The 72,089-nt window shown below is 40.1% G+C and overlaps 4 protein-coding genes and 1 long non-coding RNA gene across 9 annotated transcripts in view; 4 read left to right on the forward strand and 1 right to left on the reverse strand.

Moving 5' to 3' along the window:
- Positions 1-8,542: 8,542 nt before the first annotated feature.
- Positions 8,543-10,065, forward strand: LOC310724865. The gene is made up of 3 exons (XR_014533185.1): positions 8,543-8,791; positions 9,430-9,660; positions 9,751-10,065. It is a non-coding gene; the product is annotated as an uncharacterized lncRNA (long non-coding RNA).
- A 3,943-nt stretch (positions 10,066-14,008) lies between these two features.
- fbxo11a (F-box protein 11a) lies at positions 14,009-26,429 on the forward strand. 4 transcript variants are annotated; one of them, XM_083539744.1, is made up of 22 exons: positions 14,009-14,140; positions 16,545-16,672; positions 17,426-17,507; positions 17,586-17,730; positions 17,924-18,053; positions 18,226-18,309; positions 18,426-18,558; positions 18,640-18,746; positions 19,060-19,171; positions 19,258-19,364; positions 19,553-19,690; positions 20,159-20,376; positions 20,843-21,023; positions 21,245-21,367; positions 21,615-21,700; positions 21,850-21,926; positions 22,015-22,158; positions 24,141-24,251; positions 24,334-24,441; positions 24,531-24,639; positions 24,757-24,855; positions 24,967-26,429. In XM_083539744.1, the coding sequence occupies exons 1-22, from the start codon at positions 14,104-14,106 to the stop codon at positions 25,094-25,096; spliced, it is 2,589 nt and encodes an 862-aa protein (XP_083395870.1). In that variant the 5' UTR covers positions 14,009-14,103; the 3' UTR covers positions 25,097-26,429. The 4 variants fall into 4 exon arrangements, with proteins under 4 accessions (XP_083395870.1, XP_083395867.1, XP_083395869.1 ...); XM_083539741.1 differs by having other exon boundaries at positions 14,093-14,441; XM_083539743.1 differs by having other exon boundaries at positions 14,101-14,441; positions 17,598-17,730; positions 24,967-25,791.
- On the reverse strand, positions 26,399-34,100 carry msh6 (mutS homolog 6 (E. coli)). 2 transcript variants are annotated; one of them, XM_083539739.1, is made up of 10 exons: positions 33,494-34,100; positions 32,431-32,648; positions 32,168-32,343; positions 29,256-31,803; positions 27,898-28,196; positions 27,483-27,600; positions 27,286-27,375; positions 27,006-27,160; positions 26,690-26,892; positions 26,399-26,579 (listed from the first exon to the last, which is right to left on the reverse strand). In XM_083539739.1, the coding sequence occupies exons 1-10, from the start codon at positions 33,721-33,723 to the stop codon at positions 26,498-26,500; spliced, it is 4,119 nt and encodes a 1,372-aa protein (XP_083395865.1). In that variant the 5' UTR covers positions 33,724-34,100; the 3' UTR covers positions 26,399-26,497. The 2 variants fall into 2 exon arrangements, with proteins under 2 accessions (XP_083395865.1, XP_083395866.1); XM_083539740.1 differs by having other exon boundaries at positions 32,431-32,633; positions 33,494-34,099.
- Positions 34,101-34,182: 82 nt separating this feature from the next.
- kcnk12 (potassium channel, subfamily K, member 12) lies at positions 34,183-57,501 on the forward strand. The gene is made up of 4 exons (XM_083539746.1): positions 34,183-34,271; positions 38,334-38,457; positions 38,745-39,982; positions 50,960-57,501. The coding sequence occupies exons 3-4, from the start codon at positions 39,634-39,636 to the stop codon at positions 51,850-51,852; spliced, it is 1,242 nt and encodes a 413-aa protein (XP_083395872.1). The 5' UTR covers positions 34,183-34,271; positions 38,334-38,457; positions 38,745-39,633; the 3' UTR covers positions 51,853-57,501.
- An 11,330-nt stretch (positions 57,502-68,831) lies between these two features.
- golga4 (golgin A4) overlaps positions 68,832-72,089 on the forward strand; it is a 25,387-nt gene continuing 22,129 nt past the window's right edge. Inside the window, 2 exon segments of the mRNA XM_083539221.1 lie at positions 68,832-69,082; positions 70,279-70,353. Coding sequence (XP_083395347.1) covers positions 68,981-69,082; positions 70,279-70,353 — 177 coding nt within the window. The 5' untranslated portion in view covers positions 68,832-68,980.

Here is a 72,089-nt window from a genome sequence, read left to right on the forward strand (position 1 = left end):
CTCTTCTCCCTGCAACCGCACCCCTCCACTCCCCCCCCCCTCATTCACACACATGTACTCTGTCTTACTCCTACTGACTTTCATTCCACTTCTCTCCAGCGCATATCTCCACCTCTCCAGGTTCTTCTCAACCTGCTCCCTACTCTCACCACAAATCACAATATCATCCGCAAACATCATAGTCCAGGGAGACTCCTGTCTGACCTCGTCCGTCAACCTGTCCATCACCACTGCAAACAGGAAAGGGCTCAGGGCCGATCCTTGATGCAGTCCAACCTTAACCCTGAACCAGTCTGTCGTACCTACTGCACACTTCACCGCCGTTACACTGTCCTCAGACATGTCCTGCACCACCCTCACATACTTCTCTGACACACCTGACTTCCTTATTCAATACCACAACTCCTCTCTTGGCACCCAGTCATACGCTTTCTCTAAATCCACGAATACACAATGCAACTCCTTCTGACCTTCTCTATACTTCTCCATCAACATCCTCAAAGCAAATAAGGCATCTGTGGTGCTCTTCCTCTGCATGAAACCATACTGTTGCTCACAGATGGTCACCTCTTCTCTCAGCCTGGCTTCCACTACTCTTTCCCATAACTTCATGGCCTGCATGTCTTCCCTCATCACATCCATTAACCTCCTCCTTGGTCTTCCTCTTTTCCTCCTTCGTAGCAGCTCCATCCTCAGCATTTCTCCTACAGATCGACAGAGGAACCTAAATGCAAGCCTCAAATCATCACAATATTCATAAATCTAAAGTGGAGAAGACATTTTTACAGAAAAATAGAAAACGTATCACTGAAGGATTTTAAGGTAGTTTCTGGCTTTACCAAAAAAAAGTACATGGGCCTATTTCATGTTCTAATGGCGCCACCTAGTGTAAACATACAGTACAGTAAAATTTACAAATTTGACCTTTTCCCAACGGAGGAACCAAAGCTTTTTGAACTTTCATGACTTCCAGCTAGTTGTCTTATAATCTTTGCTACACCTAAAGAATTCAACACGAATGTAATCAACCCCCAGTCAACTCTACTGTAAATCTGGCTATAATGTGACAATAGAAACATATTTACCTTTCAAAATGACAAGTCGAAAGAAAGTTGTTAAAAATTGTTTTCTTCACGTCCTGCTGTTTACACCTGGAAATTATTATTTTACACACTTATATCTTAAAAATAAAGTTTTAATGCCAATATCTGTCATTAAAGACTAATTACACAGGGAAAACTCCTACCGTTTTGCGCCTCCTCTTTGGCACACGGCATCCCCGCACCCAAGGCAGAGTCCTGATCGGTCGATCCTTCACGTGATCGGGTGTTGGATAAAACATGACACTTTAAATTTTACAGCGAGGTTGAAATAACTTTTAAAAAGCAAAGCTGTATCTTTTTTTTGAGTATTGCATTGGTAAACCTTCCAAACTATTAGAAAATATCTTACTTTCGACTTTGTCCATTAATATTCAATTAATACTTATACATTTGTTTATTTTACAGAATCACAAAATCTTATTTAATGCTTTGCAAACCAAAGACAGCACACACACAAAAAAAAAGTGAAACTTTGTTTATTTTTATTTGACAGAGATTTGTTTATGGAAGAAAAATAAATAGAACTGGGGGGTTGAAGAATTCAGGCAGGGGGTTTACATTTAGCTTGCCTAAATAATACCCCCCTAGAATATACAGCTGTCCATGTTGTTAGATTAAATGTAGTATTTTTTTCACAGCAAGTTTGGTAACTCTGAGTATGAAGGAAAAAGAAATAAGCAGGGGGGGTTAGGGTTAGATATATTTAAATATTTTTTTTTACTTGTGTATCCGAGTAATTTAAGTAAGTCTAGGTATTAACGCAAAATAAATACGCGTTTGGAATTCACGCAGGTTGTTTTAAAAGCAAATGATTACATTCCTGAGTTTATTCTGCCATCTACAGGAAGCTGTACACGTTTTCTTCAAATTGATCTTTTGGCGTTAGGACCAGGAAAACATTTGACACAATCTTCCGTGTTTTTAGTGCCATCTACAGGAAATACGACGGTACTGTGCGCGTGCACGCGTAGGGGGGTTGATTTCAGACCGGGGGTTTGAATTAGGCACAACACCTGGCTCCTCTCCGCCCCGCCCACGAAAGACCACGCCCCGGAAATGACGCTGATGTGTTTGAGGAAGTTGAATTTTCGAGCGTAACTACCTTACTAGCTTTAACGCCTATTTATTTATTTATTTGTTCGTTCATTAATTCGTTCATTTATTTATTGGTTGATGTTTGTTTGTTTATCTTTGTATCTTTCCTACTCACAGCATGTGGAATTGATCTGGAATAAATCCTGCTTAATTATACTGTATGTGTGCTGTGTGAGTGCATTAATTCTGAATTTTTGCATCCAGATGTTCCAACCTGGGGCACATTTTTTTTATTAATTTTACTTTTACTCTAATTGTTACTTTGGTATTTTACTGTGAGCAAATGCAAACAAGCAATTTACCTCTGGGATCAGTAAAGTATTCTGATTCTAATTTTGTGTGTATCTCAGCACAGTCCCAGTATCTCAGGTTGTTTTTGGTAAATACATGATGTTAAACGTATCAGAATAAAGCTCACACCATGTAGAACAGACTGGAGCACATGCACAGTCAGTACTTGGAGAGGAAGATGAATGTACTTCTGTGCTGGATGTACAGTACTCCATGTGTAAACAACCTGTGACCTCTCAATAACTACCCATCTCCTCCTCACTCGCTCTGTTCCCTTTGCAACGGCCATGTTGCCATTGTTCTCATCACAAATCTTTCATTCCTAGGTTCACTCTCCACCATTTCATCACCATTTCACTCCAGAATTTTTCTTTCCCCTCCATCTCACAACCCACTTGTGGAGCATAGGCACTGATGAAATTTATCATAACCCCCTTCAACTTCCAGCTTTACGTTCATCACCCAATCAGAAACTCTCTTCACCTCCACTATACTCTTACTGTACTCTTGCTTCAGAATCATTTGGCAGGGCATCCAGGCGATCACCTGCTTGTGACCATGACGCCTCCCTCCCAAGATGCACTGAAGGACTTCTAAAAAGGCTCATCATGAGGCACATCAATACCCAGCTACCATCCTCACTGGACCCCATGCAGTTCGCGTCCAAACCGCTCCATTGATAATGCCATCTCCACGACCCTTCATCTGGCCCACACCCGCCTAGACAACAAGGACTCATATGTACAAATACTGTTTATAGATTTCAGCTCAGCATTCAACACGATCATCCCTCAGCACCTGATTGAGAAGCTGAACTTACTGGGCCTGAACACCTCCCTCTGTAACTGGATTCTGGACTTCCTGACTGGGAGACCTCAGTCTGTCTGGATCAGGAACAGCATCTCCAGCACCACCACACTGAGCACTGGAGCACCTCAGGGCTGTGTGCTCAGTCCACTGCTGTTCACTCTGCTAACTTACGACTGTGTGGCAATGCTCAGCCAGAATCACTCCATTAAGTTCGCCGAAGACACGACCGTGGTGGGTCTCATCAGCAAGAACGATGAGTCAGCATACAGAGAGGAGGTGCAACGGTTAACAGCCTGGTGTGAAGCGAACAACCTGTCTCTGAACGTTAACAAAACTAAAGAGATGGTTGATGACTTCAGGAGAACACAGAGCAACCGTTCTCCACTGATCATCGATGGATCCTCAGTGGAGATCGTCAAGAGCACCAAATTCCGTTCATTTGGCAGATAATCTCACCTGGTCACTTAACACCAGCTTTATCACTAAGAGCCCAGCAGCGTCTCTACTTCCTGAGAAGGCTGAGGAAAGCCCATCTCCCTCCCCCCATCCTGACCATGTTCTACAGAGGGACCATTAAGAGCATCCTGAGCAGCTGCATCACTGCCTGGTTTGGGAACTTTATCGTCTCGGATCGCAAGACCCTACAGAGGATATTGAGGACAGCTGAGAAAATTAGCGGAGTCTCTCTCTCCCCTCCATCATGTACAGTTACAACACACGCTGCATCCGCAAAGCCAACAGCATTGGACGACCACACACACCACACACACACACACACACACACACCACTCACACACACCCCTCACACACACTCTTCACCCTCCTGCCATCAGGGAAGCGGTTCCGAAGCATTCGGGCCGTCACGTCCAGACTGTGTAACAGCTTTTTCTCACAAGCCATTAGGCTTCTCAACAAAGAACTGAATTAAACTCACACACACACACACACACACACAAACTGTGTGACTGATCTGAACAACCCGGACTCAAACACACAATCGTTCTCACTTCACAAATCCATGTCTTCAGTACCACTCACATTACATCACTTCATTACTACGAACTGTTAACATGCCGTTTTTGCACATCTTTTTTTTTAATTTGCTACTAATGCTCTTTTGCACAACATTTTGTTTACATTTTTGTTAATTACAATGTTCACTTTACATCCTTTACACATTGCAGTGTGTAATATACAACAGGTTTACTGGCTGCGCTATTTTGTATTTCGTGTTTTGTGTCTTTGTCTTGCACTGTCTTGTGTTGTCTTTGCACTGTTTGCACACGATCCACTTTATGTGTTGAGGACACTTACTGTTTTCTGTGATTGTTGTTGTATGTAGCAACAGGGTTCAGGAGGAATGTTGTTTCATTTTACTGTGTACTGCGTCAGATATATATGGTGGTTTTTCCAACTTTTACATTTAAATTACACTTACTGACTTTTGTTGCCCCATCCCAACTTTTTTGAGACATGAAATTCGAAATTACCTGATTTTTTTCATCAGTCCAAACATTTGATATTTTGTCCCATGTGTTTTGTGAATAAAATATACATTTATGAGATTTGCAAATCATTGCTTTCTAATTTTTATTGACTTTTTACACAGTGTCCCAACTTTTTTAATATACAGCAGGGTGTCACTAGAGCATTTATTTTAAAACCACACCTGCTGCAACCTTTTACATTCATCCTGGTGTCCATGTAGTCTGTACCTTTCACATGCTCCCATAATGTACAATTTATAAATGGTGCAAATCAGTGAGTTTTATGTAGCACCAGAAACTCTCTTTCTCCCAGCTGCATATTGAGCAGGATAGTGCTCCCTGCCACGCTAGAAAACCTGTTTAGAAATTGTTTGTGTGATATGAAGGAATACTGAGGAGTGTAAAACTTAAAAAAAAAATTGACAGCTGACTTGTTCAAGTGACAGGTGACGCAGAAAGAGCTGCTCCTTAAAGATCTGTGTAAGGCAGGGTCAGCTTCCAGACCAAGGGCTGTGGTTTTCTAATTTTATAATGCCACTGCAGCTGCTCCAGGAAGACACACAACAGTTGAATTGTCTTCTGGACCTAGCAGCTGTCCCTATATTTGTTTTCGCATGATCAACCCCATCTACCAATCTACTGCTTGTACCACAGAAGTTATACAAATACAGGAGGCCCTATAGTACAGCAACAAGTTTTATTGAACCATTTTTCAAAGTATAATATAAAAGCAAAACCATTATTTATTTCTGTATTTTTTATATATAATTATTGAATTGATATAAGTTTAGGTCATTTCAGTTTACAGTTTGCTTAATTGAATACATTTATAAAATTTTAAGTATTATTTATGGTGGTTTGTTTATGCCCAAATGACAGCTGATGATTTTTAAAATAAGGGAAGCACAAATCTCTCATTAAAGTATCTGTGTGTACTGTTTATCTGTCTGAGATTAATTCAATGTTATTTGTATAGCACTTTAACATTTTCCCAGAGCAGCTTTACAGAAATAAAAAGATCATCAATAGATCTAGATCTCACAATCATCATGTAGAGACACTGTCAATGAAAAAATTCAACACAGTTAGGATACATGTAATTCATACCTGTTGTACAAATTAAGTAATGTATTTTTTTGTATAGACTTATTATGCCTCATGTAGTATTGATGACTGAGTAATTATTGCTTTATTTACACTACTTTAAAAACATGAACTTGCAGTTTTCAGCGATTCTGGAGTTGTGTACAAGTGCAAGTGGTTTATTTACACACACAACTTAAACAATATGAAAACTAGAAGTTAAACATAAGCTACAATTAACACTAGACAAGGAAACATACAAATCCAGGGCTTAAATACACTCCTCATTAGGTGCAATAAGAAGAAGGCGAGTTTGGTTTGTGTGGTGATGTGACGGGGGCTAATGGGTAAAATAGAGCATCTCCAATTACAGAGCTGAAGTCAAACTAAAGTGTGACCCAGAGTATCATCAGGGGCAGTTTCCTGTGAAAATGATCTAATAGAAGATTAGCAGAAAATAAAGAAGCATTTTTTTATATGATACACCCTACATTATATTCATTAACAGCTGTGGCAGTTCCATGTGATCATCATGTGTTGCTAATAGGTAAGTACATTTTCCATGATTAGTCGCAGACCAGTGAAATTAGGACAATTTAATAACAAGTGTGCAACAATGGGTAGTATTTTAGAGGATTTAATCATCTTTGTATTTCCTTAAGGGCATGAACACAAACATTTCGCAGAAATATGAGCTGCAAAGAAAGCTTAAAACAACTGTTACACTTACAGCTGACTCATGAGGAACAAATGGTGAACCATGTCTTCTGTTGTTTGACCTTTACAGAGCACCTTCCCACTCTTTCTTTCTTACTTTCTTTCTTTCTTTCTTTCTTTCTTTCTTTCTTTCTTTCTTTCTTTCTTTCTTTCTTTCTTTCTTTCTAACTGCTTGTACTGCAATAGTGAAGAAATGTTCTGCTTAAACTTTACTTTTGAGTTATTGGTGTATTTACTACTCCATGACAATAAATTCTCTTTTTTTCTCTCTGTATAAGTTACGCATGCTCATTTTGAGATATAGTTATAAAAGTATTGAGACCTCAATTTTCCAGCCATATGTTAACCAAACTGTTACCAAAATGTTGGAGGCACAAAATTTTAATTGACATATTTGGATGCAGGACCATGAAATGTTCCCTTCACTTGAACTAAGAAACCCAGACCTGTTCCAGCGTGACAATGTCCCTGTGCACAAATCCATCTCCATAAAGATCTGCTTTCCATGGGTAGGAGAGGAAGATCTCCTGATATTGAGCTCCAAAACTATTAAACACCTTTGGGATGAATGTGAACGCTGACTGCACCCCAGACCTCCTCACCTCCTCACCTACATCACTACCTGACTTTACTAACATGCTCATAGCTGAATGAATCCATGGATCTCCACAAGCACACTTTAACATTTAGTGAAACATCTTCCCTTGAGTTCTCATCAACTGAAATCAACTGCTGTAGAAAATTAACTTCATTAAACTGCATAAAAAGTCATAATTTACTATTTTTTAGAGTATTCATGGCAAATTTGAATGTGATATAATACAGTTTTATAATACAGGATTTACTTTTGGTCCATGAACCTCAATCATTTAGAGTTTTGGCTCTTCTTTGGAAGAAGTTTGTGCACCTCTGCTGTAAATTATTCACAGAGATAAAGCTGCAATACGACATCATTTACTCGAATGAGATTCAATAAATAGTTATTAGAGAGAGAACATTTCCAAATAAACTAAAACTACATGAAAATGAATCAATTGTAGATTTCACAGTTACACAACTCCAGAATGGCTGCAGAAAATAGGGTGCACTCGTTGTCCTCGCCCCAAAACAGCTGCTGCGCGCACACTGAAGAAATGAGGAGACACCAGAGAGGTTTCAGTAACGCCGAAAGGAACCCAGCGAGAAGAAGTCCTGCATCCGTTTCTTTACTTTCATTTGTATTTTCCTTTCATTTAACGAACGTTTTTTCGCAACATCGTTAAAGGACAGATGAGAGGAGCAACCTGACTTTATCTCAAACTCTCGTGCGTCTGTCCGTGGCTCATCAGGAGCTCAGATCCGGACAGTCTCTCTCTCTCTCTCTCTCTCTCTCTCTCTCTCTCTCTCTCTCTCTCTCTCTCTCTCTCTCAGCATGCCCGCTGTGTTCCTCTTGATCCGCTCAGCGCTCCTCCGGCTCTTCGGAAGCCGCCTCGCCGGTGCAGCAGCTCGCGCGCTCAGGAGAAGCGTCTCTGCGGCTGCTGCTCACCTCACCGCCGCGCTGCGTCTCGTCTGGGAGCGTTTGAGCTCGCAGGAGTCCAAGGAGGCCATTGTGGGCTGCGTGCTCTGCATTCTTAACATGCACAAAAAAGTGGACAATTGACCGTTTCCTCTTCCTTTTCTCACTAATTACACTGATTGTTTGTTTTTATTTATTTATGTGTATTTTTTCTGGATTTAATTCACTACAGATATCTTTAGAATTTGACTAGTAAAGATATGTAAGATATCTGTACATACATTTAGTAGCAATTCCACATTGAATCTACTGTATATATATTCTCTCTCTCTCACACACACACACACACACACACACACACACACACACACACACACACACACACACACACACACATCTATTTCAGTTTGGACTTGTTGGAATAATATCAGAACATTTAGATTGTACAAATTGAGTTTGGAATAGGATTTGGAATTTATGGTGGCTGCTGTTCTTGGCAAAATAACAAGAAAATGTCAAGTATTTAAAAGAGCTGAATGTTGAGAACCATGGGGGGGGGCACTTTGTGCAATGGATAATTGCATAAGAAATGCACAAAGATTTCCTCGATCACCTGGAACGTTTGAAGAGCTTAAACGTCTGGATGATCTTCAAACAATGTATGCAGAGTGAGCAACCTGGATGGTTTTCTGTTTCTCAAACCAGCTCAGGTGAGTTTCATGCATCACGTTCTACATATCATTATCAATATCTTTCACATTACAACCATCCAACAGACAGGTATAGTTCCATGCATTTTGACCACTTTTCTGATTAATTAACTCTGTTATAAACAACTGTAATACAGTTACAGCTCCTGATTATCTTCCTGGGCTAAATGCAGGCTACTCTATTTATATGTCATTTAAATGTCATTTACCAGTAAAGTGTCAGTTACTGGTCAGTGCTGGAATGTGACCATGGTTTAAATGATGAGTAAGAAAGGCAACCATGACACCGTATGAATTTGTTTGTTTACACTCAAACACTTCAGTGTGTACTTATAAAATAACATAGAAGCAGCTAATCCAAGAGGCCAAAAGTTCATCGGCCCATAAAGTGGAAATTGTATCTGTATTCATAACTTTGTATTGTGATAATCCTTTGCATTGTTTGCAATAGCAAATAAGTGTCATCCTATAAAAATAGTTTAATCTGTGATATATGTATGGCAAAGTGCAAAGCATCTGCTACAGTATCACACAGTTATGAGTCAAATAATCCAGTAGTCATGGTTTTTCTAACTTTATGCTGTTTATCTTTCAAGCTGCTAAAAGGGAAGACACATAAGTGTGATTTTCTATTTCAGGTAGGCACAGGGGACCAGTCATTCACATAACATGTGATCAAATTAAATTTCTAATGAAGCAAGGTTACACAGTCAGGCAAAAGGCAAGAATTCTGGAGTGCTCCTCATCAGTTCTGTACGAGAGGTGCAGGTTGCCTGGTATACCCACCACCAGGATCAACATGGCAATATTTAATGATGATGATCTTAAAAAAAAAACCTAGAGTCCAATGTCCATATTCTGTAAACGAGGTAAGATTTTTTTTGTTTCCTTTTAAAAATAGTCTCATTTAGTTATTAAAATTAATAATTTTTTGTTGCAATTCCATGCATTTATTTTAGATGATGCAAGCCTTACTGACTGAAGAAGCATTGATGGTTCAGATCAACCCAGCAGTGGCTAGAAGAGTGAAACTGGAGACTGTTTCATAATTTCTACTTCTTCTATTTCCTACTTTCCCATGCTATTGACCGTGTTACACATTTACCCAGATTAAGTTTTATGCATGCTGTGCAAAATTTGCAAATGTTTTAGAAACTTAGTATTGTGAAATGTAGTCAGTGATTGTGTGTTTCATGTAAAAAAAATTTCTTTTGTAATTTCTTTTATAGAATTTTGCCAGTGGTTTGCTCATTAAAAACTTCATATTATAAAAAGCCCTGGTGTGCCTTGTTAGTTTATAGCCATGCCTGTATTTACATTTAGCTCATGTATTACAGACTCAAATACAAAATAAACTAGAACACTATGCAGAATATAAATAAAAACAGAATGCAATGATTTGCAAATCTCATAAATCCATATTATATTCACAATAGAACAAAACAAAAAAACGGAGAATTTATACCACTTTAAGAAAAAATAAGGTCATGTTGAATTTAATGGCATCAACATGTCTCAAAAAAGTTGGGACAGGGCCATGTTTCCCACTGTGCAGCATCTTCAGACCTTCAGATCTTCTGTCCTTATACATCCGGGAACTGTGGAGACTAGTTGGTCAAGTTTTGGGAGAGGAATGTTGTTCCATATGTGTTTGTTCAACAGTTCTGGGGTTCCTTTGTTGTGTTTTTCATTTCATGATGCACCAAATATTTTAAAATAGTGAAAGATCTAGACTGCAGGCTGTCCAGTTCAGCACCTGGTCTCTTCTACTACAAAGTCATTCTATTCTAATAAACACATTATGCCGTTAGCATTGTCTTGTTTAAATATGCAAGGTCTTCCTAGCATTGATGAAGCCTTTCCAAATATACAAGCTGCTCATTCCACTGCCACTAATGCACTTCCATACCATCAGAGTTGTGAGTTTTTCAACTAAACACTGATAACAAGCCAGATGTTGCCTCTACCCTTTAGTCTGGAGGACGTGGTGTCCATGGTTTCCAAAAAGAAATGTAATTTTTAATTAGTCTGACTACAGAACACTTGTCCTGTTAAACATGTTAAATAAACTTTGGCCCAGAGAGGGTGGCGGCGTTTCTGGATCTTGTTCAAGCATGACTTTGTCTTTACTTAAAAAAGATTTATCCTGCATTTGTGGATGACATGGCAAACTGTGTTTACAGACAATGATTTTCTTTACACTATCATGACTGTTTAAAATCCCTCAAAGATCGCAGGCATTCAATATTAATGTTGCTCTTGTCCCTTGTGCACAGAGATTTATCCAGATTCCTTTCAATTCAATTCAATTCAATTCAATTCAATTCAATTCAATTCAATTCATGTTTATTTGTTTTGCACTTTTAACAATGAACGTTGTCTCAAAGCAGCTTTAATAATGTGGCCATGAAAATAAATAAGATGTTCTTTATAAGTGTAAGTTTGTCCCTATGAGCAAGCCGGTGGCGACTTTTGATGATATGTTGTGTAAATGATGAGATATTCAACTCTTTTGTAATTTTATGTTGAGAAATAAATTCCCCATTTTGTAGACAGAGTTTTTCACTTCTGAGCAGCGCTGGACAGTAATGAAGTAAATGTAATTTATTATCTTTATTTTACTGAAGTTTTTCCATTTGGGGAGATTTTCACTGTAACTTCACTACATTTCAGTCGTTTCTTTTTATTAACGAGGATAAAAACGTAACTGGTGAAACACGCAGCGAGTCACCAATCAGGATCGAGCGCACGCTCTGTTTTACACGTGTTCTGATCGGCGCTCGGTGCATCTACTGATCACCAACATACAGTTCAGCATCAGTTCAACATCAAGCAGAACATTTAGAGAGGAATAAATGATAAACTCCAGACTCGAACTCACCACAACACACGTGACCTCATTTACACGTTTTATTTTAAAGAAGGTTTTGTGTTCATGATAATTGTAATATAAATCAATCATTGTTTGAGTCATTAATATCATTCTATTAATAGATCAGTGTGCTGAGAGTCACATTCGAGTCTTTTCACACAAACTGGGGTGATTAAGAATCGTGTGATAATTCATGTATTAACATTTTTAATGGTTAAACATTACATTGAAGAATTCTGCGCTCATCGTATTTTGTGACCGTAGAGGGCGCTGTTGTCCACGTAATACAGTCGGGCTCGCGCAGGCAGTGAAACATCGGAGAACACTGTTCATGAAATGTGCGCGAGAACGCGCCTGCCGCGGTGCACGTTATCGTGAGCGCGCCTGGAGGACAGTCTGCTGTCGTGCTGATGAGGTCCAACCTGTTTTAGATGCTGAAAAGCGTTTGGATCTAATGGGAACAGGATCAACAAATCTGACCAAAAAAAGTATTAAAGGACCAAAATCAGTATAAGAAGGCAGTATAGAAGGTCACTGAAATCTGAATACTGTCTCATGTTCTGTGATCGGACTGGGTGATGTTGGACTCACTTGTAATTGCTGCCAGTAATTTGACATTTCTAATGCCACTTATGTGAGTTGAATCAGAATTTGTCTATTGCTAATATGTGATGAAGATCTTCTAACAGCAAGATGATGAGACGAGAAGAGTTCATGTACACACAATTATATATTTTGAAATCTGAGTCGGTATTTATTGTGATTATTTTGTGATTGATTAAACATTTACATGTAGCTCGTATAAATGACTGTTTTCTTTGGTAATGTTAACTTTGTTCAGATATTAAAATTAATATTATCCAATACTACTTATAGTATTTTTGTCTAAATGTCAATTTAGGATTATTAGGAGACCCAAACACATACCAGTATTAAATTTCCCAAAGCAAGGTCCATAACGATATGGTTTACATGGGTTGAAGTGGATGATCTTCTGCTCTAAAGCTTTCATCTTAACGCTATCAAACAACTGTGTGGTAAATTGAAACACACCACAGGTCTCCTCAGATCACCTACATCAGTACCTGACTTTACTAACACCCTTGTGGCTGAAGGAGCACAAATCATTCAACGGTAAAGAGACAACTTCAACTACAGGGTGTGCCACACTGAACCAAAGAAGTAGAAGAACTTTAAAACAATGTGATTTCTGCTGTAGAAAGAATGTCACATGTTTTGCCTTAATTGTGTTGAAAATAATAATAATATTTATATCTTTTATATCTTCTTCTTTATATCTTCTTTCGGCTTCTTCCATTAGGGGTCTCCACAGCAGATTATCCGTCCCCCGTCCCACCCAAATCCGTCCCCCTCCGTCCTCTACATCTGCCTCTTTCACACCATCTACCTGCATGTCTTCCCTCACCACATCCATTAACCTCCTCCTTGATCTTCCTCTTTTCCTCCTTCCTGGTGTCTCCATCCTCAGCATTCTCCAACTGATATACCCCATGTCCCTCCTCTGCACATGTCCAAACCATCTCAATCTCACCTCCCTCACCTTGTCTCCAAAACGTCCTACATGCGCTGTCCCTCTAATAAACTCATTTCTAATCCTGTCCATCGTCATCACTCCCAACGAACATCTCAACATCTTTAGCTCTGCTACCTCCAGCTCCACCTCCTGTCTTTTACTCAATGCCACTGTCTCTAAACAATACAACATCTCAGGTCTCACCACAGTCCTATAAACTTTCCCTTTCACTCTCACAGATACTCTTCTATCACAAATCACTCCTGCTATCACTCTTCTCCACCCACTCCACCCTGCCTGCACTCTTTTCTTCACTTCTCTAACACACTCTCCATTACTCTGTACTGTTCACCCCAGGTACCTGAACTTACACAATCTGGTTAAAAACTCCACTGCATTTCTCCTAAACATCTCCATGCTTCTAATGGTATGTCAACTGGTCCAACCGACTTCCCACTCTTCATCCTCTTAATCACTGCTCTCACTTCCTCCTTACTAATTCTATCCACTTCCTGCTTCACCATCTCCACACCATCCAACCTTCTCTCTCTCTCTCTCTCTCTCTCTCTCTCTCTCTCTCTCTCTCTCTCTCTCTCTCTCTCTATTTTCCTCATTCATCAGCTGCTAAAAATACTCCCTCCATCTTCTCAACACACTCAACACTCTCCTTACTATTTAACACATTTCCATTTCCATCCCTTATTGCTCTAACTTGCAGCACAGCTCGGTTCCTCTGCCTGGCCAATCGCTACAAAATAATACTTATAAAAACACACACATCATTACAGAGGGAGAAGTTTAGTGATTAGTGACTCGAACTCCTGCATTTACACCCAAATCAAACAAACCGAATGCACAACCGAAACCAGTCCCATTTGCATGGAAGAGGCGCTCTGATTGGTAGAAATGTTCCACGTGACGCCGCCTGTGGTCGTTTGTTCCTGTGAGTAAATGGTTCCTCCTGAGAGACTCAGAACAGGAACCTGCATCATGGTGGCGGGTTTGTGAAAGAAAAAAAGAAAGAAAACATTTTCGGAAGAAGAAGCTCTCTGACTTATTAGTAGTGCGATGGTTTTTGAGCTTGCGATTTATTGGGATTGAGCTCAGTCTTGAATAAGGACGGGTTCTGGTGTGAATTGGACTGTAAAGCCCTCAGATGAACTCGGGGAGAGCTGCGAACCGCAGACCCAGGCGAGTGTCGAGGCCGGGCCCGGTACCGCCGGACAGAAACCACGCAGAGAGAGGTAACTGTGTGTTTCTTCTACATGCTCGTCCGTAGGTGCGATTCTTCCATAGACGACTGCTTTCTCCAGGCGTGCCGGGGGTTAAAGAGAGAAGCGGCGCGCGTTGTACCAGGAAACACCGCGGCTGTGTGTGTGTGTGTGTGTGTGTGTGTGAGGATCCGAGGCCAAGCCTTGTTTTGTCCTCTTTAATCGGCTGTAATGCGCACTGGGTTTATCACGTTTACATGCAGAATGAATTCTCTTGGGCTGACATTAGGTGTGATGTGAGATGTTCGTGTGAAGAGCAGCGGTTACCTGCTTTCCAGAGTCTGTTGTGAATCGTTTCTGTAATAATACAGCAGCTGTACAGCGGTCAGGGGATGTGGCAGCTACACGGTACCGTGGGGAGAACCTGGGTCCGAACACACACACACCTCCTCAGTGTCAGTGAACCGACTGACTGTTAATGCTTCAGGGTTCATCAGAGCGGCTCTGTTTACGATGTGGCCCGAATAATAACACAAACATAACAATTTATCTGATCTGTGTCTTCTGTGTAAGATAACACACACACACACACACACCAGCAGCGTCAATATTTATATTATTATTATTATTATTATTATTATTATTATTATTATTATTGTTGTTATAGATGCAACAGAAAACCATTCTTACTGCATTACAATCCAGTACCACGCACCTAGTAACTGTGGTACCACGCACCTAGTAACTGTGGTACCACGCACCTAGTAACTGTGGTACCACGCACCTAGTAACTGTGGTACCACGCACCTAGTAACTGTGGTACCACGCACCTAGTAACTGTGGTACCACGCACCTAGTAACTGTGGTACCACGCACCTAGTAACTGTGGTACCACGCACCTAGTAACTGTGGTACCACGCACCTAGTAACTGTGGTACCACGCACCTAGTAACTGTGGTACCACGCACCTAGTAACTGTGGTACCACGCACCTAGTAACTGTGGTACCACGCACCCATCTATAGATTACTCAGGACTCAGGACTGCAGGACTCAGGACTGCAGGATCTTGATTAAATGCACCTCCTGGACCCAGCAGATCAGACCATCTACTCAACAGAAGGCATGGGTCTGTATAGAGTATTGGTATCAGGGGAAGAAGCAAACATTTCTTGATTTGGATCGATTGATTTATGCATTGAGTTTGTAATGAGGTCACAGGACAGATCACACTTATGATAGTCTGACACAATGTTTATCTTTATCACACTACAGCTGGACTGATGCTCAACACTCCCTACCTGGAAGAAAAAAGGTCACCGTTTTGGTTTAATTGTGCATGGAAAAGATTTTACTGTGTTTCAAAGACAAGCAAAATTAAGTTAAGAACTTCTAAATGAATTATTCATCCCTGGAAGGATATGCTGAGGTGCGACGTCAGCATTGTGCAAGAAATTTGGTTAGAAAATATTTAGACCAGGACCGAGAAATCAGCATGAAGAGATTCCCCATGTAAATCTGTGTGTTTATTCTATAGGCCATGTGCTGTGCGTGTGATGAGTTACACCTGGGCATCAGCAGTCAGGGCACTCAACACAATCAGACGTGGCTCTCTGCCAACCGTGAGGTTTTGATGTTCACCTAGTAACTGGTTATTTCAGTTACAAACACGTGCATGATAACACTAAATACTTACCTGACAGCTGATTTTTGTGCCCATTCCAAACTGCTTAAACTTAAGCACAGTGCACATCAGTCCATCAGACATCATCAGACAGCAGTACAGAACACGTGGCCCTGAATAGGTCTTGAGTGTATTTTGATTCACAGAAGTAGTTTGGCCCTTAATACATGGTTACTTGTAAATACATGACCGACAAGCAAATTTATAAAAAAAAAAAACCTGTGAGAAATATCCTGCTGAGTAAACTAAATTAGTAATCGATGAATTGTGAAATTGAGGGACTTATAAGGAAAACCAATGCAATATTAAAACCCTCAGTGACTCCACTTGACTCTCCTACACACACAATTGACAGTTATACTCCATAATGTACATGATGGATCCATTTCTAATTGTTGTAAATGTACATCATGTTGTTATTGACTTACTGGTTTTTTTCTTTATTTTCTCATAGATGAAGAGGCTGCTGAAGACATGGTTGCTGAAGATTCTGGCCCGGGACCTCAGAATAGTCCTTATCAACTTCGAAGAAAGTCTCTTTTACCCAAAAGATCTGTATATCCAGCCAAGACTAATATGGAGGCAAGTATTACAGTGGTGTATCAGTTCAAGTGCTAAAATCAATACTATTAATAAACAATCATTGTGAGTTAAAAAAAACACAGACTAAGACCCACATTCTCACAACACACCAAGCCTGATGGAGTCAGTACTCTCCAATAGTAAAAGTAAATCCAAAAGAACGATAACTTTCACTATATTGCCTCGAGCTTTTTAATTTATTTATTTTTTTAACAACCACCCATGCCCTTCATTGGGATCAGAATTTTGTCCAGAACCCAGTTTGGACTTTGCACTTTCGAATAATTTGTACATTGCTGCCAGCGCTACCTGTCGCTCACATAAATAATTATATTGTCAGGAATTTACAAGATCATTGGTGTGGAGGAGTATTTCCATCACTCAGCCAGTCACATCACAGACAAAGCACTCAATAAGATGTTATTTCTAGTAACTAAATCGGGTTTTTTTTTTTTGGATAATTTCACGAGATGCCTGACGATCTCTCACGGCACAGTGGTTAAAAATTACTGTGTAAAATAATACATTTGATGTTAGATACTTATTTGGCCAGTTGAAATAATGAAACCTACATAACCGATGAATGAAATAAATTCGTTATTTAATCCATGTCTACCTGTTTTGTGTGGTAGATCAGTGTATAGTGTGTGTATGTATGTGTGTGTGTGTGTGTGTGTGTGTGTGTGTGTATATATATATATATATATATATACACACATACATACATACAGTATATGTTATTTCCTGGTGTAGGGTGATTCCACATCAACAACAGAACTCTTTGGTCATCGGGCCAAGCGTGCCAGAGTGTCCAGCAAACCTCAAGATATAACAGGTAAATAGGGTTTGATATTATGTCAAAAGCCTTTATTCTTCAAATCTTTATTGTTCACATGATTTCTAACCACCCCAGCTGCTCCAGCAGAGCAGTACCTGCAAGTGAAGCTTCCAGATGAAGTGGTGCTGAAGATCTTCTCCTATCTGCTGGAGCAAGATCTCTGTCGGGCTGCTTGCGTGTGCAAACGCTTCAGTGAGCTCGCCAATGATCCCATACTGTGGTGAGATTGCTTTCAGTTTTAAATTCTCAGAACAGCAGTTGTCTGTTTTCTAAAATGAGCTGAGATCTTTCTTTACTGTTAATTTTTTAACCCCAGAATGGACTTTCACAGGGCCAGTCTGCAGTATTTCAGTTATAACTGACAATTTAATTGTAACCAGACTAAGGTGCTTCTTAAAATGGTTTATTGACAGGAAGAGACTCTATATAGAGGTTTTTGAGTACGTCCGTCCCATGATGCACCCAGACTCAGGGACATTTTACCAAATTAATCCAGAGGAGTATGAGCAGCCCAATCCATGGAAGGAGAGCTTTCAGCAACTGGTGATTGTTTTTTATTTTATTTCCTAAAGCTTTCTTGCAGGTGTAATTTATTAAGATTCCATTTAGCAAAGCTTCAAAATAAAGAGTTCTGTGGTCTTAAAGTGGAATAAGAACCCTTAATGTTTAGATCTCTGAGTGAGACAGAGGTTTTGGTATTTGTGTGTCTTTTCAGTATAAGGGAGCACATGTGAAGCCAGGCTTTGCAGAACACTTTTACAGTAATCCTGCCAGATATAAAGGGAGAGAAAACATGCTGGTAAGTCGTTATAATTTAACGTCCTGTACTTTGTGTTCTATGCATATTTTGAGGGCCCTGTTTAAAACACCTGTGTTCTCTCTTGCTCTTTTTTTTCACCATTTCTCTCTGCCTAGTATTATGACACTATTGAGGATGCATTAGGTGGCGTACAGGAGGCTCACTTTGATGGGCTTATATTTGTCCACTCAGGGATTTACACTGATGAGTGGATCTATATAGAGTCACCAATCACAATGATTGGTGCAGGTATGTATGTACTCAATGTTGGAAAATGAATTCCAACTTTGCCTCTTCTGGTTAAAGTGGTATTTTTTTCATCTTCTACAGCACCGGGAAAAGTAGCAGATAAAGTTGTTATTGAAAACACTAGAGATTCAACATTTGTGTTCATGGAGGGGTCAGAAGATGCGTATGTTGGCTATATGACAATAAAGGTAATGTACTGTAATTTCTACTGAAAGCACCATTATAGATATGTAATTAAACAATATGGAGCATGTTGCTATAGGAATATGATTCCATTAAATGAAATTTGGCAAACACCCTTATCCAGAGAACTTATTCTCATCAATGCAACTGAACATCTGCAGGTCAAAGGGCCAGGCAGTGGTTGCTGGGTGGTGATGGGATTTAAACAATAAACAGCACTTTCTTTACCAGTCAGTTTTGAGGATTCCGTAGTACTGTGGTATAAAGTGGTTATAAAACAGGGGCTTAATTGTGCCACATCTGGTTGCTTTTTTGCAGTTTAACCCTGATGACAAGTCTGCACAGCATCACAATGCACATCACTGTTTAGAGATCACGGTTAACTGCAGCCCCATTGTTGACCACTGCATCATACGCAGTACATGCACAGGTGAGCGCAGATCCTTCATATGTTTATTAGCTTATTTCCAGTTTGTGATGTAGCGTGTGGCACTAAAGCTACCCTCTGGTCTGCAGTGGGTTCTGCAGTATGTGTGAGTGGCCAGGGAGCATGTCCCACTATCAGACACTGTAACATCAGTGACTGTGAGAATGTCGGCCTGTACATCACTGACCACGCACAGGTAAACACAGCCTATGATTCTAAACTCCGAAAGTTATTGTTCAACATGTCTTTAAGAATCATGTTAATGATTTATGTGGAATATTACAGAAAGAACTTGTTCGTGTTGGCATCATATCAATGATTGTTTTTGTTAAGGCATGTTTTTAAAAGCAGACATTAACATGTGACCACGTACTCCTGTTTCAGGGCATTTTTGAAGATAATGAGATATCCAACAATGCTCTGGCTGGGATCTGGGTTAAGAATCATGGAAATCCCATCATTAGACGGAATCACATCCACCATGGTAGAGATGTGGGAGTCTTTACTTTTGACCATGGGATGGTAACTACAACTTTTATCTTTTTGTCACTACTGAAGTGATTCTCTCAACTTGGGGAATGTGGCAGTAACAGACCAAATGTCCTGCTTAAACCTAGTCTTGTTTCTTGGTATTAATCCATGATGACAGGAACCTACTTCTCACATTCTAAAAGAGATTTAAGGGAGTTGAGAATAGTGATGTAGTTTGTAGTTGTTCTGGCAAACATAAAACCTTCCTTACCATGTAGAGTACTATCTGGACAATGCAAACAGATCCATTTGAAATGTGATGAAATCTGGAGTTTCTGTATATTTTCTCTGTTAAATGAAACATTTTGATTCAGAGGGTACATTGCATTGAGGATATTGACTACAGCACTCATCTCTTTACCTCAGACAACAAAGTCCTTGTAAGCTTGGGTCTCCCTTTTAGTATAAAATCAAGCATTCCTTTGGTCTATTGTCTTCTGAAGTTGTCTTCTTTTCCAGGGTTATTTTGAAAGCTGCAACATTCATAGAAATCGGATAGCAGGATTCGAAGTGAAGGCATACGCTAACCCCACCGTAGTGCGCTGTGAAATCCATCATGGACAGACTGGGGGCATATATGTACATGAAAAGGGCAGAGGGCAGTTCATTGAGAACAAGATCTATGCAAACAACTTTGCTGGTGTATGGATTACCTCGAATAGTGACCCTACCATCAGGTATGTCTGGACATGTTTTATTGGACATTTTATGTTTACATTACATGCATTTACATGAACATTTAAGATTATTTCTACAGCACTTTTCACAACGGATATTGTCTCAAAGCATCTTTGTAGAACTTAAGATTCGACAGATTTTGATATTATTTAACAACAAATCCAGTATACAATTTGTTGACATTATAGTGGAAAATGTAATTGCTTCATTCACAAATATGAGAATGGGTGGGTTTATGACTTACAGCAGCCGTCATGTTCATATGTGCAACATAAAACCTTCAGCAGTAATTTTAGGGCTTAGGCCTTTGATTCCAGAAGGTATTCAGGAGATTGTTTGAGTAAAATAACTGTTATGAGGTATTTATTATTGGGGGGTTTTCTATTGTGTCAAGTAGATTTTTGTTGTTTTGTAGTTTTAAATATTTTATTTATTTATTTATTTTATTTCAATGTCAAAATGCAGGGGTAATGCGATCTTTAACGGCAATCAAGGTGGTGTTTACATATTCGGCGACGGCAGGGGTCTTATTGAAGGAAATGACATATATGGAAACGCCTTGGCAGGGATTCAGATCCGGACCAACAGCTGCCCTATTGTTCGGCACAACAAGATCCATGATGGCCAACATGGAGGCATTTATGTGGTGAGAAAATTGAGGCAATTATAAGTATATACACACTACCAGTATATACACTTGTTTTGTGTATATAAATAGTTTAGTTCTAGAACACTTTAATTTTGATTGAATTAATTCTGTTAATTATTAAAATATATATTATACACATACAGCAGCATGTAATATTTAGCGGTGTATATCAGGCGATATGTGTCATGTGCCTGAATACTGTATTTTGTGTCTTGCAGCATGAGAAAGGCCAAGGTGTGATTGAGGAAAATGAAGTGTACAGTAACACATTAGCGGGCGTGTGGGTAACCACAGGAAGCACTCCTGTACTGCGCAGGAATAGAATACACAGTGGAAAACAGGTACCCCTTGCTCCACCCATAATAATAATAATAATAATAATAATAATAATAGCTGCTTTACTGTTAAGAATATTTGTTTATCATTTATCTCATTCTCTTTAATCATCATCAAAAACGAATTTTATAAAAGCTAAATAATATTTAATGCTGCTAAAAACTGCACTATATTTTATTATATATTATATTTCCAATCTTCTTAATAATGTGTTTCTGGAGCTGAAAATGTTTTTCTCATTGTTGGTCATAGGTTGGTGTTTATTTCTATGATAATGGGCATGGAGTGCTGGAAGACAATGACATCTACAACCACATGTATTCCGGAGTTCAGATCAGGTCAGTTCTTATACACTCATGTAGAAATGATCATTGACACTATTATACACTTTTATGCCATTAACTGCTCGGTTTGCAGTTTTGGCATCAAAAGCCATTAGATATGCAGTGAATAATTGCCTGGGATTTTGTCTCATTTCACCATAAAGGACAGGAAGCAACCCAAAAATTAGACGAAACAAAATCTGGGGTGGACAAAATGGTGGCATCCTCGTTTACAACTCGGGTATAGATTTCTGATTTTCTTTAAGAATCATTGTAATTGTAATTCTGAAGCTCTCGAATCATTCCTTAAATTATTTGTACATTTTCAGGTTTGGGATTGATAGAAGACAATGAGATCTTTGACAACGCCATGGCAGGGGTTTGGATCAAGACAGACAGCAACCCAACACTTCGTCGGAATAAGATCCACGATGGGAGAGATGGAGGAATTTGCATATTCAATGGAGGACGAGGTTAGTGATCTAAAGTCAGCTTGAAATATGTACTGGGTTATTTGTTGATAAATTTGGTATGAAGGATGTGTTAAAGTGCGTTTTCATGTATTTATAGTTTCCTAAATCTTGCTCTTTTATTGAGTAACGGTGTAGAGATGATCGTAGGGATTCAGGTCCCAAACTACGGCCCAGTGTTTCCTGTTGCATTCTGAAGTTTACTGATCTCTCATTTTCTTTAAATCCTACTGAAAGTTCTGCATTCAGTTTTCTGAATTATTTTTTATTTAGATTTTCTACAAAATACCTTTTGAAGGTCAGGTTTTTTGAAGGTCAATACTTTTGAAGGTCAGAGATGTTCATCCCATGATGTCTAAATCTACTGCTTTTTGTGGTGGCTGCTTCTGCCCAAGCCAAATTTTAACCATGCTTCTTCACCTTGTTTCACTCCACCCTGGTTTGGATTTGTTTTCTTTACCAACTCAAAACCTCACCATGAAACCTCAAACCGTTTTTCTCGGTTTCACAAACTCCAAGAAAAAAACTGAGCCTCATAACATTGGACCAATGAAACTGCTAACAGGTTCAGGTGAACCAATGAAACTCTTTATATTAAATCAGATGCGCTCCCACTGAATCGGGCCGCACCACATCATAAATATGGATGATGTTCCTCTGAGGTTTGATCTGCCGCTCACTCGGAGCCGTGTAACAGACACTGTCTTTCATTAAAGCCTGTGTAAAGTTCATTAGTTTCAGTGTAGACATTTTAGACAGGCGCGGCTTATTTATGTTCAAAATAAACATCTTTGTCAAATTCAGTGGGTGCGGCTTATATCTGGTTGCGTTTAATAGTCCGGAAAATTACGTTATATTGAAATATTGGAATTCTTAGTGTTAAATAAAGGACTCCATATAGCTATTAATTTAGACTAGGGATGGGTGTGGGCTACACTACAATTTAGTGCAAAAAGACAAGTTATTTAATTACTGCTGAACTTTTAGCACTGCAGTTTACAAATACAAAAAGGCACATTTGAATAAAAATAGAAAAATACCAGCATCCCACAGCACTATATATAAACACACACACACACACACGTGTGCAGGAGCATAACAGAGTGTAATGAGGAATTCTGGTGTCGTTAATAATCAGTCGAATCAGTTCTGTATTTGCTATGAAACCTGAACCCGCTTCACTCCTCACTGATGCTGAAACCCTTCCTAGTGGTTCCTGTGGGTGATTTGGGTTTAGATGCACATTTTAAACCCGATGTGTTTTCACCACACACTAGTGATACTAACTAAAGGTTTTAGAATGAATGTTACCTTGAGGCTGAAGGAGGAGACACAGTAAAAACCGCCCTGCTGGAGGTAGAAGCGTGTTTTGTTTGTGTTCACTGCTGTATGTGCTGCATCTTCGCTTCGATTTGTAAAGTGACTCCACACTTCTGAACTTTTCAACATTACCGCCATGACTGCACACAAACACATACCGCGCATGTATATCACACGTCCCACGAGCGAACGGCGGTCACGTGATGACGTCTTTCAGTGACGGAGATAAAACTACACAAGTATCGATAACCGTATCGTTTGTCCTGAAACTTCTCGGTAGTCCGTTATTGACCCGAATACGTCCCGTCTCTGTGTGCGTTCATTCTGGCATGGTATTAAATCCCAAAAAACAAACCAACACTGCATTTATTACTAAACTGCTAAAAGTTAATAAGTACTTTTCTTACTGTAATGATTTACATTTACAATAAATTACTTGAAACTAACCCCCTGTCCTAAAAGTTTCTCAAACGTAAAAAAGTATTTATTATACTCAAATGGGTTTTTTTAATGGTTAAGAATTCCTCATTCCACCGAGTTAGAATTACTTTAAGCTACAAGTGTTGACAATTTATTTCTACACTTAGGTAGAATTGCCACTTGTTCAATTAAGTCTGAAGCAGTTACTTACAGGATCGTGTTTATTGATGATGCCTCTGATTCAGGGTTACTGGAGGAGAATGACATCTTCAGGAACGCCCAGGCAGGAGTCCTCATTAGCACCAACAGTCACCCAGCACTGCGGAAAAACAGGATATTTGATGGCTTTGCTGCAGGTGTGTGGGGAAAATCTACTTGGACTCTTAGTAGATTGAGGGGAAAATGTGCTTCTTGTCTAACCACTTATGTGTAAAGCAGGTATTGAGATCACAAACCATGCGACGGCAACTTTAGAAGGAAATCAGATTTTTAACAACCGCTTTGGTGGTTTGTTTCTTGCTTCTGGTGTCAATGTGACCATGAAAGGTGAGGAAATGTCAGGAGCATAGTCATGAATGGACCTGTTCCATAATAATGTAAGCCTTTTTAGATTTAACACTCATCTTTAATCACAGATAATAAGATAACGAACAATCAAGACGCCATTGAGAAAGCTGTGAGCCGAGGACAGTGCCTGTATAAGATTTCCAGCTACACCAGCTATCCAATGCATGACTTTTACAGGTAACACCCATTTCAGACTTAATTTAATTGTAAAACAACAATCTTTGTTTTGTTTTTTTCCATGTTTATATCATATAGAATTGACCAGACTGATTAAATTGCTTTTTGTCTGCGCAGATGTCACACCTGTAACACGACAGACCGCAATGCAATTTGTGTGAATTGCATCAAGAAATGTCACCAAGGACATGATGTAGAGTTTATTAGACACGATAGGTCCGTCCCATCAGTCAAATGTTGCAGTTTTGTGAGTTATTCAATGCTTGCTGAGGATCTCAGTCTGGTCTTCATCTGCTGTATAACTTGTGTAATGTCTTTACTCCACAGGTTTTTCTGTGACTGTGGTGCTGGAACACTTTCGAACCCATGCACGTTGGCCGGAGAGCCGACACATGACACGGATACACTGTACGATTCTGCTCCTCCTATAGAGTCCAGCACACTGCAGCACAACTGAGTCTGTGACCTCAGGAGACTCACCGCCACTCTTTAGGGACTGACCGCTGCCTTTTTTAGCCATTTTCATTACAGTACGGTGCTTTGAGAAGTGGCCGCTGCCGACAGCCGACTCTACAAGCTTCCGTTACCAAATGACACCTTTGAATTTAATGGCTCCAGGCCGAGCTGTTTCAGATGTACACATGCAAGAGCTCTGTCATTGTCCATAGCATCATCAGAAACATCTCGTACAAATCCATATACATTCAGCACATCAGATTTTTACTTCACAATCCAGTGCTGAAATGATTTTAGAACTAATTCCATCTCCATAAAAGAAATCCCCAAATACTACATTCAGAAGAAAGCTTATGATAAAAGCGATTTGTAATGCGAGCGATGAAGAGACTTATTTTAAAACATGATGAAAGCAGCCATTCTGTTCTGGAGATGTTTTCTGAGACAGGAAAAGAAGATGGGAATAAAAACATTGGCTGATTTGGGGTAAACGATTGCAGGTTCATATCTGGAAAGAGCAGTTTCTTCCTGCCCAACTCCAGACGGTGATGAATACGACCAGCACTGCAGCCTTTCTACACAATTCAACTGCTATTCAATTTTAACGCTCTCTCATAGTTTTGTATTTTCAGGCGGGGAATCTTAAATGTACTTGAATGTTTTATTTTATTAAATATTAATTTTGGAGTTGTAAAACCTTTTTGACTTAATTGTACTCATGGTGCAGGATGTATTGTTCTTTCTGTGAAAGAGATTCATCAGGAAAATGAAAAACACTAGCTAATCTCCAGCATTGCTGTTTTTTTGTTTTTTAATTAAAGGGTGTTTTAATGTTTTAATGGCAGAATGAGTGTTTACACAAGCCAAGGTTGTGGCATTTGTATGTTCATTTAAAAAAAAAAAAAAAAAAACTTTAAACATTTTATTTTAATGTGTAATACATTTCAGATTTGTCCTCTTTACTTTCATCTCCTAATAGCAATCGGCACATTTTTTATACCCTTTATAACTGCTGGAGTATCGATTAGCGTTCATACGTCTCTGATTATTATGCTGACAGGGTGTGAGAGTTAAACTACATGAATGCTGCAGAATATAAAGCAGTTTCTTGCTTTATTAAAAGTACAGGTTTTTGGTTTGTTGGCTATTTCGCTCTAAATGCAGTGGGTGAGTGGGTTTTAAAGACACCCTGATTTGTATGCATGTTCCATCACCACTAGACTTAATATATTGTGAAGTACTTAATCATTGTGTAGATGTTAGTAACAAAGATCTCCAATTCCCTAGTGAAAGAGACCACGTGTGCATTTTGAAGAATAAACTTTATTAGATCATGTCAGTAGCAGTGAAAATACTTTCCAAAGGAACAATAACCATCTCATACGGAGTGCAAGTGCTTTCTTTAACAAAGATCAATCATCTGAACCAGTCTGGCAAACTGTTCACGGTCAGACGTGGGATCTTCTGCAAACGAACACACTTTCCTAAAGAGAGCACAAAAGTACAATAATCTAAGAATTCTTACATTAGACATGTTTTAAATATCAATCCTTCAAAAGAAAAATTCTCTATTTTTAAAAAAGTTGTTTCTTACTTGAAGATCCTCAGAGCGATGGTGCTCTTCTCAAACTCACGAGCTTTACGGTGCCCTGACTGAATCACCTCTTCAGGGATATCAGCAAGGCGTGCCGCGTTGAAGCCGTAGCTTTTGGGACAAGCGCCGCTGATGAACTTGTACAGAAAAGTGATGGTCTCCTGACTAGGATCCTCATCACACTCGTTCTCCACCATGCAGGCCTGGGGGCAAAAAATAAATAAATAAATAAAACATGCATCAACCACAACAGAAATAAAATCTTAGTCCTGAAGATGGACTAGACAGGCTGAGCTGAAGAAAAAACAAGACTAACCATATGACCAAGTTTAACAGCCCGGTCCTGAGTGTAGTCTTCTACCAGTGAGTGGTAGTGGGTGGAGAACAGAGTTCTGCAGCAGATCCTCTCAGAAAGCTCCTTCACCACAGCACTCGCAATGGCTGTGCCGTCGTAGGTGGCCGTACCCCTGCCTACAGACATTCACAAAGAGTGGCACAGAAGTTGTCTTGAGTGCATTTTAGGCTTTGAAAGGAAAAGGAAAAAGAAAAAGAAAAAAAAAAACACTAAGCAGATTTTAAAAAATAATGTGTGTTACCCAGTTCATCCAGAAGAACGAGTGAATGAAGGGTCCCATGCAAAAGGATACTGGCTGTTTCACTGAGCTCCACAAAGAAAGTACTCTCTCCTAAAGGTACAGAACATGAACATTCAGACCATGTCATGAGAACCGTTTCAAACCTAAGCATTAATACACCTTATCTAGCGAATCATGCAGAATGTGAGGAAATTCACCAGACATGATGCGATCTGAGGCACCAAGGCGAGTAAACACTCGGTCCACAGGAGTTAGACGCAGGCTTTCAGCAGGTACGTAGCAGCCCAACTGGGCCAAGATCACCACCAGGCCACACTACAGCAAAGAATGCACAGGGTTACATTTTTTAATCAAAAAAACAAAAAAACAAAACTTCATGTTTCAGCAGACCCTGAAACCAAAGTCTCTCCACTTTAAACGTTACACCTCAAACTGTAAAAATTCCAAAATTAAACAAACTGATGATTAAAGTTTAACTAAAGCTGCATCAAAGATTCCATTTATATTAACAAATGTCCTTCTCACAACCCAAAACTGAACTGAATCTGGGCATCAGAAGTGCTTACTCATTAGAACTGTACCCCAAACAAAAGTGCACAAGAATAAACACACCTGTCTCATCAGAGTCGATTTGCCTCCCATGTTTGGCCCTGTGACAAGTACACATGGGGCCAGTGCCTTCTCCTTGTCCTCGTTCTCCTCATCATCATCATCATCGCCAGAACAACCGATAAAGATATCATTGGGGATGAAGTCATCGCCAAAATAGGTTTTGGTTACACAGGGGTGCCGAGATCCTCTGAGGTTCAGGAAGGGGGAAAAATTGGGCCCGTTGCCTGGCAGAACAATCTCTGGTTTCACCATTATTCCGTTCCCACTCTGACTGTATCGGGTCAAACTCAACAGCACATCTGCAACAGCACAGAACACAGTGGTGTCGTCACTGTGCTACTCATTAGTCCATAAAACACGGGTTTCACGTGCATCACTATCAGTAAAACTGTTCAGGAGAAACTAAAAGGTAAATATTAATAATGGTGTAATTTTGTATTTTAAATCTAGAGGATCACAACATCAAGTTCTAAAATTCAAATAAATACCAAATACAGCAATTAATGGGTTCAAGGACTTTCTGTCATGTGATTTAAATGTTAAGAGGCATTTCATTTGTGAACTTTGGAGATGAATAACTTTGTGCTGAGGGACTCGATAAAGGTTTTAATCAAAGTTCTACAGATGGACACACAATTGCTGAGATCCGAGTTCACCTTCAGTAAGTTTGCAGTCAAATTCATTTGCATGTTGCAGGAAGATCCACCAATAACGTGAAGTTTTTATACAAAATCTGTGGTGGGTCAAGAGAAAGAAAACTTTACAAATTTCTTCAACTACTCAGAACCTTCACGACAATCAGAATCATGCTGAATGGTTTAAATGTTATGAAAAGTTTACAGATCTTGGTGACCCCTGGGAGGAGATCCAGTCATCTTTAAGTTCTACTTCTTCCAAGAGAAGATTAAAAGGTAAGATACAGTCAATAACGAGTGACTAGAATCCCAGCGCTGGTGCTTCCATCACAAGTATTTTAGTTTCTTGTGTTTTGTAGGTATTTTTTAAACAAAATTGTGAATCATGTAGCTTTTAGATCCTGTTTTCTTGCATGTTGTGGATTGTGCATGAACTAGATTAACTGCAAAACACAAATTTGTTCATCGCAGTTTACACTATTGCACCAGCAGCATTAGCTCTGAACATCAGCATGTAATATGAAGAAGGTTTTAGATAAATACAACCACTTTTCCCTGGGATTTGTAGTCCTGAGGTAGCAGTGGAATCTTTATTTACCAATTCATTTACAGCGTTTAAGAGAAGTTTTGAACTTGCAGTCTATAAAGATGGTTTCCATATCGGTCTGTATTTTCTTAAGAAGAATTAAAAACGGAATGAAATGTGAAAGTTTTTATTCTTACCGAGAACCGACATGCACTCCACAGCAGTCTGCCAGTTTCTGTAATTTTTATCGAAGTTGTAAAACAGTCTCCTCATGCAATCTTTAAGTGCAGCGTCTCTTTTGTCCTCCCAGCTCTGCATCTCGGAGAACATGCGCTCGATCTCCTTTGTTGCGTATCTCTTCCAGCCCTTCTTTGTAGACCTCACCTCGAATTCTTCTGGTATGTTCCTCTCAGAAACACTGTCTGGAACCTCCATTTGATAGCGGTTCCGTCCTGTGCCCCAGTAAGAGAGATTCTTGCAGCCAAGTCGTTTCTTCTGTCGAGCCAAGTAGTCTTGAAGATTTCCCTCGCATTCCTTGATCGCACTCAGAGCCTGGTCATACTCCGGGTCAAAGCCAGCTTTGGGCGTGATCACACCAGTTGTGCGTGCTTTTTGATGGTCGAAAGCCGTGTCCCAACGTTTAAGCTCAGGTTCGAGATCAGGAAACACCCCCTCGTCACTTCTTGTTTTTAGAATCACTATTTGCCGAAGCAATTTAGACTGGAACCCTTCAGAGACGGACTCCATGATCGTCACGATTTCCTGCATGGTTTTGAACCCTTCCAGTGCTGAAAGGAAGTCGGCAATCTTGCGTTTGCTATAAACGATCTCCTCGTAAAGAATTGCTCTGCTGTCTGGGTGGTCCTGGCCCTTCATAGGAGTGCCCATACTGTGGATTTTGCTGAGTAACCTTTCAAGGTCTGGAAGTTTCTTCAGGAGCTCAGTAACCTCAGTAGCTTGTGCTGGAGCACCCATCAGGTCTTCAAGAGCAGCTAACCGATCATTAATGGAAGCTGGGTTACACAGGGGACCGCAGAGCCACTGTTTCAGCAGCCTCTTGCCAAAAGGAGTGCAGCAAGTGTCTAACTGTTCAAGCAGAGTACCTTCTGTGCCTCCAGTAGAACCATTCTGGAGAATCTCAAGGTTGGCCAATGTTACTCCATCCAGCACCATGCGTTGGCAAGTTTGAGCAAAGAAATTCTCTGCATTCTCCGACTGCTGGATCTCCACATCCACTGGAACATATTCCTGAAAGTTAGCCATGGAAAGAAGCTCGTGATCAACCAGACATTTTTTAAGATAGAATATGCAGCCTCCAAGTGCAGAGAGAGCAAGTTCATAACCTTCTTTAGGAGTAAGTCCTAGCGAGTCACTTTCAGAAGTCATAGCTTTTAGAGCTCTGGGGAGAATTGATCCAGAAGAACTACCATTCTCTTCTTCACTTTTGTTAAAGTAGTCTTCATCTGCCAAGGTTTTCAGGGTTTTCTGAGCATCCCAGAACTGTGAGCCAGCATTGAGACCCTCATGCATTGCTGAGGACAGAGCAGCCTTGAAGACCTTCCGTGTCTCAGATGACAAGTTACCCTTTTCAAAAAGCACCTGAGCTGGTACATAATGTGCCACTAGGGTGCGCAGGCGCGAACAGTGGCGGTCATCTTGGAACTGACCCACATAAAAGCGACCCACCGAGCTATCGATGAAGCAGACCCCATATATGTGGCTTTGACCCGTGCTTTCCACCTGATTCTTTTCTTTCACACTCAGGAGATACTTGCTTTCGGCCTCAGATGGCGCTCCGTCGAGTACGCTATACGTCTGGGTGCCACGCGTGATAATTCTGCAGACTTCTCGCCGAACTACACGATCATATTTAGTGGGACGTGCCATAGCCTTGCATCGTGCTTCCATCATTTCAGGGGTCTCCGTCTGTTCTACACGTGCCACCTTGTAACCTTTCTGTACGAGCACATCAGAGAAACGTCCAAAACCGATCTCAGGGAAACCAGAATGTGCCCAGGTGCCTTTCATAAAAGTCAGCCCCAACTCGTTGACACCAACCACGGCATCCATGTGGTACAGCTCATAAAACTTGCCCACTTTATAGAAAAGAACAGTATCAAACATCTCTGATTTAAGCTGCCACCATCGACGCATCCCAGGAGTAACCCTGTTCAGGAAGTCTTCAGGCACATACAGACTGGTCGGGTCGTATTCCTCTTCTGACTGACGCCTCCTCCGAGCATCTTTTCTTCTCCCATCCTGCAACCAATCCAGTTTTTCATGGTCCCACACCCCAGCCCCATCCAGGTTTCCTGAAGCACTGCCTTGACTCTCAAAGCTGTCCGGAGCTGAAAAAGCAGAAAGACGTGACTTTGTGTCAGCTGCAACAGTTACGGGATTGCTCTTGAAGATCTCTGAAGGTCCAGTTGTAGTCTTTGTTTTGGCAGTTTTCTCTGATGCACGTTTCCGTTTTACAGGTTTCACAGGACTGTCTGGTTCAGACTCCGGTCCACTCGCCTCCACATCACTGACGATCACATCTTCATCCTCATCTTCACTGCTGCTTTCGGCATAATCTGGCTTGAACTCCTCACCCGAGCCCTCGCTGTCAGAGGCCACTACAATACGCCGACGTTTGGGTTTCTGGCCGTGTTCTGCTGGAGCACGTGATGAACGCCTGCTAGGCTTCACCTTCTGAACCTCTTCTTCTGACATTTCTTCATCTGATGCCGTCGATTTTTCAACCTGCAGAGAATTTTATTTCACACAACACAAAATTCACACCTTTTCCTTTCCTGAACGTTTAATGTCAGACGGGCAGGGAATTTCTAATACCATGAAAGTCTTCAAGAACGTGTCAAAGCTGAACTATAGCTAGATACACACACGTGCTAACGGGGTTTTAAGTCTAGTAGAGCTGAAGGCATGAATATTATTGGACCAAATGTCATAACTGCACACTTCCTATTGACTACACAACAACAATTTTCATAATAAATTAATAATTAAAATTTCTCATCAGAAATTAATAAGTGAATTTAATAAGACAAACAATTCAATCAATTTAAAAAATAAAGACAAGAAATATATGCTGAACACTGCTTCTTACCTCCATTATTTCTCCATCCTCCGATTCCTCATCAGATGCATCCATACAGACGGGTATCTTTAGTCTCTGCTCAGGGCCGTCCTGCAGCAGACTGTCTGCCAGCTCCATTGCTCTGCGAATCACAGGCTTTCCACTGAAGAATAAACCACCACTTTTGGCCTCAGCACTGTCTGAACCTGTCGAAATGCATTCCATGTCAGACTATTAAGCAGTTCCAATGAAGCTACAGATCTCCAGATACACGTCACACAAGCTCCGCTCACCTTTGTATTCACGAATGTACTGCTTTCGGACCCAGCCCCTTGTTGCTGGCTCATCAAAAAAATGGACATGGACTCTCTGATCTTGGCCCCTGCCTCTCATCTGCTGCCCACTCAGCGGCTGGGGCACCACCATGCACGGCCACCAGGGGTGCCCTTCTAATCTCGCCCACACCAGATCACCCGCATGAAAGGAGAACGAGGAGCTGAAAGTATTCACACTTAAATTAATTTAAAACAAACATTCTGAATTAAGATTTATTCCCTTTAAACACTTTCCTGTAAACGGGCCGAGGATCGAACCTGACGGAGGGCCACACAGGATTATATTGCAAGTAAAGTTGCTGTGGATCCTCTCATTTATGATATCTAGGGTTAGGGAATATTTAGAAACTAACAGTTTTATTTTCAAGACAATATAAAGACAGAAACAATCCAGTTTATAGTACAAAAGTGTTGTATCTATCATCTAATACATCTAATACAGCAATTCAGACCATAATCAAGACTCTAAAGCTGTAATATCAGACACATGAAACCAAACCTTCATTCCAAAAGCGCTTCCAATTCAGGCTACAGGAAATTCACTACATCTTTATTTCAATCTGATTTATTATGTAGTTTAAGAATAAAATGTAAACACTGTGGATCAGAAGGAAAGATGGGTTTAGTGGCATTTTTCCCCACTTTCATTAATGACATGAACCCTGAAGAACGCTGGAAAGCTGGAGAGAGATGATGTCCAGCACACATTTAACTTATGATTCCTGAACTGCTTCACTGCAATAAACATTACAACACAACATAATCATTCATTTCTCATCAGATCTCATCCTGAAAATGCTCTTTTCATCTACACACAGCATACAATCATCTACACAATCATCTACAGCATCAGCCCAACTTTCTACCTTCACCCTGCAAACCTCGGCACGGCGTGTGTGCGTGTGTGCGCGTGCGTTTGTTTGTGCTTGTGTTTGTTCGTGTTTGTGTGTGCGCGTGTGTTTGTGTGAGTTTAATTAGTTAATATAAAGGGAAAAATCACTAAACAGTATTTTAATATCACCTTCGGTTTGTATCGGAATTTATTTGTCCAAATAGTTTCCCATGAGAGACTCTGTTCGGGGTCTTGCAGGTTTTCTCCGCGGCCGTCTTGCTCTTGGTTTCCTCCCCGGGGAAACTGCTGGATCTGGGGGCTGAAGAAGGGAAATCTGCTTCGGTGGGATTCCATTTTGTTTTCGCGACGGCTGGAGGAGACTTTGTAAAGAAATTGAAAATGGAGCTCTGCTTCGCCATGACTGTTCACTGTCCGAGCTGGTGTGCCGGAGGTTCGGTGTGTCTGGGCTTAGGTTCGGTGTGTCTGCGCCGGAGGTTCGGTGTGTCTGGGCCGGAGGTTCGGTGTGTCTGGGCCGGATGTTCGGTGTGTCTGGGCCGGAGGTTCGGTGTGTCTGGGCTTAGGTTCGGTGTGTCTGCGCCGGAGGTTCGGTGTGTCTGGGCCGGAGGTTCGGTGTGTCTGGGCCGGATGTTCGGTGTGTCTGGGCCGGAGGTTCGGTGTGTCTGCGCCGGAGGTTCGCTGTGTCTGCACCGGAGGTTCGCTGTGTCTGCACCGGAGGTTCGGTGCTGCTTCTCCTCCACGCGGCCCGCTGCACAGGGCAGTTCGCGGGAAAGTGCAAAGTGGAAGTGGGCGTGGTGTGTACGTCACTACCGCGTGTACAAATGGCACGTGTTCCTGGTATGGGGGTGGTACCGGATCTGCGCCCCCCAGGCTGTAGAACTGAACTGAGGAACAAAATGGACGCGGATCGGTTCACACCGCCAACAATCCGCCGCGCATGCGCAAAAACGTAAATTGTATTAACCGACCGGGGAATATGAACACATATAAGCAGATATTCCAGTTTCAGATTTGAAAATGTTTATATATATACATATATATATATATATATATATATATATATATATATATATATATATATATATATATATATATATATATAAAAAACCATGTAAAGTATCCCAGTAAAAGGAAAGTTTGTACTTGCTATTCCGTGCATGTGTTCCTCCATGGTTGCCAATAAGGCTTTCACACTTCAAGTCAAGTCAAGAAGCTTTTATTGTCATTTCAACCATATATAGCTGATGCTGATACACAGTGAAATGAAACAACGTTCCTCCTGAACCCAGGTGCTACCTAAAACAACATAAAACAACACAGTCACAGAACAGAAGAACACAGGGCCAGGAACTAAGATCCTCACCACATAAAGTGCATGTGTGCAGCTGGTGCAAACGACAACACAAGACAGTGCAAAAGACAACACAAGACAGTGCAAAAGACAACACAGGACAGTGCAGGACAATAGACAATACACAAAATATAAAAATAAAAACAGCAATAGCTCCGCCAGTAAAACCTGTCGTGACAGAATAAGGTGCACAGAAGCAGAAAAATGTAAACCGAAATATGTAAACAGAATTGTGCAATTCTACAATAGCAGCAATCAAAATAAACTAAACAGTGACCATAGGATTTGGACAGAATATTGTGCAAAAGGAGCAAGTCCCGGAAGATCAGCAACAAACGGCATGTAAACATTTTGCGATAATGAAAGGTGTGAATGGTGCTGAAACCTGGGTGTGCGAAGTGTATGATGTGTGTTGAGTCCAGTTGTACAGTTTAGTCACACAGTTGTTTGTGTGTGTGTGTGTGTGTGTGTGTGTGTGTGTGTGTGTGTGTGTGTGTGTGTGAGAGAGAGAGAGAGAGAGTACAGTTCAGATGTTTGTTGAGGAGCCTGATGGCTTGCAGGAAAAAACTGTTGCACAGTCTTGATGTGACGGCCCGAATGCTTCGGAACCGTTTCCCTGATGGTAGGAGTGTGTAAAGTGTGTGTGTGACGGGTGTGTGTGTTCGTCCACAATGCTGTTTGCTTTGCGGATGCAGCATGTGGTGTAAATGTCCATGTTAGAGGGGAGAGAGACTCCGATGATCTTCTCAACTGTCCACACTATCCACTATCCACTATAGGGTCTTGCGATCCGAGACAGTGCAGGTTCCAAACCAGGCAGTGATGCAGCTGCTCAAGATGCTCTCAATGGTCCCTCTGTAGAACATGGTCAGGATGGGGGGAGGGAGGTAGGTTTTCCCCAGCTTTCTCAGGAAGTAGAGACGCTGCTGGGCTTTCTTTGTGATGGAGCTGGTGTTGAGTGACCAGGTGAGGTTGTCCACCTGATGAACACCAAGGAATTTTGTGCTCTTGACGATCTCCACTGAGGATCCATCAATAATCAGTGGAGAATGGTCACTCTGTGTTCTCCTGAAGTCAACAACCATCTCTTTAGTTTTGTCGACGTTCAGAGACAGGTTGTTGGCTCCACACCAGGCTGTTAACCGTTGCACCTCCTCTCTGTATGCTGACTCGTCGTTCTTGCTGATTAGACCCACCACGGTCGTGTCATCAGCAAACTTAATGATATGATTCGAGCTGTGCGTTGGTGCACAGTCGTGAGTCAGCAGAGTGAACAGCAGTGGACTGAGCACACAGCCCTGAGGGGCTCCAGCGCTCAGTGTGGTGGTGCTGGAGATGCTGTTCCTGATCCGTACTGACTGAGGTCTTCTCGGTCAGGAAGTCCAGGATCCAGTTGCAGAGGGAGGTGTTCAGGCCCAGTAGGCTCAGCTTCTTGATCAGGTGCTGAGGAATATTTGTGTTGAATGCTGAACTGAAGTCTATGAACAGCATCCTTACATAAGAGTCCTTGTTATCCAGATGGGTGAGGGCCAGATGAAGGGTTGTGGAGATGGCATCGTCCGTGGAGCGGTTTGGATGATACGCAAACTGCATGGGGTCCAGTGCGGGTGGGAGCTGGGTCTTTATGTGCCTCATGACGAGCCTCTTGAAGCACTTCATCATGATGGGTGTAAGTGCAACGGGACGATAGTCATTGAGGCAGGAGACAGAAGACTTCTTCGGCACAGGAATGATGGTCGTCGTCTTGAGGCACGTAGGAACAGTGGCGTTGCTCAGGGAGATGTTGAAGATGTCAGTAACGACATCCGCTAGTTGTTCTGCACATTCCCTGAGCACTCTGCCAGGAATGTTGTCTGGTCCAGCAGACTTCCGTGGGTTAACTCTGCATAGAGTTTTCCTCACTTCAGCTGTGGTTAGACAGAGCACCTGGTCACTGGGGGGAGGGATGGTCTTCCTTGCCACCACGTTGTTCTGCACCTCGAACCGGGCGTAGAAGTCGTTCAGTGCATCTGGGAGGAAGGGGTCACGGTCACAAGCAGGTGATGTGGTCTTGTAATTCGTGATCGCCTGGATGCCCTGCCACATGCGCCGGGTGTCTCTGCTGTCCGGGAAGTGGCCATGGATTCTCTTGGCGTGTGTGCGCTTCGCCTCTCTGTTGGCACGGGACAGTTTGGCCCTTGCTGTTTTTAAGGCCGTCTTGTCCCCTGCTCTAAAGGCGGAGTCTCTTGTTTTTAGCAGCGCACGCACCTTGCCGGTCATCCATGGCTTCTGGTTGGAGCGTGTAGTGATGGTCTTGAAGATAGTCACGTCATCAATGCACTTGCCGATGTAGCTGGTCTCCTCTGGTTGCAAAGTCCACATTCTGATAGAATTTGGGAAGCACGGTCCTGAGATTTGCGTGATTAAAATCTCCGGCGACTATAAACAATCCTTCAGGGTGTGTGTTTTGAAGTTTGCTAATGGTCCCGTAGAGCACACTGAGCGCTTCTTTAGCATTAGCGCTAGGTGGTATGTACACTCCAAGCACAATAGCGGTGGTGAATTCCCGTGGTAAATAAAAAGGTCTACATCTCACAACAATAAACTCCAGCAGCGATGAGCAGTAGGTGGAAAACAAGCACAGAGTTCTTACACCATTCCGTGTTGACGTAAACACACAGACCGCCGCCGCGAGTCTTACCGCACAGAGCTGCATTTCTGTCGGCACGAAACGAGGCTAGCCGTCCAGCTGGATGGCGGCGTCCGGAACTCTGTCGCTCAGTCACGTCTCAGTAAACACAAAGACGCAGCAGTGTCTGTACTCACACCGAGTAGCTTGTTGGGTTTGTGTTAGTGTTAGTGTTTGGGTTAGTGTTAGTGTTTGTGTTTGTGTTAGGGTTTGTGTTTGTGTTTGTGTTTGTGTTTGGGTTAGGGTTAGGGTTAGGGTTAGTGTTTGTGTTAGGGTTAGTGTTAGTGTTAGTGTGTGTTAGTGTTTGTGTTAGGGTTAGTGTTTGTGTTTAGGGTTAGTGTTAGGGTTTAGTGTTAGGGTTAGGGTTAATGTTAGTGTTAGGGTTAGGGTTAGGGTTTAGTGTTAGGGTTAGGGTTAATGTTAGTGTTAGGGTTAGGGTTTAGTGTTAGGGTTAGGGTTAATGTTAGTGTTAGGGTTAGTGTTAGGGTTTAGTGTTAGGGTTAGGGTTAATGTTAGTGTTAGGGTTTAGGGTTAGTGTTAGGGTTAGTGTTGGAGTTAGGGTTAGGGGTTAGTGTAAGGGTTAATGTTAGGGTTAGGGTTTAGGGTTAGTGTTAGGGTTAGTGATAGTGTTAGGGTTTAGGGTTAGGGTTTAGAGTTAGGGTTAGGGTTTAGAGTTAGGGTTAGTGTTAGGGTTAATGTTAGGGTTAGGGTTTAGGGTTAGGGTTTAGAGTTAGGGTTAGGGTTAGGGTTCGGTTTACTATACTGTAATGAACGTTACAAAAAAGCCTAATAACATTTATTTGCAACATTTATTAAAAAATAAATAGTTTTAAGAGTAAAGGAAAGAAAACTGAGGCGCATTTAAAGAAAAGTACAAGGATGTTTGGGATGCATTCTAAGTTTCCGCAGTGACTACATGGACAACGCGCATGCGCGTCCTTCTAATAGCGCGTGTGTGTGTGTGTGTGTGTGTGTGTGTGTGTTCGTTGAAGCTCCGCCCTTCAACTCTTTCCATTCCTGACCTGTGCGCCAGGAGACTTGAGCTCCACTGAGGACAGTTTCACTCAACACCACCTTGATGACAGTAACACCTTCATAGTTTTCCTCATCTAGGAGGTCAGTACAGACATTTCATGGCTCATTAGAAATAACTATCTGGAAAGCAAAGAGGAAACATCTTCAAGAAACAAAAAATGAGATCACTTTCACTGGCCGTTGGATGAAATGTGCAGAGATTCTGAATGAAGCCGCACTGAACCGTGTTGCGGTCCTGCAGTGTTCCGTTCAAGCCGCAGAGGAGAAATAATGGGAAAGGATTTAACTAAAATTTAGTCCATAGTTAAAAGAATATACAGAACTTAATGTCGAGAAATAACCTTAATATATTTCCTGTCCTGTTCTAGCATCCTGAAAGCATGCGCAGATGTGATGCGGGTATCCACCGCATGCTGGGATCCAGTCTCGTCTTTAATGTGTAGTTTTGAATGTTCTTTCTGTAAACATGGAACTAAATAAGAGGCTGAAAGTGTGTTTCCTCCTGTGACTTCACGGATCATTGTAATATCTGCTGTAAAGATCTACTCGTCTCCTTCGGACGGCCACTTTGGTGCAGCGACCCAAACACTCAGCAAGGCGATTTACACGACCATAAACCCCGCGTACATGGGCAACAAAAGGTCTCCTCAGTGAACACTGCTGCAGAGCCTGGACAAGAGAAAAAAGCTCCACTTCAGTTCCCCTCCTCTGGGGAACTACATTCATGATGCTACATTTTCGTTCACTAATGAATGAATAATTGGCACATTGTGAGGCGCCCAGGACTCATCGATATGACTTTTTCTCAGCCAGAGGACGACTCTGATCATATGATTTTAGAAAACCACACACTGAATTCACTGATTTTGCTCATGTCGACGTAAAAATGAAGATTGTTGTAGGGATGGATCTGTGGAAGCTTCCCGGCTGCTGTCCCGCGCTCCTGGTGCTGAAATGTGTTCCATAAAATAGACACCAAATATTTGAGCATGTAGTGAAGACCATCCTGCCAGCGGATGCTGATTCAGAGGATCTTCTCTAATGTAAACGACCGAGATGGAAAGGGATCGTTTTAGTGATCATTAATGACGAGAACATTGAAAATGTCACTAAACTTAATTTTATTTCTTATTTTGCGCGTTTCGTGATGTGCTGAGGATTACAGGAGGATGGGAAGCAGGAGCACCGGTTCTGGCCCGTGCGGTTGTGCGACCCGGGGTGGAGCTGCTCGGTGTCCCGCGTGCTCGTGGTGCTGAAATGTGCACAATGTCCCCGCGGCAGAGGCTCCCGGGCTGCCGCTCGCTGCACATCAACGAGGACAACGGACGCTTCGTGCTGCTGGCGCTGCTCATCCTCGGGTACCTTCTGTGCGGCGCCGCGGTTTTCTCAGCCATCGAGCGGCCGTCGGAGGTTCGAGCTCGCGCGCGCTGGAATCGCACGTTGCACAACTTCAGCGACGCCTTCAACATCAGCATGCACGAGCTCAGATCCTTCCTGCGTGAGTACGAAAGCGCTGCAGCCGCCGGGATTCGAGCAGATGCCCTCCGACCACGATGGGATTTTACGGGGGCATTTTACTTTGTGGCAACGGCTGTGTCAACTATCGGTGAGTTGTTCCGTGCTGCTGCATGAGTTCTGAAAAGCAGTTCAGCTACTCATTGTGTTCCACATTTCCTTAATGCAAAGGGGTTTTCCATTTCTTTGTTAGTTTATAATAGATTCATATATATATATATATATATATATATATATATATATATATATATATATATATATATATATATATATATATATATATATATATTAATTTTTCATTATTAGCGATTAAGATGCCTATTAAGGTCAATTCTGTACCTCATTTTATTACCAAGATTCCTACAACAATCACCCATTGGATATCTCACATGTATGTTGTGTATATGGAAGTATGTAATAATAATAATAATAATAATAATAATAATAATAATAATATTAATAAATGCAGTGGAAACATGGCTGCTCTTATGACCCTACATATTCACTCTTATTGTCCCTCACCCCCCACTTAAATTTTTTTTTTTTACATGCATTTCACCTTTGTTTCTTTTTTTTTTCTTTTTTTTTTTTTTTTTTTTTAGCTTGTCCACTTATCTATAGCATTGCAATGGCAAAGTATATGCCTGTGATGTCGCACACTTTCAGGCATGCCAGTGACGTGGTATTAGGAAATATCCCTGCTGATAAAGTTCAGGACACAGCCTGAGGCTCACAGTCTGCTGCACTGCTGGTGCCAGAAAACAAGTGTGGAAAAAAACATGAACATGTTTGACGGGTCACCAAGGAGGAAGGATGCCTTTCAGTCATTTTTTGTGTGTCCGCAATTTACTCTGTAAGTGTAGAGAAGTCTTTAGTGGCATTATTCAGTGGCATTTTTGCCTGAAACAGTAATGTATGGGAATGAAAAACAGGAGGAATGTGTGTGTGTGTGTGTGTGTGTGTGTGTGTAATTACTGTGTATAGTAGAAAAGTTCAAAACAAAGGTTTAAATACAGAAACAGGAAAAATCGACAAAGGGACAAAACTAGAAGATTCTGTGTAAATCCATGTTGTGCAAAAAACAGCTCAGCCAATTAAACCCAAACATTTCTAATTGTTTTTCACTTGAATTGTATCAGTTGCTTATCATATAAAAAGAGCTAACATGATTTATCTAGATTTTTTTACATCACAAAAAAACTGTGCATGTGTAAAGATTATAAGAGCAGAATTAAGGACTGGTTTCAGTTTTAAGAACAAACTACCAGCCTCGGGGTATAAAAACCAAAAAGAATTATTTTCTTTTAACACGATTAGTGTTATGCATGGAATACATGACTACATATAGCTATCTATTTCTAATGATTCACAAAGAATACCCTCTGCATCCACTAGCATTCAGTTGTGTTATATTGCGTTGCTGATGTTGTACTTTTGCTGCAGCAGCTTCACAGGCTGCTGTATCTCTGACTCTCAGCACTTCTTTTTGTCATTTTGCTTTGGTCATTGGCGCCACTGCTCATTTATCAGCTGCAACATATTGCTTTAAAACGCAGATAGAAACTTGCTAACAAGTGTTTGAAGCCGGGTCAGAACGGAACACAGATGCATTTGGGAATATCCAAGTTGAGGACCATACACTGCTCGCTCTAACACAGTGAGTTAAGTTTCTAGATGAAAAATGCCCCTGAGAACATTATTTATTATTCCTAGCACTACTAATTTTGCTGATAGAAAATAATTTTAAATAATAATATATAAAAAAGATTATATTTTGTTAAAATATTAGATAATTTGATTGTCACTTTGTAAATAGAACTGGAGTTGGTGATGTAACAGCAGGTCTACAAGGGGCTCATGGAATTAAAATCCCCAGTTACAGACTCATCAATGCCCCTGACTCACTCTTTCAAAAGCATTCGAGACCTGAGTTGGTCATAAACTGTGCTCTGTCACAACCATCCATCCATCCATTTTCCATCCATTTTCTCCCGCTTATCCGTAATTCGGGTCGCGGGGGCAGCAGTCTAAGCAGGCATACCCCGCCTTCGACTGCTGCCCAATCTGTCACAACCATTCTTCTCTATTTAAAATACTTTTGCTCAAATGTCATAATTTCTCTGCAGCACATGTTCAAGTGCAATGAAAGGAAGTCTCTTCTTTTACTAGTGTGTAATGGAACCAAATACATATGCAGACACTCCAAATCACAATTGAAATACATTTCCAAAGAAATCGGCCCGGTCAATAATCCAAATATCAGGAGCATAAACAAAACCAAAAAGTCAGACAAAAGGCAAAAAATAAAAGTAAACTAAACCAAAGAAAGTGCCTGATAATAGTGAGATTTGTCTAGTTTTTTAGTACTACTGCAATACTTGTAGTACTTTAATTCACATCCTTGTTCATTGTAAAGCAGCTCTGGCAAACAGAATGACATTCTGCAATTTCATTTCTCTAGATAAACATCTTATTTATCATGCAACACTAAGGGTTTGTGGTATTGCAGGACGTTCTTGTTAGCAGAAGCTCCCTTGCATTCCCAGATGCGGTTGTTGCTGTGCTCCGTGTTCCTCTGTAGTTGTCTGGATTAACTTCTTGATGAACACAGACATTACCTGAAACATGACTTTTAAGCAGTTGGCTTTGTGAGGTGATGCATAGTGTATAACAGAATCATCTGCTGGATCCACATGGTGAAGCAAAGCCTTCTGTGATGCAGGGCTCTCAGAGAGGTTATAAGATGACAGGAGTCATAAACAGGTAAATAATCTCAAGCGCAAAGGTTTCAAACAAACTTGGATTGGAGAAAAAAAGACTTTTACAATTCTGCACCGAGCTGCTGGTCTGGTATTGAATTGTCTGTTCTAGAAGGTTTACTGTCTCAGACTTTATGTGTTTATACTTAGCTTTTTTTGCTCTGGTTGTTTGTTCTCATTTTGATCTTTGTACTTTTATATAATATATTGTTTTTAGTATTATATTTCAAAGCTCTAAAAATATCACATTTGTTTTATAAGATGAAACTTTCCTTCAAACTTAATGTTTCTGTCACAACTACAGTCAACACTAATCTTCTTTGTCTTCACGTGTGTCTGTCAATAAAATTAAATCACCTGTAACTGTCAGGGAGCACCCTGCACTCCCGCCCGCACATGCCCCGCCAACACGGAGCTTCTCGCCTGATTACTAACTCGGCGCACCTGACTTCTATCAGACTCCCTCCCATATAAGCAGCTTCGCTTCCCACCAACACCGTCCGTTATTGCCCTTATGGACTCAAACTGTCAGCTCTACGATTTCCCGTTCTGCTGCCAGTTTGCTTGCTCTATCGACACGCTACTATCGTTTCAGCCCTTTTGCTTTTGCCGCTTCGCTCCGGGTTTCTGTTCTGGTTGTGTTAGTGCTTATTTGACTGTACTCCATTCTGTCATTAAAACCCTGGTTTTGCACAGCTCCGCTTTGCAACATGGAAAGTGTGTGCACGTCACAGTTAATTGTCAGTAAGTGGCATAATGTAAAAGGTCAATCGAACAGAAATCAATAACAACAACAAAATAAGAAAAAGTGAATAAAAGGAATTCTGAGCTTTAAACACTAAAAACGAAATAATTCAGCTGAGAATTATTATAAATATTATAAAATATATTATTAAGTAACATGTAAAAAGGCACGAGGAGGGAATGGGGTGAAAAGTAAACAATTTGATATAATAAATATTTATTTATCAATGAATGTATTAATAAGAAGATCCTGGAGAGGTGGAGATACGTGCTGGAGAGAAGGGGAATGAAAGTCAGTAGGAGTAAGACAGAGTACATGTGTGTGAATGAGAGGGAGGGCAGTGGAAGGGTGCAGTTGCAGGGAGAAGAGGTGGAGAAGGTGGAGGAGTTCAGGTACCTGGGGTCAACAGTGCAAAGTAATGGAGAGTGTGTTAGAAAAGGAAAGAAAAGAGTGCAGGCAGGGTGGAGTGGGTGGAGAAGAGTGATAGCAGGAGTGATTTGTAATAGAAGAGTATCTGTGAGAGTGAAAGGGAAAGTTTATAGGACTGTGGTGAGACCTGAGATGTTGTATGGATTAGAGACAGTGGCATTGAGTAGAAGACAGGAGGTGGAGCTGGAGGTAGCAGAGCTGAAGATGTTGAGATGTTTGTTGGGAGTGATGACGATGGACAGGATTAGAAATGAGTTTATTAGAGGGACAGAGCATGTAGGACGTTTTGGATACAAGGTGAGGGAGGTGAGATTGAGATGGTTTGGACATGTGCAGAGGAGAATGCTGAGGATGGAGACACCAGGAAGGAGGAAAAAAGAAAGATCAAGGAGGAGGTTTATGGATGTGGTGAGGGAAGACATGCAGGTAGTTGGTGTGAAAGAGGCAGATGTAGAGGACAGGGGGGTATGGAGACGGATGATCCGCTGTGGAGACCCCTAATGGGAGCAGCCGAATCAAGAAGTTATTAGGATAGTGTTCTTGAATTTTTTTTTAATATGCAATAATTACTTAAATATTGCCAGTATTATAAAACAACAGAGTTCCATCAGTTGTGTGTAATTAATTTACTTTCGGCTGCTCCCAAAAACTGTTCTTACTGTTGTGCTTTTCAGCTGTTGGCCTTACATGAATTTCCTCTCTTTCCATTCATTGTCTTTCTGTGATTGCTGCATGTTATGTTATCTGTGTGTGTGTGTGTGTGTGTGTGTGTGTGTGTGTGTGTGTGTGTGTGTGTGTGTGTGTGTGTGTGTGTGTGTGTGTGTGTGTGTAATTTCTGTCACCCCTGCTCGGCATCATTCAGTTCTTGTGTATGGACCATGCTCTGGTTTTGGAACGCATGTCTTTTATGTGACTGAGCACCCCCTCGGGCAGGGGAGGTTCCCTTCCCTTTTTAAGTGTGACATTTCTAAAGCCATCTGAGTTTAACAAATAACAACCCAGGAGCTCTCAAAGAGAGTGATTATATAGGAAGAATGGCGGCTCAGGAAATAGCACTGATGTTTCAAAATGAAACATATTTGTCATAAAGTAATATAACATTGTCATTAGTGAGTCACAGAGCGTGCAAATACGCCACTAATACTGCAGTACTGTCATTGTAGGAACCTAGAAATGTCCTCATAGCAAACAACAACAATCTAAGGCAGAAAATGTGAACCTAATTAGAAATCTTCTCATTTAATTAAAAATAGTTTTCCATAAAGGCCAATAAGTTAATTTACTCTTTAGCAAAATCCCCAACAGGTGTAGTTTCTTCTCTACCCAGAGTCTCACTCTGTTCATAAGCAGAACCCAACCTGGACCAACTGTCTAACTGGTGAGAGGTAATATGTGAGAAGTATGCAGGAAAATCTGTTTTTTAACTTGGTATCCTTGTTGAAAAGTGAGAGGTGGTCTTCACAGTGTGGATTTCATTAACCATTTTTAATTCACTTCCAATCCAAACTCCTCTTACTGGAATGACACAGAATCCACAGGAATCACTGTTTTTTATTACAGAGAGATTTATGCATATCTGTCACCCTACTTTTCTCCATTAACGTTACTATAGTCATCACCACCACCTTCCACCTGACCCTGAAGACTCCCTGCCACTTGGCAAGTAAATTGGAACTCAAATTACAGAAATGGTAAAGTAAATAAGATAAAAAGAAAATAGTTTGATATAAAAACAGAATAAATGTATTAATATTTTACTCTGTTGATTTTAAACAAGTATTTTAGGCAGGTTCATTGTTGAATAACTGGACTCTTGCGCTTGACATGATTCCGCTAGTATTCCGCACATTGCATATTAATAACTACCAGATTAGACACTATTAGTCACAGGCGAACGTGATATCAAATTTGGAGCTTTTTGTTTGTAAAATATGAGCACTTTATATGACTGAAAACTCCGACAGTCAAGTTCCCCTGTTAAACAGCTAAAAGTGGCTTTCTGCAAATTCTTTTATGTTAATTGTCCCAATGTTTGGAAGTTTGCAGTAAGTTCACCAGCTACATTCCTTCACATGTGCACATGTGTGTATCTGTGTGTATATGTGTGTATCTGTGTGTATATGTGTGTGTATATCTTGCAAACTCTGGCAAGCTTTAATATACACACTCTCACTCTTCTGCCCGCACTCAACTAGTGCTAATAAGATTAAGGTTAGAATCATCAGTGTTTCCTGCCCCCTCTCTGCCCCCTCTCTGCCCCCTCTCTGCCCAATCTCTGCCCCCTCTCTGCCCCCTCTTTGCCCAATCTCTGCCCCCTCTTTGCCCAATCTCTGCCCCCTCTCTGCCCCCTGGACCAGGTTATCACTGTGGTCTTAAATTTTACACCCCCATGTACATATAATGCTGGATAGCTACATAAATGCAGGACCTCCATTTGGTGTTCTCAAAAACCATGACCCCAAACCACTTTAGTTTATAAATCTGAATAATAGCCAGCTATGAGAATTGATTGTCATTCTCCTAAAGAAATTTCAGATCAGCCCTGTCCCTCTCCTGCCCTTTACAATTTAAAAACAGAGTGTTAACCATCTGTTTAGCCTTTTTGACAAATATAGACCTTTAAGCACCCCCATAACTGTGGGACGATCTGCTTATTCAGCCACGAGAGAAATGGGTCAGGTGTACACATACCTTTGGCCAAATAGTGTATTTTACTAAATTTAGTATACAGTACAAAAGTATTTGAGACTTAGAAATAACCAAAAGGGTGACAGAACGTGTATTCTGTTTTCTTCACAAAAATATTTCTATGGTAGGGTCATAAATGTGGCAGCAGTTTCATTTTCAGACAACGACTTATTCCCAATCAGCAATATCTCGGTGTTAAACCCGCAATCCTGCTCACAGTCCCACCTTCAAGAATTTAACATACAGTAGTGACTCAAATTCATCAAACTATTGACTACAAACAATTCAGTTAAATTTTATTTAAAAAGGGCTTGTACATGGACATTTACACAAATAGGGTTACGAATATAATCCTAGTATGAATTAGTCCCTATGAGTTTATTCCTAATGAGTGAGCCATTGGAGGCTATGGCAAGGAACCAGACATTCATTACAGTTCCATCATTGTTGAGTTTCTCAAATGTTCACTTGAAATCACAACTGTTTAGAGCGTTTGCAGCCCTTAGCCATTGTATAAAACGGTTCATATTAATTACATTCCAAACCTGTTTTCATGGTTCTTGAGTATAAATGTTCACGGTAACACAGTAATATGGATCTCTGTAAGCTGCTGTTCTTGTGGACCCGTCCGTACGTGCAGCCAGTGGTCTTTAACTGAAGAGAACTTCATTCAGAAGAAGAGTATCAGGATGAATTAGACAGGTCCAGAATGGTGCCACTGATCACTCATCAGGGACAAACTTACACTTATAAAGAACAATTTTACTCACTACTTTATCACTACTTTATCTGTGTAAAGCTGCTTTGAGACAATGTTTATTGTTAAAAGTGCAATAAAAATTTAAATACATTGAATTGAAGTTACATACTTGTGCTATTCAGAAACATGTAAAGATGGATGAATTTTCTTAAGAAATACATTTGCAAGTATAATATTTATTTCTCATTTGTTTAATTAGTTAAAATTAACAATTCTAAAGAGTTGACATACTTACAAGCACAACGGTCACCTTTTCTGCTGATTGACTGTTTGACTGTCTTTGAGATGAATATATAAATATATCATGTCACTTATTTCTCTGAAAAAACAGCTGGCAATTTAAATCAAGATTCAGCCTCGAGGCTATGAGCAAATGTTCAGGTTGTTAAATGGATTTGGGCTGCAATTGCCATGAACAGTTAATTGAAATGTTTATCACTGAACAGTTCACCTCAACAATGATAGAAGTGTAATGAATGGACATTTGCTGACTCCCAGATGAGGATGAGTTTTCCTTCTGAGTCTGGTTCCTCTCAAGGTTTCTTCCTCAGGCCATCTCAGTGAGATTTTACTTGACCACAGTCACCACTGACTTACTCATTACAGACAAACCTATACAAACTAATCCATGCTGTCCATTATAAAAGGATTTATACAAATAACATTGAAGAGAATTTAATTCAATTCTTGTGTGTTTTTTATTAATAAATCTTGTGTTGCTCTTTCAGACTGAAGAGAGTTAAAAATATGTATACTTTATAATATTAAGCCTAAACCTAACAGCTGACAAATACAATTAAAACTGAAAACAGATCATCGATTTCAAACTAAACATTGATTTCAACTAAACATGTTAATAAATAAATATATAAATGTACACATTGCTGCATATTTCGATACATTAATATAATAGAGAACATTAGAGAGCATTAATATCATTCTAATCACAGGTTGTTTTACTGAACCAGTGAATTATTTTTCTCATATTAATTCGCCATTGTTATATTTAAAAACAATTAATGTCAGTACAATATTTATGAACCTTTGCTGTTATCTTGCACTTGTAGGGAGCCATAAAGAGAACCAGAAAAGCTGCAGTGTAAATAATGCATTTGAACCATGTATCAGGATTTTAAGTGTCTTTGTCAAGTGCCTTTAAAACCCTGTAGTGGACAGAACAGTTGATGGCTTTGTTAGTAAGAGCTGCTGTCTTGGTTCTATTCCACAAAAGAAAGCAATCTAAAACACCATATGCTCTATAGAGAAGTAATAAAGAACGTCTGTGTTACCTGCCAAGTGAATCAAATCTGAAAGGGGGAAATCTCCAAATCCTGATTGTTTTAGATTAAAATATTTCTTTGTGATTTAAAAGTAATATGAGTCACATATAGCAGTTTCTGCTGTAGGCATCAGAGACAACATTGGTACATGAAATCATGTGATGTGTATGTGCACATACTGTACTACCTCATATTAGCAGCACTGCTCACTCTCGAACACATTTCCTGGACATCTAGTAAGAATGTAAGTCATTACAGCTAACACGGGTACACCAAATGTAAAACCATGACATATCGGTATCACCTTATGAGCTAATAGATTATGTGCATTGTGTCTGCTGTCTGCTTGCATCTCTGTCAGCTTGTGCATGATTGACAAGATTCCTAATTATAGCTCAAGAAGCAGAAATACAAACTAGGAACCATTAAGTGTCTCACACTGACAGTGATTTTCCTTTTGCACACAACATGTGTCAGTCTGCAAAATATTCTTCTAATGTGGTTATGGTCCCACCTCACTTTTAGCAATGCATCATGTTAGAATGGTCAAAAACAGATATAAATACTGATTGTTTAAGATTTCACCTCACATAAGGACAGGAAGACGGCCATATCAAGTTGCTCTAAAGTAGATGTGTTAAACTCAACGCTCCTCATTTTATTAAGCCCACCCAAAATATAACAAAAATAATAATAATTCATATTAAAATGGCAGATAAGAGACCTGAAGGTCTGACATAAAGTTCACAGCTTTTCTTTCTCAAGTTCCTCCTGACATTGAAGTTCAATTTAACGTCTCTGAAAAAAAAACACAAATAGCAAATAGCTCACAGAATTAGAGTTTGTGGAAACTGAGAGCATCCTGAGGGACAGACACTTAACACTCTTGGCAGACTTTGAGATTTAAAAATAAGGGCCATTGATTAATAACAAACTACCGCAAGGTCGTTTTGGTCGTGTACAGGGACAACTCATATCAACCGCAAGCTTTCAAAGAAAATAAATCAGTGTGATCAACCAGTGTTTTATAAAGGATTATTTTGGATCATTATTGAATCCGAGTGCTTCCTCACCACCAGCTGTGGGACGCAAAAATACACTTCCTGTGGGGTAGATCTGATGAGCTCAGTTCTGTAGGTTCAAGCAACATCAGTTTTATCAGGTGAATCCATAGACTGACGTGTCTCCAACATCTGGCTGTTTTTGCAATATTATCTTTTTGTCTGTTTCAGTGATGCTCTGTTATTACATCATTATTACATCATCAATAGGATAAAAATCAGAATGAAATGATACATAATAATATAGAATTTATAATATACTGATAATAGAATAGATGTGAGCATTGGTGTTTAAATCAGTGATTAAATTACATTCCAAATGCACCTGTGCATGTTAACCTCCTTTAATACTTGCAGGTATGCAGTATGTTCCAGCTCTGCTTTTTTGGGAAACGTATTTCTGACCACTTTTTACTAAACTCTATTAGCCTCCCAAATCAATGTAGTTAAATAATGTTAAAAAAAGGAGTGGTGAGCTGTCAGGGCCAGAAAGACCTTCTCTGCTCTCCGAAACACTACCAGAATCACGGACATACAGTTTAATATAATTTTTCATGAATATGTATTAAAGTTTACCCAATAGAATATTCTCTTCATTTTTATAGCATTTCTCTTGCTTGAGCTGCTTCCTGGAGTGTAAGTTTCGGTTAGAGTTTCTATCCAATCAGATTCAGGCTGTTGCTTTAACCACTCAGACTGTGAGTTGGCCACACTGGGGCCCTCTAGCAGGGGTCCAATAACGTGGGCATTTTCACATCTTTTGATTGGACAGTCAGAGAGCGTCACTAGTAAGAGCTCACATCTGTAACAAACACAGTTTCAAATCTATTCATGTAGATTTAATCTCTGTTTTCAGTACTGATGCTGAAAGTATTTAAAGGCAAAGTCAAGCTCAGTTCCTTTACTGGTTGTGCTTTAGTTCTTTTTTCTCTGTCATTTGCGCTAAAAACATTTCTTATACTTACTCATTTTTTTTCCAAATTTTCATGGTTAGCATCTGCTCATCTTCACTCTGTTGAATACAGATACATAATTCTTTTAATAGCATTTTTTTTAAAAGGCATTTATTAGTGTAAATATTGTTTTCCTTTGTTCATAATCACTATGTTAATTCTTAATCATGTAACATTAAAAAAATAAAAAGATCTAGTACATTTCTGCTTCTCTTTAAAAGTTATAGCACAATTTATTCCAAATAAAAATAATACAAATAAAAGAATGCATTGCTATGAAGTGTGTATAAAGCATTGGCCGTAGGCGGAGGAAAGATATTCTGTCACTAAATCATTACTGTATGTAGAACAGTTATTTTTCTGAATCTCTGCTTTACTATCTCTTTCCTCTAGGCTATGGGATGACAACCCCAGTGACCGTAGCTGGCAAAGTGTTTCTGATCTTCTATGGTCTCCTTGGATGTGCAGCCACTATTCTGTTCTTTAATCTTTTTCTAGAACGTATCATTACTCTCTTAGCTGTTGTGATGAAAGCTTTTCGGCTACATCGCTTGCGTACCAGTGGCCTGCTCCCACCTGGAATTTGCCAGGACTTTGCAGCCAGCACTCTTCCAGGTTGGAAGCCCTCTGTCTACCATGTGATGCTGATCCTGGGCCTGTCAGCTATCATCATCTCCTGTTGTGCCTCAGCCATGTACAGCCCCATTGAAGGCTGGGCGTACCTCGACTCCCTTTACTTCTGCTTCGTCACCTTCAGCACTATTGGTTTTGGAGACCTGGTGAGCAGCCAGAACAAATCCTACAGCTACCAGGGCCTGTACCGGATGGCCAACTTCCTTTTAATCCTGACCGGAGTGTGCTGCATCTACTCACTCTTCAATGTGATTTCAATTGTTATCAAGCAGGTCCTCAACTGGATGCTGAGTAAAATGAGTTGTCTATGCTGCCAGCGCTGCAACAAGGCCAGCGCTTTCCTGGGGCGCCGCAATGCCATCCGCCCTGGTTCACGCCTCAGACAGGGCCATTTCGGACACCCGTATGACTCTGAGGGACCTTGTGACAATGATCGGGAGGCAAGAAGGCTTTCTGGTGAGATGATCTCCATGCGGGACTTGGCAGGCTCAAACAAGATATCGCTGGCCATCATGCAGAAACAGCTTTCAGAGACTGCAAATGGATATCCCAGAACAGTTTGTGGAAGCTCAAGACACAATGGTTTCTCTGGTGGAGTTGGAGCTTTAGGCATCATGAACAACAGACTGGCAGAGACAAGTGACTTAAGGTAAACATGTCATATGGATCGAGAGTAATACTAACAGGAAAGCTTTCCTTTAGTCAAAGCCTTGATGTGATGGATTTTGTTTTGACTACAGTATGAATTTGCCTTGTACACAGTAAAACAGCATGATCTGCATGATGTATTTTAGATATCTATTTGAGCCAGGGTTCATATGATACCCCACTGGAATTAGGCTACAACTGAAAAGGTGATGGATTTATTTTAAAGTGGAGTGAGAAACCCCATGTGATTTGATAAAGTGCAAAAGCTGCATAATGATCTTCCTGAGCTTTTGTAGAGGCGTACAGTACTAAAGGTCAAAGCATTTGTAGTTAAGTACATACAGTATTTTCTAGCTTTATTTTAGTTAAAATATTGGAAATGCATAGTACAACATTGCTATACAGACAATACCCAATCTGAGGAATATTCATTTTTGAAAAAGGGTCTATGATTAATATAGAACGTGTCTATTTGACAGGATTAACTCACAGAACATCATCAAATATCTTGCACATGCCTATATTTCAGCTATGCATCTCTTTCTTATAGGATTATTATTATTGCAAATAATCTTATGAAATATTCAAATGTAATACATACATATCAGAAATGATGTTCATGCAATTGTGTGAAAAACCTGTGACCCTTTTTGAAATGATCTACTGTAACTCTATAAAAATTAACCCTTTTAACTTCAGTCATAATAAGAATAAATAAGAACACTTGTATATAACAATAACCTGTAGTCTTTTAAAAGTTCCATGTCATTATTGAGCATTTAAAAAACAAGATAATTGATGGAAACTTACATTACTTACATTAAATATTCTTATTAGTAAAACCTTTTGGCAATAATCACAAAAAAGAGGTACGGGTGATTGGATTTGAGGTTAGATGGTATTTTGGTCAGGAACACTTTTCTTGTGATCATATAGCAGCAGTTTAAAAGGACTAAAGCAGTAATAGGACAACTTTTATGTTTGAGATCATTTTATTGCTGAAGATACTGATATTTGTATAGCGAATACCCTTATGTTATCTTTTGGATTATTGATCCCTTTATAAACTCAATTAAACGCTTCTTCACCTCCACCCCATATCGCGTTGCCCAAAAGTTTGGATTTGACACAATTTGTTGATGCAGTATATAATATATAATATATAGAAGGTATTTTTTCCCACTATTCCATTAATTATAATACATTTCCTGTGTAATATTCTGTCAGTTTTTGATTTGTATCATAAGGTCATTTCACAATAATTGCTAAAAGACAGAAGTATTTTTTATTACATCAGATTTCCATTGTATCAGAGGTTTACATATAACTTAATATTTTGCAATTAAAAATCTCAATTTTAATCCAAAACAACAGAAAAACTCTGCTTTTTCAGCTTGATAAACATTTTCTACATTATGCGCTACTGTTGCTGCATTAAGGGCAATTTACTGATCGGAATGAATTTAATTTCTACTTTTGCAATTTCGATCGACTATGTGGAAAAATGTATAATGTTTGTCTTTAACAAATTGGCCAGATAAAGGTGGTGAGTGAAATGAGGAAATATATCTGCATGTTTTTGTGCAGTTGTTTTGGGTTGATGGAGCTGAGAACATTACTGCATGTTGATAAGTAGAAATTCCAAGATAGAGAGGTGTTTCTTTAGCTTCTGTTGAATAAAGTTTTAAAATAACACGCATGTCCTGTAGTCGAAGGAAATGCTCGTGTCAACATTTCCTAAAGCTGTTTAATATTACAAGAAGAGCACCCAAGGGAAAGAGCTGACTGAAATAGTGGCAGTGTATATTGTGAGTGATTTGTTGATCATGCTGATAAAGAAAGTGGTGCAGAAATAGTACCAGCACCAGACAATAACCAGACAATAACCAGACAATAACCAGACAATAACCAGACAATAACCAGACAATAGGAATAGAACCATTGTTTCATTATTTACTATAGATAGTGCTGTTACTATTTTTGTGCCTTTCAATTTTAATAACAATTAAATTGCATAAAAGCTAATCAATTAAAAGTATGGAAAATTAACAGAGAATTATTCATATTATCAACATCGCAAGATCCTGTTCAACATACAAAGAAAAGTCACTGAACCTGAGCAAAACTACTGCAAAAATCATCGCAGGACAAACAACTTATATACAAGCATTAATTACAAGACAATGTGATTCGGGTGTGAATAATCGGGGACATGTGACAGTCATGTGAGGGTGCAGTGGCTGATGGGAATCGTAGTCCAGGGCTGTAATCTCAGATACATTTTTTTGATAATTACCTTTAAGAATAAATATCTTTAGCCTCGGTCTATGGTGTATGTAAACTTATGATCTTAATTGTAAAATTCCAGTTTCTTTGGAACATTGCAGTGGTGTTGTAATACTGTATGTTCCAGAGAATAAAGCAGTGAATGTCATTAGTCCTCAGCTGACAGGATCCTGACTCTAACATTATTTACAGCTCTTGGTTTGGAGGTTTCACAAACTTTGCTATAAATGACCTTGATTTCTAGACCTTAAATAATGAACACATTAAAAAGAAAAACTATATTAAATGTGATTTATTAAGTAAGAACCTTATCTGAACCTTAAAACTAGGATGCAGGTAGCAATATTTATTCAGAATCCAGATCAGGATCCAAAAATGTCCTCAGTGCTTTATGAGCATTAATGAGCTGTGAAATCAGATGATGAGTTTATTGTCCATCAGTATGAAAATTTATGTAACATTTGTGCAACTGAAACATTATTCTGAGCATTAAAACATTATGCCCAGGATTTTTTATGCATTCCTGGAGTCTGTAATGTGCTCAGGAAAGTTAATAAGCAGATCCACAACTTTATTTCTGAAAGAAAGATGGACTGTTTATTGCATCTAAATTTTAATTTAGCGCCAAAGCAGATGTTTCTCATGCTAAGAGGTTTGGGTGACGCCAAAGAATACCCTGGTCGAATTGACTTAGTCCTCTCTGCTAGTGTGTGTTTTCTGAAGAAGAGCTTTTTACTGAAATGTGTTTGCTTTTATTACCAGGAACCTCATATATGTTGTTTCTTCTTTTTATGAAACCTAAATTCAAGTAAAAATCATTTTGGGGATATTTGACTCCTCTACAGGGTCTAAAATAAATAAGCATTAAAACCTTCCAATACTACATAAGGAACTAAAGGTTCCACAGTCATGAGTAACTTATCAGTATTAAACCCAAAGTGATGAAGTGTCAGCTCTCTGCAAACCAGCATGCAAAACAGTGACGCTCTTAATCCCTGCTTACATGTTCGTCACATGAGCACACAGGCGTAATGCCTACAGAATACAAACTACATTTCTACATGTTAACCTGAAATATTAAAATCTGAAAATTTGGATTGCTTGTTGTTGGTGACTGTTCACGTCTAACTTTCACGTGTTTTTCTGAGAAGTGAACATAAGGCAAGTAAAACGAGTTAACATGTAGAAAACAGAGATTTATTAACAGCCATGCAGTCCTACAGTCACACATTTGCTGAGATAACTTCCAATTAAAATCTACATTTATTACTGCAAAAACTCATTTACAGGATGAAAACGTATTATTGATTCTCAAACCCAGAAATATAATGTGCAGTTGTTCCTTTTCATCTTCTGACCTTCAAGAATTTTACAATAGTGGATTAGTGGCAAAAATCTCAAAGCTGAGGGAAATGATTTTAAATGAATTATCAGAGATTCAGATGTTTCCAGATGTGGATGGGATACTGGAAATATAGTTTAACATGAGAAAATACATAGATGAAGGGTTAGTGATAAAGCCCAAGAACATTTATCCAAAAATGTAGAATGAAATGCATGCAGCAGGTGGATTTCTTTAAGACCGCACATTGAAAATCCCTGGAATTGGTAGATGGTGAACAGAAGATGCATCACAGGAACACATTTTCTCTGCTTCTATTAAGGGCATTAAGAGCAGATAATGGGAACCCCATTTGCCTTCCAAGTATCGAATAATTTCCTTCATTCTCTGTCCAGTATTTAAACTGTTTGTCAGCTTTACCTTTTTAACATCTGTATTTATAGCAAATGTAACCAGGTTCCATCAAGCTCAGTGTTGCAGTTGTAGCGATTTCACTCAGAACACAGTATCAATAATGCATCACTATGATGCTGTAAATAGCTTTCGGGTGTCCTGAAATTGTGCAGCATGGCATGGTGGGAACTGCATCCTTTTTTCTTGTACCAGAGTAGACAAAAGGTCTTTGGTGTGTATCTGATGCATCTTGCAAGAAAGGAAACAATAGAGAAACATTATAAAAACCCTCAGGTAGTTTCAACTTCAGGCTCGATATACAGTAGTTTCATGCATGTTATTATGCTAAAGCCATATGAGATACAGTTGTATAAACTCCTATAGGTATATTTTTCTAATGTAAAATGTATAAAATGTGTAACAAGTGGATTTACAGGTACATATAAGGAGTGTAGACTGAAGAGAGTAGGAGATAAAGTGAGGCTTTTAATACATTTCATGGTATTTATTTACCTGCTGAAGCCTGAGGATGTATAAAGCATTTGGAATGTTTATGGAATGCATTTAGTTACAGACAAGTTGTAAAATGTGTGTAGTAACAGATGTAATGCTGTAATGCCTGGCTTGATATCAACTGCCTTATTTCTTGCTCTTTAATGTGATCAGATATTTTGTAATTTTTTTTGTGTACATTTTTTGCATTTTGCAAAATTGATCTCCATTGATTGCAACGGGATTAAACTTCCCGAGTCTTTTACCTTTTTTTCTGAAATGATTAACAGTGGCAGCTCCATATGTCTATAAGCAGACTGAGTGATTTGAAGAATCTTAGATGATCTTGTCTTATTATTCCTCTACAGCAATAATAAAAACACAAATAGGATCAAACGTGTTCTGCTTTTACACATACGTGTGTCATGGTTGCAGAAAGCGTACCGTTTAGATGATTAGATATTGGGCTTTTTGTGTTTGTGAGAAGAGTGGAATTAAACCATGTTCATGTGAATGACACTGAGGTTAGACAATGTGACATTTAGCAGTGATGACCTGAGGGAAGCGACAGTATGACATTTACAGCATATGAGACCTGCTGGTGTCAGTGGTGTTACAGGGATCTTTGGGGAAAGAAACAAATCCAACAAGTCAAATCTGATTCAGTTCACATTGGGCAGTCCAGCTATGTCACGTGCACTGCATTATTATGTCTTGGTCTTTTGTTTACTCGATGTTATCGATTTATAATTCAATTATGTTTCAATTATATTGCTTGGATTAAAAATAGGCACAGAAACAGTTTAGAACCATCTGTCTTTCCATCTCCTCTATTCCTGTATACATCAATGATGAACAGAAAACTACATTCAGATATACTGTAGCACAAAAAAACTGTCTGTTTACTTCAAATACATCATATAAATATAGTCATGTCAAACCGGATCCTGGATTCAATCCTCTGTTTTCTCTTTTATGTCTCTTCCACAACTTCTTTTTTTCTTTGTTGCTTGTATTGTGCTTTTATTACTGGTTTACTCTCTGCGTTCTCCCTGTGCAAATGTATAAACGATTATTGTACTTTTCTATTTATGCAAAGAATGATAAAATGGAACCTATATACAATTAACTATATTTAAAAGAGTTTTCATTTCCAATGCTGTGTGCATGCGCGTGCACGCGCGCGCGCGTGTGTGTGCGTGCGTGCGTACGCATGCACGCACGTGTGTGTGTGTGTGTGTGTGTGTGTGTGTGTGCGTGCACGTGTGTGTGTGTGTGTGCGCGTGCACGAGCACGTGTGTGTGTGTGTGTGTGTGTGTGTGTGTGTGTGTGTGTGTGCGCGCACGTGTGTGTGTGTGTGTGTGTGTGTGTGTGTGTGTGTGTGTGCGCGTGCACGTGCACGTGTGTGTGTGTGTGTGTGTGTGTGTGTGTGTGTGTGTATGCGCACGCGAGTGTGTGTGTACTGGGAGACTGGCATCTGATGATCCCTGAATATTAAAGTTTACTGTCCCCACACTAATTAGGTTGTGATAAAATAAAAAAAAACGTGTAAAAACACCAAATCACTGATTGTTTTTCTTGACAAGTGTAAAAATAAAGTATTATTAATAAAGTATAAAGGATTGTTTCTTCAACAAGCTTTCTAGAAAACGAGTGTCACAGTCAGACGTGGTTTCTGCTGACGTGAGTTTGTAATAATGACGTTTATGTCAAGTTTGTTTGGTAGTAACCAAAACAGATCTGCTGGGAAAGTAGTCATTAATTGGGTTAGCTGTAATCCTGATCATTAGGATCTGACATAGTAAACAGTGAGACTGTGGCTCCAGGAGAAGAAGCAGCTGGTGAGAAGCTCATCATCACTGTACTTGATTAGGTTTAAAACACCAGGGTTCGAAGGGTTTGGGGGTTTTGTTGCTTTAAACAGAACAGCAGCTTGGCAGCAGAAAGAACCAGATCTGTGTGGAGAGAAACTGCAGTGTGCTGCAAGACATACACACACACACACACACACACACACACACACACACACACACACACACACACACACACACACACACACACACACACACACAGTTACAGAGTTTTGACACAACTACATGCTGTTTCATTCATGTGTTCTTATGCTGCTGATGTAAAAAAAAATAAAAGTCCTTTGGGGGTGAACCCTGTGGTATTGATTTACCACCCTAACCCTAACCCTAACCCTAACCCTAACCCGATTGAGATGAGACATCAAAACAAAACAGCAATAGGAGAGACAACATGCCACCCCACTAATACAGCAGTAACTTTTTGATGACAGACATTAAAGCACATTTAAAATGTCATTTGTCTTTACATTGAAGTGCTGAGCAATTTACCAGTAACAAATGGCTCAAAATGTTTAGTCTTTAATGGTAATTTTTTTTATTGTATCCAAAGCCTCAGCAGCAACGGCATGCAATTAACAATATAATATAACAACACCATCCGTCCATAAATACTGGTATTTTCAGCAAATTATTTTATTTCAAAATCAGATTTATGCATGTAATGAAAACTATTTGGATGTATAATCATTTCAGATGGTGCGGTGGGTCTCAGCTCCAGGATTTAATCCTGAGCTTGGATCTGTCAGTGTGGAGTTTTCTGTGCTTTTATGTTCTACACATATTCACCAGATGATCTCATTTCCCCCCATCTTTCAAGAATATACCATTCACTGGATTGGTTACGAAATATTTCCCAAACATGTGAATACATGTGCATGTACAAAATATAAAGAAAATCTAAATCAGAACACGCTTTTCGTTATTTACATTTCACGTCAGGCTTCATATTTCAAATGCTAAAAGTCTAAACAACTGAAAAAGAGTTTTTTTTAACACTTAGAGAATCTTGCTTTAGTGTAATAAAATGATGCAGCAAATGATGGAGGCAGCTATTCTCTAGACAAGACCTTTCAGGAGCTTCTCATCAGATATTCCATCTCTCTACAGGTTAGCTGTAATGTCAAATGCTCTCTGTCCACACTGAGGACATTTGGCATGTGGCCCCAGGAGTACAGTGTTAAGCAGCTAATTCCCACAACTGCACACATTCATGAGTCAACAGCAGTGTCAGTCTCCATGTTAGTTGGCAGAATGCCTGATTGGAAAGTCAATGTTGGGATGTGAAGCTAAGGTGCAAGACTAAGTTGTGTGATTCGGAAGAAGCATGTTAAAACCTGTTCGAACAAATCTCAGAATTCTGTAATTTCCTGAAATGTGAACAAATACGATAAGTACAAAAAATAAACAAGAAGTGACTGCTAAACAAACTTATGATTTATTGGGTGCCACTGGTGTACCATGACCTTGATGATACATAGTTTCTTTACACCACAGAGTTCATATTTATTACCCTAACCCCAACCCTAACCCTAACTCTTACCCTTACCCCAATTCTAACCGTTACCCTAACCCTAACCCTTACCCTAACCCTTACCCTAATTCTAACTGTTACCTTAACCCTTACCCTAACCCTTACCCCTACCTTAACCCTAACCCTAACCCTAACCCTAAACCCTAATCCCTTACCCTAACCCTTACCCTAAACCTAAACCTTACCCAAACCCTAAACCTTACCCTTACCCTAAACCTAACCCTTACCCTAACCCTAACCCTTACCCTAACCCTAACCCTAACCCTAACCCTTACCCTAACCCTTACCCTAATTCTAACTGTTACCTTAACCCTTACCCTAACCCTTACCCCTACCTTAACCCTAAACCTAACCCTAACCCTAAACCCTAATCCCTTACCCTAACCCTTACCCTAAACCTAAACCTTACCCAAACCCTAAACCTTACCCTTACCCTAACCCTAACCCTTACCCTAACCCTAACCCTAACCCTAACCCTAACCCTTACCCTAACCCTTACCCTAATTCTAACTGTTACCTTAACCCTTACCCTAACCCTTACCCCTACCTTAACCCTAACCCTAAACCCTAATCCCTTACCCTAACCCTTACCCTAAACCTAAACCTTACCCAAACCCTAAACCTTACCCTTACCCTAAACCTAACCCTTACCCTAACCCTAACCCTAACCCTAACCCTTACCCTAACCCTTACCCTAACCCTTACCCTAATTCTAACTGTTACCTTAACCCTTACCCTAACCCTTACCCCTACCTTAACCCTAAACCTAACCCTAACCCTAAACCCTAATCCCTTACCCTAACTCTAACCCTAACCCTAACCCTAACCCTAACACTTACCCTTACTTTAAACCTAACTCTAAACCTTAACCTAACCCTATCCCAATACCTAACCCTAATCCTTACCCTAACCCTTACTCTAACCTTTACCCTTTACCCTAGAACTCCTGTGATGTACAGGGAGGATTTTGTAACAGGACAATGATACAAAAACACGGCTCTAAACGCTGTTCCTTAGAGAAAAGGCAGCGAGTGGTATTATATCTGTCATTAACCTGCACAGTCAAGTCAAGTCAAGTTTATTTCTATTGCGCTTTTCACAACAGACATTGTCTCAAAGCAGCTTTACAGAAATCAACAGTGAAGGTGAATGGTGTGTGTTTATCCCTGATGAGCAGCCGTGAAGACTGTGGTAAAGCAAAAACACCCTTAGATGTTATGAGGAAGAAACTTTGAGAGGAACCAGACTGAAAAGGGGAAACCATCCTCATTTGGGTGACATCAAGAGTGTGATCATAAATCACAATAAAAAATAAAGCACAGTCTCCGGATCTCAACCTTATTACACTGTTGTGGAAGCTTTATTATAAAAGATATCCATCAAACCAATCCAACATGTGTGGGGAGATGCTTTAAATGACCTCAGATTGCCTCAACAAACTGAAAGCTAGATTGGCACTGTCTTGACTGTTATCTGTTTGTTTGGGTTTTGTTTTTTTTGTTGTTTTTTTTTTTAGTTTATTTATTAAATGAAAGGAGAGTTTTCATGAAATATGTAAAGTTTGAATGCACTTTCATTCAGTTGCCACACATGAATTTTTCTGATGCTCTGCCTGTGTTCATGACACAACAGCTACTCTATTTTAATAACTAAATTATGGAGTAAACATGGTGTAAAAAAAAGCTGTTTATCTACATTTTTACACAAGGCTGCACACACAAACACACACACACACACACGCACACACACGCACACACACGCACACACATGCACACACACGCACACACACGCACACACACGCACACACTGCAGTTTATGTGAAAAAGTTGCATTAAGTACTTTTAGTTATGAACTGAGAAGAGAAGTTGCCAGATGCAGGCAAAGTTCAGCTGTTTGTGAGGGACTGATTTGGATGAAAGCGCTGGTGCCTGAATTCCGGATGCTGATTTGTTTGGCAGTAGAAGAATAGCACTTTAGAAGCACAGACTGCAGTTTTGAAAGGGTTTTTAAATGATTAAAAAAAAAAATATACAAAATATGCAGAGAGTAAACCAGTAATAAAAGCACAATACAAGCAACAAAGAAAAAAAGAAGTTGTGGAAGAGACATAAAAGAGAAAACAGAGGATTGAATCCAGGATCCGGTTTGACATGACTGAAATATTTCAGGGCAGTTTGAAAGCATTGTTGGGATTTAAACAATCTGCATATCGGCTCAATTAATGTAACTGCTTCTGTGTGATGTTTACATACATGAAGCATTCATTATTTTCTCCTCTTATCACCCTGCAATGATCTCACTAGCACAAACGTAGCACAAGGAAGATGTGTCCCGAGTGCAGGGTTAACCGCCATGCAGAGCGGAGAGGGTTAAAGGCCGTGCTTAAGGATGAAACATGGCAACTTGGCAGTGCTGGGCTTCAACTCCGACTTTAACATCAGAAACCCAGTGACTTTTTTACTATGGTGTTTTTAATATATCACACCTGTAATATTTAGTACTAAAATATAAAGTTCTTGTATGTTGTTAAAACAGATGTTGGAAAACAGCTGCAGTGGTATGATTACATTAACATTTATAGCATTTGGCAGACGCCTTTATTCAGAGTGACTTACAACTGAGCAGGGAAGGGTTAGGGGCCTTTCTTAAGGGCCCAGCAGTGGCAGCTTGGTGGTGGTGGGATTTGAACCTGTGACCAGCCGGTCCAAATCCAATGCCTTAACCACTGAACCACCTTAAATTAATTTTCCTGAAAGTATTCATTTATAGAAATAAGCTTCTGACGTCTTTAACGGACATCATGACTTTCAAGTGGAGAAATTGGATCCCAGAGACTGGCAACAGAGGAAAGAGAGAGAAAACAGAGGGATTTTTTAATTTACATTTGTATCTTTATTTTATATTATATACACATGGTATATTTGTGTATTCACCATCAAATATCTGACAAAGTCATTTGGTATCTGGTCCTGATTAGCAGGACAATTGGCCAAATCTGATTGGATGAATTGAGCACATTCCTGTTCTGGGTCAGTGGTGGCCGGAGATAGAACAGGATATGATGCGAGTAATGATGATGCATTGTATAGATCTGATCCTCAGAACTGGCCAAAGCAGACTGATCACAGAAACACCACACATATACAGAGGTATACAGTTTAAGAAAGATAATGTTCAGGTTAATATTTCAAAGACAAACAATGACTGATATATTTCTTTTTCTATAGAATAGTTTAAGGGATTCCTTTCAGAGGTTAAGAGTTAAATGATCAATCTTTCACCAATAACCAATGAAAATAATTTTATATTTCCTGTGTCTGAACTGTCAGTGTTTTTTCCAGGGAAATAGATTTTATTTTGTCTAGTAAATATGGAGTGATAGCAAACACACTTCACTTTTACATGTATAAAAGGAGGAAGTATTTATTCTCATGTATAAAACTCTGAGATCAATGTGAAATGTTTTTGTTTTAATATTCCTCGTATAAATGCTTCATCTCTCTTTATCTGACACAAAGTAATGTAAAGTGGATCCGCATGCATAATATATTACTGACCCTCTGTAAATGGAAATGGGGCTGAACTTGCTGCTGCAATAAAAATCCATCTCTTTTTCTCTAGAAGTCTTCCTCCATTTTTATATTTACATATTTTCACACTCAGCTTTAATGAGACACAACATGCAATAGTTTAAATAAGTGAGGGATTAAGGGCTTTGCTGAAGGACCAGCAGCAGCTGCTTGGAGGTGCAGGGATTCGACTCATGACTTCTGTGAGGAATTGTTAGATAGCTAACACACAAACACTGTATGCATGGAGGAGAGAAGATCAACAAGAAATTTTTAATTGCATTAAATCTGAAACTATTCTACCTGTGTGTGAACAAGAAACAGAGCGCCCTTTTCTGCATGTAAAATATGATGGTGTAATCTGTCAGGATTCAGGGTTTCACTTGGAATTTAAGGAATAATTAAAAACTGCTAAGCAAACCAGACATTATTTTAAGGAGGTGGGAGGAAACAGAAGAACCTGAAAGAAACCATGTGGACATGGTGAGAACACAGACTATGAGAGTGATGATGCCCAAACCAAGTGTCATTTGTGAACAAACCTGTCAGTCAATATGAAACATAACCGTGTGTCTAAATACTCATCCTGTGTGTCACTTCACCCTTCAGTTGGGCATAAATACAGATGATCTCATCATTTTTTTTTATTTCATTTTTCTTTCCTTTGGCTCTCTGTAAAACCCTTTTTCAATTCCTTTAAACATTCTCCACTTCTTCATACAGGATCCTGAACGTCATTATACTGCGCACACACACACACACACACACACACACACACACACACACACACACACACACACACACACACACACACACACTGCAACTCTACTCGGTCTTACTTGGTATAAATAATGTGCGTGTGTGTGTGTGTGCGCGTGTGTGCATATACATACATTTATTTTCTCTTGGTGTGTGTGTGTGCGTGTGTGTGCGCGCGTGTGTGCGCGCGCGTGTGTGTGTGTGTGTGTGTGTGTGTGTGTGTGTGCGCGCGTGTGCATATACATACATTTATTTTCTCTTGGTGTGTGTGTGTGCGTGTGTGTGCGCGCGTGTGTGTGTGTGTGTGTGTGTGTGTGTGTGTGTGCGCGTGTGTGCATATACATACATTTATTTTCTCTTGGTGTGTGTGTGTGTGTGTGTGTGTGTGTGCGCGCGCGTGTGTGTGTGTGTGTGTGTGTGTGTGTGTGCGCGCGTGTGCATATACATACATTTATTTTCTCTTGGTGTGCATGTGTGTGCGTGTGTGCGCGTGTATGTGTGTGTGCGCGTGTGTGTGTGCGTGTGTGCGCGTGTGCGTGTGTGCGTGCGTGTGCGTGCGTGCGTGTGCGTGTGTGTGTGTGTGTGCGCGCGTGTGCATATACACATACATTTATTTTCTCTTGGCTAGAGATCAGAATCAGAGATCAGTGCAATGTGATTTTTTTTGTTTTTTGTAACCCTGTTTTACAGACAGAAATAATGGACAGTTTTGAATTCTTGCTGCTTTTAATTGATCACATCCACCATAGGCTTTAAACCCCTGAGCAGATTTACACATTACTGTTTCAATAGCAAAAAAATTCTAATCTCCTCCTTAAGACTGTTTAATGCCAAGACTGAGAATGTGTGTGTGGGTGTGTGAGGAGATTTTGGAGTGAAAATGTCTTTTAGAGGCCATTTGCAAATAAGAATTGCACATTGAATTGCATTGATTCTTTACAAAAATAGTTCTCACACAATTTCAGTACTTTTGCTTTTATACCTTTGTTCATTTACTAAAGTAGAAGTGTGAAATACATTTCCTTTACTGAAATGTGCACTTCAAGATGTGTGTATTTCGTTCAATGAAACTGGAATTGGAATTGACAATAGTGCAATCTGAGCGAGTGGAAAAAAGAGAAAAGGAAAAATTTAGAATGAATGATGGATAGACACTGCTTTGCAACCAGACAGATGTGTGATGCCTACGAGACCAACAATCAATGGCATCACATACATCAGCCTGAGCGTTCATCCAGGTCCAGTAGGAACAACTTCCCCTGCTCAAACTGCCTTCATCTATCCATCATGTAAGTCAGACTACGATCACACACACACATACACACACGCATGCACACACACACACACACATACACACACACACACACACGCGCGCACGCACACACACGCACGCACGCACGCACGCACACACACACACACACACACACACACACACACACACACACACACACACACACACACACACATACACACGTGCAAGTAAACATAATTCCTAATTCCTGAATGCACTAATAATGTTTTGAAAGTACCGTTAACTTGATTTGCAGACAGATTTGCACCAGACTGCAGGTCAGAGGGAAGCACTTGCTGGCCTGGATTGAACAGATCAGTAGATCACAGTGACATCCTGAGTAGTGGAAAAGCACATACAGCAACAATCCTGCTGAGCAGGCAGGAACAGACCTTCCTCAAGTGTGGGATGGAATTTATAAGTCAGGATTATTACAGTTTGCTTTAATAGATACTTGATAGATTAATCAGATTTGTATTGAGCTGGTATTTATCTAGTGTGATTGGCTTTTAATTGAATATGAGCCTAACAGAGAGGGGAAATGGGGTTTAGACCTCACCCACCTCATGGATCACTAAACAGATACACATCCACTTATCTGTCATTCTCTATGTGTCAAGTGCTTCAATACTGTATGTGTATTTCAACTGATGCACATATCAAATCTCCCCTCAAACTTTTTACAAAAATATATGCATCTCATGTCTGTTACTGTTTGAGTGGAGTTTTGTATTTTTGTGTAGGTTTCCTCTGGAAACTAATTTCATTTAAACTGTGCATATAATAACTGTGTGTGAGGTTAAACAGAGTCTTCTGTTCCTGAAGTCAAAAGCAGCAGCAGTGATGACTTTAAATCTAAAACCAATGAAAAGTCTTGTTTTTAATTCCGGTTGAACTTTGTGCCTAAATCAGAGAAGTGGCCTTGAGCAAGACCCCTAACCCTGCTCAGGTGTAGAAATAAAATAACTGGAAGTTACTCTGAATAAATGTGAATGAAATGCAATGTAACCCATGAACATGAGAACAATTGTGTTCAGCTTTCCTATTAAGACCAACATAATAATAAATAAACATAATATTAATAACACATATAACATAGAACATTTTTAAACTCTCCAAAGTGTCTTTTAAAGAAACAGTTTTCCTCTTAAATACTTTTAATACATTTAATGAAAACGCGCACACACACACACACACACACACACACACACACACACACACACACACACACACACACACACACACAGTACTGTGCGAAGTTTTTAGCCACTTCTTGAAAAATGCTGTAAAATAAGAATGACTTCAAAAGAAGTGTTGATCATTTATTTTTATTCATCAACAAAATTAAAAGTAAAATGGAATGAATATTCAATGTGAGCACACTTTAGCTGCAAAACACCACCAGCTCTTGCAGGATAATTTTTACAGAGTTTTGTAAGGAACTCAGCAGGTCAGTTGTTCCAAAGTTCAGTAATGTGAACATTTTAATGAAATATAATCCTAAATGTAAAAATATGAAGCCACACAGGAGGATTCACACGGCACATATCACTGAACGCGCCCACCGGAAACTAATTAACCTCTGCTATCTCTCACGAGTGTCCGATGCCTCCTACTGGTAGGGTGGTGTAATGACATAGTCGTAAACTAATGCCTCTGCTCAAATAACGTACAATTATATGTATATAATTAAATATATAGTTTTAATTTATACAATATAAATGTATACATTTTATACATCTGAATTTATTGATAAATGCACTGCTAGACTATAAATAACATTACTGTAGGAATGTAAGAGACATTTAACACAACTGCTGCATCAAAGAACATCAATAAAACGTGTGTTTTCAGTGTACTTGTTTTCTTTTACATCAGGTTCCTCCAAGTTCCAGAGCTAAACCTTCCCTTTAACTCAGCTCTGTCCTTTTCCTAAAAATTAAAAGGCAAAAAAATAAAAAAATAAAAAAAAATTCAATTTGATGCCCAATCCAGAAGTACGTAGTTGAAGGAAAAAAAATTCAAAGGATTACTGGAATCTTACTGCATATAGGATCATCTGAACAATTCATCTGAATTATTACGAATTCTACCTGGGATTGTTTTAAGGCAGTGAGTTTTTACTCAACATTTCTTCTTCTGCAGTTTCTCTGTTTGTTGTAGTCAGCATTCTGTCGTTCATATTTATCAAGATACATTGGAGAGAAGTTTTTTTATAAGCAGGCGAGTCAAAAAAACATCAGGTTTGAAGGGAAATATAATTTTTTCTTTGCAAAATCCTAAAAAAAAGGGAAGGGATGGTTTGTGTGACATATGTTTTAAGTTTGTATGATAAATATTATTAAAAATAAAAAAATTCTGATCTTTTTCTTCTTTTGGCTTCTCCCATTAGGGGTCTCCACAGCGGATCATCCGTCTCCATCCCCCCCTGTCCTCTACATCTGCCTCTTTCACACCAACTACCTGCATGTCTTCCCTCACCACATCCATAAACCTTCTCCTTGATCTTCCTCTTTTCCTCCTTCCTGGTGTCTCCATCCTCAGCATTCTCCTACTGATATACCCCATGTCCCTCCTCTGCACATGTCCAATCCATCTCAATCACACCTCCCTCACCTTGTCTCCAAAACGTCCTACATCCTCTGTCCCTCTAATAAACTCATTTCTAATCCTGTCCATCGTCATCACTCCCAACGAACATCTCAACATCTTCAGCTCTGCTACCTCCAGCTCCACCTCCTGTCTTTTACTCAATTCCACTGTCTCTAATCCATACAACATCTCAGGTCTCACCACAGTCCTATAAACTTTCCCTTTCACTCTCACAGATACTCTTCTATCACAAATCACTCCTGCTATCACTCTTCTCCACCCACTCCACCCTGCCTGCACTCTTTTCTTCACTTCTCTAACACACTCTCCATTACTCTGTACTGTTTACCCCAGGTACCTGAACTCCTCCACCCTCTCCACCTCTTCTCCCTGCAACCGCATCACTCCACTGCCCTCCCTCTCATTCACACACATGTACTCTGTCTTACTCCTACTGACTTTCATTCCCCTTCTCTCCAGCACGTATCTCCACCTCTCCAGACTCTACTCCACCTGCTTACTACTCTCACCAGAAATCACAATATCAGCCACAAACATCATAGTCCATGAAGACTCTTGTCTGACCTCGTCCTTCAACCTGTCCATCACCACTGCATACAAAAAAGGGCTCAGAGCCGATCCTTGATGCAGTTCAACCTCCACCTAGAACCAGTATACATTACATATACATATATAAATTATTGGAACAATAGTCAAAGTAATGTATGTAGACGTGTTGTGGATCTGCTTATTGATAATTTGACATTTAATTTTATTTCTGATCAAAAGGAACTAAATAAATAATTACTTACAAAAAAGATTCGTTCATTTGGACTCAACGAGTCAATAAAATGATCCGACCTTCACGTCACTAGTATGAGCCTTGTGAGTTGCCGTAGCCGCCTGCCTTTGCTCCACGTCGGCAGCTGCGCATTGATACACGGAGCAACAACAGAGAGCCGAAGTGACCCGGATGCATCCCGGTTCGGAGAGATCCAGCTGCAGCCATGTTTAAGAAACTAAAACAGAGGATTAATGAGGAACAGTCACCACAGAGGAGTGTACTGTCTCCACACCAGACCCAGACCCAGGCCCAGGCCCAGGCCCAGGTCAGTTCCGAGCGCTGTCACCACACACACACACACACACACACACACACACACACACACACACACACACACACACACACACACATATACACACACACACACACACACACACACACACACACACACACACTTTATCTCTGCCCGGTTCCGGTCCCAGTCCCAGTCCGGGCTCTGGTCTTCCTGTTACCGATCAGACAGTACTGCTCCTGAACCCCAGGGCAGGTTTCTGAACTTTATCTGTAGAACATTCAGGGAGATGACTCTGTGTCCTGAAGCCTGACAGACGGAGGACATTTACAGGAACTAGTGTGTGTGTGTGTGTGTGTGTGTGTGTGTGTGTGTCGGTGTGTGTGTGTGTGTGTGTGACCTGAATTTTCCTCAAGAGATCAGAGTGATTTGTTCACAGCAGCGGTTTTTTTTTTTTTTACTTTCGGAAACATTCTATATTTCGACCTTTGACTGCTAGTGACCAGGAACTGTTAGCCAATCAGAGCGCAGGACTGGACTCAAACAGCCAATCAAATTCCACAACTCTCGAACTTTGTTTCTTATACCCACACCCCTTTTATAATGTCAGGCTGGTGAGATCTCACACCGGTTCCTCACACACACACACACACACAATCTACTCACACACACAACTACTCACACGGGTTCCTCACACACACACACACACACACACAATCTACTCACACGGGTTCCTCACACACACACAATCTACTCACCCGGGTTCCTCACACACGGGTTCCTCACACACACAATCTACTCACACACACCATCTACTCACACGGGTTCCTCACACACACACACAATCTACTCACACGGGTTCCTCACACACAATGCCTTCACACATGGGTTCCTCACGGCTGAGTTACTGTTTATAAATAACTGTATCAGAGTTTTAAGCAGGTGTGAATAAAAGCTGTAAAGTGAGAGCACTAAAGTAAAAATGTAAATCTCAGGCTGGATTCGGTTCCAGACCTTCTGATCCTCTGTAATAATCCACACATCATATCATCACGTCAGTAAACTGATGCAATCTGAAGTGAGACGTTTCATTTCAGCGTTTATTTCCGTCCAGAGTCACAATGTCTTGGTAAGACCTTGTTTTGGTGAGGGGACAGACAGAGCGCTGTGTAAAACTTCGCCAGCTCCTACCACAGATTCTCAGTGTGTATCTTCATGATTGTCCTCAGGTGAGTTCAGGTGAGAAGCAGGCAAAATCTTCCTCACTGCACCAGGATGTTCCTCCTCCCACGAATAACAGAGCGGTAAGGAACGCCCTTGAACCTTACATTTAATTTAACACGTTTCTGAACCCATGTTCTCGCCCTACGCTGAAGACCATGTCAATGTTAATGAACCCCGTACTGTTCACTAATGTGTGTTCTCTGTGCTGTTCAGATCTACAGCATGGTGTATAGCAGGATATTTAGTCCTGTTTAAACTCCGTGTGTCCATGAAGACGTCTCTGTTGAATACAGATAAATGGAGATTTGTGTTCGAACGCTGAAATGTTTTTGTGTTCCACAGATATTTGATATGTTTTTATCTTGGTTATGGTTAAAAGGTGCACTTTCTTTTACTGCCAGTGAAATGTGAAGTTTAGTGAAGATAAATGATAAACAATAAATATCATGAAATGTTTTGACCCTGTCATGTGATCAGTGAACACCGAACAGATTCAGATGAAGACCTGGGACTTAATCCTGAGTAAAGGTGGATAAACACCATCAGGTTCCAGTATTTAAACACATCTAATAGCACAATACGGAGGGATTTTCCTGAAGTTCCACGTCAGGTGAAGGCATTTGGCATAAAAATATCAACACACAGTGTGTTTGTGTAACTGTGTGTACAGGGTGTAAGAATAAGACGAGGTCGCGGATATTCTGCTTTCCCTCAGATTTCCATATAAATTCAGCACCATGTCAAAACATCTGTTTTCTCAGCAAGTTTACTTTTTTGATGTCTCCATTATTCCCAGTACTGATGGGCATTTAGATCCAGATACATTGGGCTTGTGCAGTATTGGTTTTGGTTCTTGCGTTCAGTTTATTATTTATATACTTGCAGTAAACCACGTATAACCAGCAACTCCAATAACCAGCAACTCTATTAACCAGCAACTCTATTAACCAGCAACTCTAATAACCAGCAACTCTAATAACCAGCAACTCCATTAACCAGCAACTCCATTAACCAGCAACTCCATTAACCAGCAACTCCATTAACCAGCAACTCTATTAACCAGCAACTCCATTAACCAGCAACTCTATTAACCAGCAACTCTATTAACCAGCAACTCCAACAACCAGCAACTCCATCAACCAGCAACTCTAATAACCAGCAACCCCATTAACCAGCAACTCCATTAACCAGCAACTCTATTAACCAGCAACTCTATTAACCAGCAACTCCAACAACCAGCAACTCCATCAACCAGCAACTCTAATAACCAGCAACCCCATTAACCAGCAACTCCATTAACCAGCAACTCCATTAACCAGCAACTCCATTAACCAGCAACTCCATTAACCAGCAACTCTATTAACCAGCAACTCCAACAACCAGCAACTCCATCAACCAGCAACTCTATTAACCAGCAACTCTATTAACCAGCAACTCTAATAACCAGCAACTCTAATAACCAGCAACCCCATTAACCAGCAACTCTATCAACCAGCAACTCCATCAACCAGCAACTCTAATAACCAGCAACTCTATCAACCAGCAACTCCATCAACCAGCAACTCTAATAACCAGCAACTCCAACAACCAGCAACTCCAACAACCAGCAACTCCATCAACCAGCAACTCTAATAACCAGCAACTACATCAGTGGGCTATTTCTCTTTTTTTTCCTCTCAGTGTAGTTTTTTTTTTTGCAACATTTCTAATAAATATAACCAGGTTCAGTTCTAGCAGGTTAATGTGGACTGGTACACATATTAGGTGAGTAATCAGTGTTGGTTTCTCCAACATCTAAACCAGGTCTCCCCATAAC

This window comes from Silurus aristotelis, assembly GCF_946808225.1.
Source record: "Silurus aristotelis genome assembly, chromosome: 4".
Taxonomy (NCBI): domain Eukaryota; kingdom Metazoa; phylum Chordata; class Actinopteri; order Siluriformes; family Siluridae; genus Silurus; species Silurus aristotelis.

Bases quoted from the DNA above. Each gene is read 5' to 3' on its own strand.
- fbxo11a (XM_083539741.1), top strand. From the start codon at position 14,354: ATGAACTCGGGGAGAGCTGCGAACCGCAGACCCAGGCGAGTGTCGAGG. The intron at 18,310-18,425 runs GTAAGTCGTTAT...CTCTCTGCCTAG, and splicing joins AAGGGAGAGAAAACATGCTG to TATTATGACACTATTGAGGA. The intron at 21,701-21,849 runs GTCAGTTCTTAT...TTCACCATAAAG, and splicing joins TATTCCGGAGTTCAGATCAG to GACAGGAAGCAACCCAAAAA.
- kcnk12 (XM_083539746.1), top strand. From the start codon at position 39,634: ATGTGCACAATGTCCCCGCGGCAGAGGCTCCCGGGCTGCCGCTCGCTG. The intron at 39,983-50,959 runs GTGAGTTGTTCC...TCTTTCCTCTAG, and splicing joins AACGGCTGTGTCAACTATCG to GCTATGGGATGACAACCCCA.
- msh6 (XM_083539739.1), bottom strand. From the start codon at position 33,723: ATGGCGAAGCAGAGCTCCATTTTCAATTTCTTTACAAAGTCTCCTCCA. The intron at 27,376-27,482 runs GTGAATTTCCTC...CTGTACCTTTAG, and splicing joins CTCAGATCGCATCATGTCTG to GAGAGAGTACTTTCTTTGTG. The intron at 27,161-27,285 runs GTAACACACATT...GAATGTCTGTAG, and splicing joins CGTTCTTCTGGATGAACTGG to GCAGGGGTACGGCCACCTAC.